General features: G+C 31.4%; 2 protein-coding genes across 2 annotated transcripts in view; both read left to right on the plus strand.

Moving 5' to 3' along the window:
• The window catches only part of LOC107918195 (GPI ethanolamine phosphate transferase 3-like), a 7,290-nt gene extending 2,827 nt beyond the window's left edge, over positions 1–4,463 (plus strand). Inside the window, 12 exon segments of the mRNA XM_016847727.2 lie at positions 97–132; positions 229–284; positions 1,019–1,166; positions 1,427–1,868; positions 1,956–2,047; positions 2,183–2,447; positions 2,450–2,728; positions 2,878–3,013; positions 3,157–3,198; positions 3,423–3,585; positions 4,022–4,105; positions 4,200–4,463. Coding sequence (XP_016703216.2) covers positions 97–132; positions 229–284; positions 1,019–1,166; positions 1,427–1,868; positions 1,956–2,047; positions 2,183–2,447; positions 2,450–2,728; positions 2,878–3,013; positions 3,157–3,198; positions 3,423–3,585; positions 4,022–4,105; positions 4,200–4,343 — 1,887 coding nt within the window. The 3' untranslated portion in view covers positions 4,344–4,463.
• Positions 4,464–40,113: 35,650 nt separating this feature from the next.
• Positions 40,114–40,842, plus strand: LOC107921149 (auxin-responsive protein SAUR71). The gene has a single exon (XM_016851023.2). The coding sequence runs from the start codon at positions 40,123–40,125 to the stop codon at positions 40,687–40,689; it is 567 nt and encodes a 188-aa protein (XP_016706512.2). The 5' UTR covers positions 40,114–40,122; the 3' UTR covers positions 40,690–40,842.
• The last annotated feature ends 31,247 nt before the right edge of the window (positions 40,843–72,089 follow it).

A 72,089-nucleotide genomic window follows, 5' to 3' on the forward strand; every position in this document is an offset into this window, starting at 1 on the left:
TTTGTCAGATGGTAACAAGTTTATAAATTTTATTTAGCATTCTCATGAGCCAGAAATTTTTTTTCTTTTCTCATTTTTTTTTTCCTTTTGTTGTAGCCTAGCAAAAATATATGTATCAGCTCCATCCCACAGGTTGGAATAGTCTTTTACTATTTGTAATCCCTAATCACTTTCCTTTGTGTGTTTTCTTCATTTAAAACAAGTTTTAAGTCATATCATCTGTTGCAGCTTGATTTTGCAGTAACAGTATCATCGCTGCTTGGTGTCCCCTTTCCGTTTGGAAGGTGCCGTGTAAGCATCCTTTCAGTTACATTTTTTACTATGTTCAGCATGCATCATTTCATTTCTTGGACTTATTTTGAAGTCATTTTGTATATCTGCTAAGTAAATGAAGCCTGTTCGTTGCATTGGTGGGTTGGACTAATACTATTTAAACTATCCTTGGGATTGACCCCTAAAAGGCTAGGTGTTTTTTCCTCTTCCATATGATCTTCATTGGCATATCTGCATGTTGGTAGGATACACCTCTGATTTTTAATTTTCAATTGGGTAATTAACTAAATTCAATTGTCAATTTTTCATACTGCAAATTTCAGGGAAAAGCTGTTACTCATCCCATCATAAAAATTACAGGAATTTTTTTTTTTTGAAGCAGTTGCCTTTTAACTTTTCCCCTTCACAGCCTGTGGTTTTTATCATTGCACAAAACAGTCACTTAGAGTAGAATGAAAGTGCCCTTTAGTTCAACAAACTCCCATGTACCATGATGCTGCCTTCTCACCCCACCTTTTTTCCCCCTTAAGAGATTGTTTTTGATAGTGGCTCTTTATGCAGTTTAGAATTTATGGTCTTCAAGAGCTGTGACGTCTTTATGTCTAAATTCATGCCTTAATTTTTGGTTTATATTTTACTGACTTTAAGTATGTCCTCTGCATTGAGAGTTGTAATGCTCTTTTCACTTTTCATAGTTCCATGAAAAATGTCATGCTATTGATTGACCTCCCTGTTCTTTTTGCAGCATCGGGCGTGTTAATCCTGAGTTATATGCTTTAGCTGTTTGTACATGGAACTTGGATGACGATAAGACATGGAACAACCAGGGTCAAACAAAGTTGGAAGAATGGTTGCAAAATTATGCTAATGTCCTCTGCATCAATTCATGGCAGGTATTTTTTTTTGCTTTGATCTTGGTTCCTGGCTTATAGGTATCAACCACAATGAGAACTTTGTAGACTACACTTTGCCTTTAAAAAGGTACAAATACAATAGTTAACAACCATGCATTTCCTGGTAAGATAACATTGGCTAGCAGTAATAAAGGTATCAGACTAGACATAGCTGCAGGTATAGCAAGGTATATTATTTGTTTGAAGCACCCTCGTACTCACTATTTGTTTCCACTCTCATACTAATTCTTTTCTTATAGGTGAAAAGATATATTGATGTTTATTCTGCTTCATCAGTCATCGGATTTTCCTCTGAAGACCTATTCCATATATCAGATTTATACTCTAAAGCAGATGAGAATTGGTCATATACTAAGAATTTATCTTCGTACAAACATGGAAGTTCCAACACATCATTGCCAGTTCTCAAAAGGCAAATAGTTGCCTATTCTAATTTTCTTTCTTATGTTGCTGAGCTGGCTCGTTCCAAGTGGACTGAGTTTAATTTAAAGATGATGGGCACCGGCATTGGGATTATGTTATTATCTTTATATTGTCATACGCTGGCCATTAAGAAGCTGAATAAGTCCTATGGTGTCTCTCTTCTGTCATCCAGAGATTCTGGAATTTCCTTTGGGTTAATGCTTACTTTCTTTATGGTACTGATACGTGCAGGGAGTCTACTTTCAAATAGTTATATTTGTAAGTTCCTGAACCTGATATTTGATGCAAGCATCTTTTAGTCATTGTTGCTGACAGTCCCACTATTTTTTTCTTCCTTGAGATCAGTGAAAGAAGGGAAAGCTGCAAATTTCCTCTTGGCCACTACTGGCATCATGACATTACGTTATTCTTTCATGAAGAACAAGATGCTCATTGAAGTGAGTGTAGGTCTCCTTGAGTCTAAATACTCCCCCCCCCCTTCCTTTGCTCTTTTGGGTCCCTCTTTTACCTGTGCTGTAAGTCAGTATTAAATTATCCTTTATGCTGCTAATTATGTCTTGAATGTATGCCAGGCAGCTATATTTCTTCTTTTGACATTCATTTTTAGGATTGCTATTGAAGTTGGTCTTTACAAGCAAGCTGCCACTTCTCAATTCATGAGTTCATCCTCTTCATGGATGCTTGGGATTTCTATAAGCCCATCGTTGTGGACATATATGGCTGAGATTGTGCCGATTCTTGCATTGATCATTTTAGGTTACTTTTTATACAAGTCCATTTCTAGCTGCTGTTGGGGAATTCCAAAATATGTTATCATGGGAACAATTTTAAGCTATTTCTCATAGCATTGCATTGGATTTCTGAAAGCAACATATTGGATCTGGCCCATTTTCTTAAAGGATTTGGAAAAAATTCCATCCCTCGGACAGTTTATGCTATCACACTTGTTCAGCTGTCACTGTTGGCAATTGTTCCTATTTTCAGCAAGGAGGAAACTTCAAATTGCAGAGGAAGCTTGTTTGTTAAAATGATGTCTATTTTATCTGCATGTAGTTCAACAATTATTATTCTCCAAGGAAAACAAGGTGCATTGGTTGCATTAGGATCCTTGTTAGCAGGTAATTTTCCTTGTATTTACTTTGGCGGTACATATGATCTTGATTTCCTTTTCTTACCAGGCTATAGAGTTCTATTTTGCTAGATAAATATTGTCAGATTGTTGGTTTTAATGACCTTTGAACTTACGTGTTAGCATTTCTTTTTACAGGTTATTGCATGATGAGGCTTCAAGGCATAGAAAAACATACCGTCAGTGGAACTGCAGGAATTTCAATTTTGGGCCCTCTTCCTGTTTTGCAGTGGAGTCTGTTAGCTGTGTGTCTGCTTTTTGCAAGTGGTCACTGGTAAGATGCCTGTAATTCTTTGTGTGGTCCATTTCATTCTGACTTTTACTCACTGTGTATTCAAGGTGTATCCATGCAAAGAGCTTTTACAGTTTTATTAGCAGATGCAGCTATGTCTGAATCTGCCCTAAATCTTTCTTCAGGTGTGCTTTTGATGGCCTGCGATATGGTGCTGCATTTGTCGGGTAAGTCTTTTGGTATGTGTGTGAATTTTTGTGTCTTCTATTCCAAATTAACTTTCCAACAGAATCAACTGGGCTTCAATGCTCACATTTATCCGTCTTGATCCCAAAATTAATTAGTGGATGTTTTTCCCTTGAACAACTGAATTTTCTCTAATAGAGTTTTGCAACAATGTATTGCTTTTTGACCCAACAGATGTACCTAGTGACCCTTGTTTGATTTTCAGGTTTGACGAGTTCATTCTCATACCACAAGCAATCCTCCTTACAATCGATACATTTGGATTTTCTCACATCCTTTCTGTATTTGGACTACCTCTTTTTGTTGCATTTCCATCTCCATTCTATCAGACCGAGCACAAAAGTCTCTTTCCTATAAAGTTGTTTTGGGTAAGTTTTTTACTAGGATATCTATTTTCCTATGATGTGTTTGGCAAATGGGATCATGGATAGGATGCAATGAGACAGACTGATGAGTGAATTCCTTTTATTTTAGTATCTCGTTTTGTTGTATGCAAAATGGAAGTGTTCTTGTCTTATTTTACATAATCTTCTCTCAAAATTATTTAAGCTTACACCTTTGCTCCGATAGTCTTCTCAAATTTGATTGCTAATTCAATTATTTCTTTCTCCTAAAATTCTAGAGATAGGCAAATATGGTATTGAATTATAGTAGTTCATCGTATCTCATGTACGTTGATTTCTCCGAATCAGATATGTGTTTTCTGATCTGTTATGATGATTCTTTTTAGTATGATTAGTTTCAATTTAATGTTAGCTTTCGTAATGAGAAAGATATGCTAATAATGATTCATCGTTGTTTTAGATATTTATGGTGTATGGACTCATTACTGCTATTACCGCCACTGCTACTATACTATGTGTCACCATCCAACGGCGGCATTTAATGGTACAGTAATCTTTCCATGGTAACTTTGTATGGGTTGAATATGAATCCAGCCATATTTGAGAGCCATTAAAATCTGCCTTTTCTTCACTTGCAGGTATGGGGATTATTTGCACCCAAGTTTGTTTTTGATGTGGTGGGGCTTATCCTTACTGATCTCCTCATTTTTGTGGCATCCATTTACTACTTTGATGGAGTAGAGGATCGTATTGGCAATGCCAAATTGAGGAGGCTCTGGTAGATTCATTTAGCAGATAAATAATGAGTATATGACATAGAAAATATTGTTCAGAAATATGCCAAATCAAAAATTTTGCAGGATATCATTTGTAGTAGAAAGCATTGGGAGTTTTTTTCTTTTTTTTTTTTGGCCAAAAGTTTTTCATGTATTAAATTGAAAAAATACAACCATATAAAACTGTCAAATATGTCAAGCTCATAAATCCTAGAAAAGAGCCTATGAGAATAATAACCAAATCCCGTGAACTATCTAGGAAGAAAGCAGGTTGAGAGCGATATCAAGGTGGCCTGGAAGTCCATCCTTGTCCAAGATAACTCATCCACAGCAGCCTTTATCCTAGGATTACACCGTTGAACTTGAATCTCTTAAGGTTACCACTCAAAATAACCTCACAACCCATTTTCCATGGACCCCAGCAAGTATATAACATTACATCACCTTCATCCCCCAAAATATTTACGACTTAGCTAAATTAAGAAACCAAGAAACAATGTTTGTAAGCTCTCGTCTTTCAATCTTCAAACCAGATTGTCCTTACCCATTCATAGCCCGGAAGAATATGTTCAATACTCTCCTCCATGCATTGCATATTCCACAAATAGGAGAATAATGACACTTTTCTTTCATTAGTAGGCAAAACATTGCATTGCATCTTATCAATGATAGACGAAGATGCTAGTTTCCTCCAATGTTTTGTATCCTGATTAGTTTATCCTTCTCATCTCTATCCCCCACCTTGATTCTTAAAATAGCATCTTTCACATCATTGTCAATCCAGTGTTCAATTTTCGATAAATCCCAATTCCTTCTTCAGTAATAAGTTTAGCTACTTTGGAAGGCAACTGTGACTAATCTTTAGCATTTTCAATTCCAATAGCCTATATATCCTCCCCATTCATAATTTGCCAAATCAAGGTCTCTTTAAGAAAAAAATTCCCCTCCAGTCCAATAAGGACCCATTAGGATAATACAAGCCCTTTAAAATCCTCACCCATAATGCATTTGGTTCTTGAATCATCCATTATACAACCTATCATTCATCGTCGCCGACCATCATAACCGACAACTGTCACTCATAAAACGCTGAGCTCATAGCTACAATGTTGTAATATATTGAATGACTAATTGTACAAAATAGGATGAATAATTCTTGGTACAATATCATACTTCGAACCTTGTTTCCAATTCGTAGTCCCAACAACAACTGCCATGATTGCTATGCACCATATGATTTGTGTATTGTAATTTATGTTGATCTTATTGCTATGTTGTTGTCACCAATTGTTGTCCCCCTACTCCTCGGAAAATATTGTGGTGTCAATTTTTCTCTATTCCATAATTTTAAAGCTAATTAATCTTAGTTAAAAAAATAACAAGTCTAACAACTCCAAAATTTCAATTAAAATTTTCCTTTTAAAAGTGTAATGTATCTTACTATTGTATTCAACATTTATTAATGTGTTTTTCTTATAGATATAGATATGAAAATCAATTTTAATGTTATTGTGACTCTAATACAGTAGAGGTTTTACTTAATATTAATTCTTCTTCATAGAGGCAAAAATCAAATATTTGGACTGTAACATATGGGGGTTGGACTTAGGATAGCTTATTTTTATATATTTGTATTAAGAATCGAAATTACGTGATTTTATGATTTTATGAATTTAAGAATATATTTTTACTAATATATTTTATTTGGATATTGTTTTTTCATTCTCGAAATTATTATTTTATATTGTTATAAGTAAATCTTTTATCAAGAGAAATATGATTTAAAATTAATTTTATTAGTAATGTTATTAGTATTACATAATAGATCATGTTTAATTATTTGTGACAACTATACCACTACTTATCATATTATTAATGCTATTTTAAGATAAGCAATGAAATTGAATTCAGTATAATTAAAAACAATAGTAGCAGTGAGATTATTTACTATAGGAGTATGTATTTTGATTCAAACTCAACTGTAGCGTTGAAGTGAGAATAAAAATAACCATTAAGGATATTAACTTTTGTATCCAAAATAGATACTTAAAAATTAGATCTCATATTAAATAATAAAAAATTTATTAAAATTTATTTATGTTAAATAATTATTGTTATCAATTAAATTTAAATTTTTTTATTATCATATATCTATTTGTCTATGATTAATTCATATAAATTTTGTAATAATAAAATTTATATATTTACTAAATTATTTTAAAACTCAAAATTCAAACATTAAAAACCCATTTATAAATACTAGAATTTTTATCACACATGGATTGATTTGTTGCAATTTGTTGTAGCAAATTAAACTACTTTCTATACTTAACGATCTTGTTAGAAAGCAATTTCGTTAGGTTTTTATTTAGTTTTTACTTTCAACACTTTGGAAATAAAATGAGCAATTTCGACATTTTATGACCTTGTGGGCTGGAGTCGGCCTAAAGTAGACTAATATGTTAGGTGAGTGTGCAGAACATCTCTTAACGACAAAGAGATAGTAGGCTGCTTTCGATGTTGCAACACGGAGTTAGGATGTCGCAACACAGCAAGCAGAAGACCCAAGGAGCAGTCTGCCAAGGATGTTGTGACATAGGCCAGAGGGTTTTACGACACAACCTTGAAGACATGCCCAAAGACGTATACCGCCATCAATGTCGTGACACAAACCATAGAGTGTTGTGACACCGACGCGATGTGGCCACTTAATGAAGTAGGGGTGTTTTCATCCGCACAACGTAATTTAAGGAAGATTAGTCAGCCATTTTAGGTCAAGGATGAGATGCTAACCATATGCCTATAAATAGGATTGCATTGAACAGTTTAAGGGACCTTTTTCCTCCCATTTAATTTTACTTTCATTCGCAATTTAGGTTTTTACTTGTAATTTTTATTTCAGTTCTTGTTTTGTTCTTCGAGAGATCTCGATTGTATATTTGTCAGACTCATTACGGATTTTTGTTTGAACTTTAATATTTATATATATATATCAGGATCTTTCTTATATTTACTTTTGATTTTGTAAATGTCTATCTTTCAATTTAATTCTATTGTATGTGTTAGATCCATGAGGAACTAATTACTCAGGTAGACTAACGAGTGGATGTATGAGTAGTTGACGCCTATGTAGAGCTTCTTAGCAGATCAATTGGTTGGGAAAAGAAGAACTTAAACCCTAGGATTGGCGACCCTAGGAAGTCATGGAGGTAGAAATTAACCAGAAATCGATATGGTATACCGTGAAAACCTTACCCCAACCCTGCTTGACTTGTGACATCGAGAGATAAATAGTGCTTGACAACTCATTAGGTTAGTGGAAGGCCGAGAGACACTGCTAGGTTAATGACTAGTTGACTGAATTTCTATCGTGAATTTGTATTTTGGTTGCTAAATTGATGTCTGGGGTACTGGTTTTAAGGTTTGGAAGGGTTGGGATTGCTTTCGCATCAAAACTGTACTAGATATGTACCTAAAACATGAGAAAATGAAGTTTAGCAAAAGCCAAAAATTTGGTCTATCGACGCCATACAGCTGTTTGGCCGACTGTGTACAACACACGGTCGTGTGACTATTAAGAGTGTGGTCGTGTATGAGACACAGTCGTGTGATGGCGATTGTGTGACCGTGTGGGCTACACAGGCAAGGCCAATTTGGGCGTGTGGGCCCAAAATTTTGAAATTTTCCCTAAGGTCACACGAGTTATTCCGATTGACTGTGGGCCTACCGTAAGGGTGGTAAGTGTAACAGTCCGATTGTGACCATAGTCAGAATAGTGGTTTCAGGACCACAAATCTGAGTTTGAAAAATATTTTAATATTATTTTCTGTGTCCATGATGAATGAATTTGCATCTGTGAGATTTTTGTGATTTAATTTTTCTTTTTTCGTACTGAATATTGAAAAAAAAAGATCTAATCGCGTAAAGTGTAAAAGCTGTGTGCTAGATGTTAAAAGTACCTATTTGATTTGGCTTATTTAAGTGAGGGTCTTTGCATGTCAAATTTACCATTTATGTTAATGGTGGACAAGTATGGACATGTAGTTGTTAAGTTTTAATGTTAGTAGTCAAGGGCAAAAATGGGAAAATGTTTATTAAAGTTGTTATAATAAAATGAAAACATAAAATAATGGCCATTTTATCATTTTTATGGCCGAATGAAGCAAGAAAAAGAGCTAAAATGGGGTTTTGATATTCGGAATTTGTAATCCTTGATTAAGGTATGAATTTTCGTATGCTTTTGATAATTTCTACGTTTCTGTGATTGTTGCTTTGTGTTCTTCAAAACCCATGTCTGAATTTCTGTTTCTGTTGAAGATTATGAAATGTGCCATTGATGATTATATGAGCTTTGTAATGTTTTTATATGGATTATGAAAGATATAGGTGAGTTTATCATGCTTTGTTCTTAAATTTTTTTATGGAACAGAGCTATTTGGGCTAATTTGTGAAAATGAGGTTTTGAAGGACTAAATTGTGAATTAAATATGTTATTTGGGATTGTATGGAAGATATGTATATTCAGCCAAGCTATAGTCTTGGTGAATTTTTCTTATTTGTGATTTTGTGAAAAATGGACTGAATTGTCAAAGTGTGAAAATGTTAGGGATAAAATGCAAAGTTCCCTAAATATGTATTTCATGGATTATTTTGAATGAAATGAATGATTGAATGGTTTAATTTTGAATTGTATTAGATCAAGAACAAAGAAAATCGAACTTAGATCGAGGAAAGTCCAAAATAGTTGAATAGTCGACTCATTTCCGTTTGAAATTCGTACGAGGTAAGTCAAAATACAATTACGTGTTAAATTGATTGAATGTTCTATATACTAGTTATAATCTGTATTGAATGGCTGTGAGAGCCTGATGAATGAATTCCGAGTAAATTCTGATAATATGCTAGTATCTGAAAAGCTCTGTATGTTTCTAAAGGAACGTTGTCATCGATCTGAGATATCATGTAAGACCGTGTCTGGGACACAGGCCTCAATTTGAGATTTACATGTAAGACCATGTCTGGGACATTGGCATCGTATCTGAATTCGTGTAAGACCCTGTCTGGGATAGAGGCATCGATACTGAATTACATGTAAGATCACGTCTGGGACATCGGCATTGTACCCGTTTATGAGTATCTGTATCGTTTCTGAACCATCTAATGATAGAGTATGACATATGGGAATGAATATATGAAATGTATAATCTATACAGGTATGTTTGTATCGTACTAAATTTTTGAATATGAAAGACTCTGTTTCTATGAAATAATGAATACGAAGTATGTATGAAATCATGGAAATGAAACATGACATGTATACAAGCAAATGAGCATAGTTAGGCTCATGAACTATTCTGTGAAATGGCTATGAATTCTTGCTGTTGTTTTGTACTTTATATGCTTTAATAGTTAAACCAATTGTATTTGACTTACTAAGCTCTTTGTAGCTTACTCTGTGTGATTTCTATCTGTTTTACAGTTATCGTAGCTATTGAAGGCTCGTGGACAGTCGAGGATTGTCACCATACTATCAAACTCATTTTGGTACTTTTGAAAGTGTATATATTTTTAAGTATGGCATGTATAGGCTAGAATGTCTATGTATTTAAGTTTTGATATGTATATATGTTATGCCATGAGAGTTGGCTAGCAAATGGTATGTATGTACTTAGTTTTGGTAAATGGTTTGTGATGCCAAATTGTGTATGCTTGTAATGGATATAAGGCTTTATTTATGGTGATCATTTTGAGATATGATAAGTTGAGGAAATGTAAGTTTAAGCATGAGTTAGAAGGTGCCATAAGTGAGCAATGAAATGAGCATTTTGGCATGTTGTTGTAAGAAGATTTTTAATGTGTTTTGGTATGAATTTGAATAGGTTATTGAATGATGATGATTTAGTTATAATGTAGCATGTTTTGAGCATGGAATTGGCTGAAAATTTTGGTATAAATGTTGTTTAATATTGTTTGTAGAAATGACCCAAAAAGGGATGGCAAGTTGGCTTAAACCAAGCCTGCATTGTGTCACACGGTCAGGGAACACTGCCGTGCCTTGCGGCCGTGTATGCAAAGCAGTAACCTCTTAAGATCACACAGTTAAGACACATGGGCGTGTCATATGGCCGTGGGCTTAAGTCAGTAGCCAGCTAAGTATCACACGGCCATGGCACATAGCCGTGTCTGTTGGTCGTGTGTAAAAATCAGTATGTATATTCTATTTTGGCACGGCTGGACCTCATGGGCATATCTAGTGCCCGTGTAAGGCACACGTCCTGATCACATGGGCTTGTGACCTCAATAGAATTGAAAAAATTTTCTAAGTTCTGAAAATTCTAAATGTGTTCGGTTTAGTCCCGACCTTTTCTAAAAGTATGTCTTAGATCTTGGAGACCTTCATAACGGATGAATGGTTGAATTGCTTATGCATTAATATTATGTGATATCCGTGATTCTGTATTGATCTGTGATGTTCTGTCTGTCTAGTAATGCCCTTTACCTATTCCGGCGATAGTTGCAGGATATGAGTGTTATAGTAAAGGCTAACTAAACCTATTGTATGTAATCTGTTAATCTGATAGTCTGGTCTGGGTAGGAAACTGATATATATGTCTGACTGTTCTGCATAAGTAAGTATAACATCTGTATACGAGCATGTTAATCATGTGATTCTGTATTTTTTATCTATTATCTGCATTTTGTATTTGTATTTGGGGTTGAATTTGTATATGTGGAGGAAATAATCTGTACGGTGACCTTTCGCCTAATTTCTGGCAGCTTGATTGCACATTATTCTGTTATCTGTCGCATCGATGCTATATGGTGTATAGGGATGGGTGGGTGTTTTTAACCCCACATGGTGTGATGGGATGGTCGTAAATGATGTGTAAATGATAGGGGTAGGATTTTGTATATCTATTCCATTTATCTGATTCTGATATCTGTATCTGTTAAGGACTTAGGTCCAAATATGTATCTGCATATGAGATTCTGTGTATGTTGCATGACTATCTCTGTTGGGTTACACACTGAGTTTACGAAAGCTCACATCTGTTTGTCTGTTCTGTTCAGGTAATCCTCAGACATAGGCCGGTCGATGCGACGGAGGCTCGGCGGTAACTACTTGTAACAGCCCAATTTAGACCCTAATCGAAACGGTGGTTTCAAGACCACAAATCTGAGTCTGAAAAATATTTAAAAATTATTTTCTGTGTTTATTTTGTGTGAATTTATATCTGTGAAATTTTCGTGATTTAATTTTGTCATTTGAGTGTCCGATTAAATAAAATGACTTAATCGCATAAATTAAAAAATTGGGTAATTTAATCTATAAGGGCCAAAATGCTATTGGCTTAATGGAAGCCTTGATGTTGCAATTAGCCCATAAATTATAAAGTGGAAGGCAATAGGTTATATTATAAGGTTTTGATATAAATTAAATAAGGTTACTTTAATAAATTAATATTATAAACTATTATAATATAATATATATCCTAAAAGTAAAATAAGAAGCCAAATTCATATTATGTGTTTTTTAACTGAAACCAAAATAAGAAAGAAAAAAAAGAAAATAAAACCTAGTTCGGCCATTCTCAAGCTCGATTAAGGTACGTGCTTAGCTCGGTTTTTGATAATCTCTACATTTTTGAGATCGTTACTTAGTAATCTTCAAGACCCATGCTTTAATTTTTTATTTTGATGAATATTTTGAGTTGTGCCATTGTTGAGAGCTTGTGATTTTTGTTGTTTGATGATGAAATATGAAAGATATGTTTTAGATTAACATATTTTGTATTGGAGTTTTTGATGATTTTGAGTAATTAGGGCTAAATCACAAAAGTAATAATTTGAGGGACTAAAATGTGAAATAAAAAATATGGGCTTGTATGAACACTAGGGGTATTCGGCCAAACATGGGTATCTTGAAATTTTGAATATTTTGTGTTTTATGAAATAGAGACTAAATTGTAAAAAGTGTAAATGTCAGGGTAAAATAGTAATTTGCCCATTTATTTGTTTTTGGACTAAATTGAATGAAAATATATTTGAATGAGCTTAATTTGAATATGTTTAGATCAAGAATCAAAGAAATCGGATTTGGATCGAAAACAAAAATCATCGTCTAGCTGTCCCGTTCCGTTTTATATCATCCGAGGTATATAAGTAAATAGAAGTTGTTAAATTTCAATATATGTGATTAATAGATAGTTATATTTATTAAAAGTAAATTACAAATCGATATTGAAAATGGAAATAATCTATGTTTGATAATTATGATGAATAAGATTAGTATTAAATGTGATGACATGAATTATATATATGTTAAAATGTTGGTTATTTGTATATTAATTACAAGCCTATATTCGGCTAAATGAAATATGTAAGTGACATTTAAATGTGAATCATGGTTAAATGTGTATATATATGATTATTTAATGATAATGTGATTTTGGTTATGAATGATAATTTTGCTAATGAACTTATGTACAATTTGGTCGATTTTAAAGTTGATACCTGGAAGTATATGTGGCATCAATATGTGACTCCGATATTTATGTGCGAGTAAGTCCACGTTTAATACGTTGTCATCGATATGTGACTCTGATATATGTGTACGAGTAAGTCCACGTTTCATACGTTGGCATCGATATGTGACTCCGATATATGTGTGCGAGTAAGACCACGTTTAATACGTTGGCATTGATATGTGACTCCGATATATGTGTACGAGTAAGACCCTATCTGGGGCAGTGGCATTGATATGTGATTACATGTAAGACCATGTCTGGGATGTTGGCAATGTACGGTATATGTGATTATTCGAGTGTCCTATCCAATTCTGAATGGTTCATCGGGTAATATTAAGTTAAGATCGAATAAAAAATCGAGTTAAAAGGTTCAGGTATGTATTCATACTAAGTTATGAAATTATGGTAAGCTAGATACTTGAATCAATGATATAAATGTTATTTGTCATTGTGAATTACATATATGCATATGTAAAAGTATACATTCAGTTTAATAATGTATTCATGATATAAATAAAAATATATGTGTATATGAAAATTATAAATGGTTAAATGTTTAGTATATGTGAATTTGTAAATGTGATTTATGTATATTCGTATATGAATGAGTATATTTGGCCAAGGGTTTATATGTGACCTTAGAAGTGAAAAATAATTATGATATTAACTACATGTGTATTTATTCTATTTAGATTTGATGCATAGTTATATGTTTGATAAATGCGTATTTTTGCAAGTTTGAAAATGTATACGAATATAATATAATGATTCCATTTTTTTATAATGAAACATAAATGTTATTGAGTTACTTAATTGCTTATGAATTACTAGCTATGAAAGCTTACTGTGTGTGTTTATGTTTGTTTTTGTTTTATAGATTTTGGAATCTAATTACGAGCTCGGGGATCGTCAACAAAGTCCATCACACTATCGACTGTTTTTGGTATTTTATAAGTTTAAACTTGAGTCTATGGTATATATAGGCTAGATTATATTTAGTTAAGTTTGAATTTGAATATGTATTAAGCCATGAATATGGCTTGTTTATTTTATTAGGTTCGATTTTAAGGTTTGATCAAATTTTGATTATAATTGACATGGTTGGAGTTTATTTTGGTATGCATATTTTATGATATGTATGATTTGTGTTTTGGTGATATGTTTGTGATGCTGATTGTAATATTGAAAAGGAAATGTGTTAATGATGAATCATTTGGCCATGAAAGTAGCTCATTTTGGATGTATGATTTGTGGTATATTTGTAAGGTGATTGATTATAAAATTTGGCTTAAGTGAGGTTAATATGGTTGATAGATATGGATAGGTAAGATGTTTAAGTATAAGTAAGTTTCGGTTTTGATATATATGTGTGAAGTGGCTGGCACATTTGGTAAGGGTTGTTTAAGTATGGTTTTGGTTTAAAAATATTTTGAAAACATCGAGCATGCTATATGCGAATGATATATTTGACATATCGATGATGATATAGTCATATGATTTAATATGATTAAATAGGTGAAATGTTGTGTTAAGTATGTACAGTGAGATTTAATATGTTTGTTCGAGTATGATTTAAATTGATATAGTTATATGAGTATAGAATTGTGATGAGTAAAAAGGAATATTTGATTTTAATATATTATGTAACACCTCTCACTCGTATCCAACACCGGGACAGGGCTCGAGGCATTACCAGACTTAAACATTCATAAACATACAAAACCAGGTCATTAAATTTCGCCCAAAATTAAAAATTTTAGAACATATACTATCATCCCTTAAACAGGCCATTGAGGCCTAAAACTTACATTAAGGCAGTTCAGAATGAAACCAAAAACATTCGGGAAACTTTGGGCGACTTAATAAATTTCTAGCTTTGGAGTGTCACATGCCCGTGTATGAGGGCCGTGTGGGCTCACACGCTCGTATATCGTAGGGCACGCTCGTGCCCTCACCTCGTGTCCAAAACTTGAGCATTCTGTTAAATCAACACGGCCTAGCCACACACCCGTGTACTAATTTGATTTAAAGTTTTAGGTGCAGGGGACACACGGTCACAGCACACGCCCGTGGGAGGAAACCGTATGTCACACACGACCTAGTCACATGCCCGTGTGTCTATCCATATGGACTCTGTTGGGCTATTTTCCAAGCCTAGGTCACCCTTTCCTACCTCTTATGCATATATAAATTTCCAAGTTTGAGAGAAAACATGACTTTACACTTATAAAAAAAAATCTTAATAAGGCTCCTAGTGTAGAAACCTCATATCATCGGTTTCACGCAAAAAGGTTATTTCTCATTTAGTATTCATGGGTTCTTATGTTATTGTATTGTATTCCAGAACTTGGCTCGTTTTTGAACTCATTGCCACTTGCAGCATTCCATCATAATAGAGCATGAACTTGCAGATAAAGGCAGGTCATAACCTACTTTCAAATGTGCCATTTTCCATGGCCTTATACAAAAAGATGAATACATCTTTACATTCCTTTATTTGGCAATTCAAATGAAACATATGACAAAATAATCAAGACCCTATACATGCCATTAACAAAATAGTAGTGTCTATATACCAAAACTTGACCAGTTGATAGTGTGTAGACTCTTTAGCCGTCTTCCAATCCTTATGAGTCCTCGAACTCTGTAAAACAGGGAAAGGAGAGGGGGTAAGCATTTTCATGCTTAGTAAGCTTGAATAACCGGAAAGTGAACTTACCGAGTAATTAGCATACAACCATACTTAATTCATAACATCATCCATTATGACATGATTTCCTATCACATGCATTCAATCAATGAGTTAGTCATTTAACTAAGCATATGTAAATTATATAGACGAGCTCATCATTCAACATTTTATTCATATATATATATCCCATGTTAATCTCGTTGAGTTTCTAGGAATTCTTGATAGATTACCCATTATCCGTCAATTCTTACGAATGATCATTTTACATATATGTAGTCCCGTGAACCTCACATTTCATGGCGGAATTACCAGTCCAGGCTAAATTCCCCATTATATGAACTCATAAGGTGTTGTTGGGATTACCAGTCCAGGCTAAATCTCTTATAACGACAAACGCTCTTAGTGAGCCCGGGTCTGAATTACTTGTCCAGGCTAAATTCAGACCCTAATTAGATTACCTGTCCGGGCTAAATCCTAAATGCACATATATTCTTTGGGAGGCTTGATCATTCAAGGAACACCCATCCGGGCTAGATTCCTTTTCATACTTGAGATCTCGGATTACCCGTTCAGGCTAAATCCTTACTGCAACACATGTAGGATCTCAATTCACATGTCAATGAGGGATTATCCATAGATTTCCCTTTGTCAACCTCAACCGAGATATTTTTCACATGTCATCATCAATATACATTTCTATGATATTTCATGCCAATAATAAATGTAATTGCCAAGCATTCATAAAGCAAACAATTATGCATATTAAGGGTTTACTTCAAGTTATCCGAACTTACCTGGTATTTTTTCGGGTTTGTGTTTCGGTTACTCTAAAACCTTGCTTTTACCACGATCGACCTCCGGAATTTGTTCCTCAGGGTCTATAATAGCAAAATTAACTCATTAATGCCCCACATTATACATTTCAAGTTTAATATCTACCCCGGTTCAAATGACCGTTTTGCCCCTAACCTTTGACATTTTTACGATTTAGTCCCTAGGCTCGTATAATGAAACACATGCAACTTCTATTTCACCCAAGCCTAGCTGAACATTTTTCTCTCTTATGATAGCCCACATTATTCATTATTTTCTCATTTCTACCACACATTTGCATCTTTTGCAAAATGGTCCCTATAAGGGTTTATCATGAAAATCACTAGAAAAATATGTTTAACACACATTAATCTTTCATATTCCTCCATAATCCATCAAAATACAAGCAACTCATGCATGGGTAAATTTTTAAACATGAACCCTAGCATGAAATATGGGTAGAAATGGAGAGAGCAAGCTACCGGGATTTCAAAAATACATAAAGCATGAAAAACGGGGCTTGGAAACACTTACTATTTAGCTTGGAAAGCTTGAAAACCCTAGCTATGGTGACCCTTGAAATTCGGCTAGATGAAGGAGAAAATGAGCTGATTTTGGTTCATTTTTCCCATTTTAATTCATTAAAATGACAAATGACCAAAATGCTCTTATGCCCTTTCTTTAAAATTTCATCCATGTAAGCCCATTTTTGTCCAAAAATTTAGAATTTGGGCAAATTGCTCTCCAAGACCTTTTAATTCATAATCTAAAGCAATTTCATACAAATTGCTTCTAGAAACCAAGGTTTGCAATTTATTCAATTTAGTCTCTAATTTCCAATTGGACATCTTATACTCAAGATTTCTTCATGGAACTTTAACACATGCATATACTCGTATTATAGGCCACATAATAATCATAAAATAAATATTTTGATATCGGATTTGTGGTCCCGAAATCACTATTCCGACTAGGCCCTATTTCAGGATGTTACATATTGCTTGTTATGTGATATAAATATGAATGTATATTTAACATGCCGTGTGGATGATATAATATAGAATAATATATATATATGTATATATATGTGTGTGTGTGTGAAATATGATTGATACATATAGTAATGGGATGAGGTTATGCCAATGAATATGTAAATGGTATATTTGGTTTGAATGAAATTGTGGATGTATATTTTTGAAGAGTGGATGTTCGGCTGTGTAATGGAATAGATATAAATATAAGTTTATTACCTTAAATAATTGTTTATAAATAAGATGTTAAGCATAATAAATAGCTTGTGAAATGACTATGTTTAGATGTGGCAAACAAGGTGAATTAACTTTCGGTGGTTGTATAATAATTGAGGGATCATGTATTTGATGAAAAGTTGGATTGCTTTGGTTATATGGATTTATATATATACTTAGCCGAAAATATGGCTATTAAATTAGTTTGAGTATGACATTTGTTAATTTAATTGATATGTGCTAGTAGCATGTCAAAATTTGAGTTAGTATGCTATATATATGCTTGATGAATAATTAATATATTTTATATATATAATGATGTGTTGGTGTGAATGATAAAATAAAATGTTTAATTATTCAGTCAGGTAATTTGGCAAATGTTTCCTATATAACCGTGATAAAGCATAATAGGAGTAGACAACAAACAAGGCATATGTGCTTGCATGTTATATATATGTTTGGTTAAAGATTTAACAAATGACCATACGAATAGTAACTTTGTTTTTAATAAAGTTGCATGTATGATCTAAGTAATTAATAATGAGATGTTTATTTCAATGTGCCTATATCCGGCCACTTGATAATGATTATAGTTGTATGTTATCTAATTTATGTGTAACTTGTAAATTTGGTTTAATTTAATATATGTTCGATTGTGATAATTTAAGATGAATAATTTCTATGTGTATTTATAATTATCCTAAAGTTGTGTTTAGTTAGTAATACTTCGTAACCCTTTCCGGCGACGGTTACCGGTTAGGGGTGTTACACCACTTGTCGAAAAATTGTTATTTTTCTTATCCTTATTTACGGGTTTTACTTAATTTCTAGTTTTTGAGAGAGTTTTGTAATTTTTGGACTCTTCAGACTTTTGGGACTGTTCATTTTGGATTTTTGGTTTGGTTGCGTTTATGATTTTTAAACCATGATGATTGACAAAATTCTGGTTTTACGTGAACAAATGTTTTTGGAAACATGAGCGTGGTTTTAATTTAAACGATTTTTTTCAAATTTTCGTTGCTAGATATTTGGTTAACCTTGAATGACAACATGTAATGATTTTAGTAATGAATATATAAATGAATAGGTCTAGTAAAACTTAGACCCTTTTATCTAATAACTATACAATGTTTTATGAAGTATTATCGATTTCAAAACACTTCTTCGTAATGCTCTCGGATTCGGCCATAACGTCTAGTCCAAGTTTAGGGTGTTATAACAAGATTGAAAAACAATATATATACATGAAATGAAATGAAAGGGAAAAAAAGAGGCTTTTTATATTCTTTTTTTAAAGGTAAAAAAAAATAACAAGCATGCTATTTCTTTTTCTTTTCTTTTTGTCATGGACATGTCATGAGGGATCGGGTTTTGGGCTCCAATGAGGGGGACGTCACCGGACCGTCAGTCCTCCACCTCTAGGAGCCCCAAAAATCCTTTTTTTCCTTCCCCTTTCTAAAATAAAGGGTTTTTTTTATAAAGAAAAGGGTTTGATCTTGGGAAATGTTTTAGTTTTTTTTTAAAAAATGAGAAAGTTTATATGTTTAAAATTAAAAATTTGGTTTTAGTCATTTTAAAGGAAAGCTTAAATTTTTAAAACAATGTTTTGATTTTTTTAACTATTTTGAAATAAAAGCTTTGATTTTTAAGAAAAGTAGTTTTTTTTTTTTTAAAAAAGAAACTTTAGATTTTTAAAAATAAAAATATGTTTTTTTAGTCATTTTAAAGGAAAGTTTAAATTTTTAAAACAAAGTTTTGATTTTTTTTTCAACTATTTCGAAATAAAAGCTTTAATCTTTAAGAAAAATAGTAATTTTTTTCTTTAAAAAAAAGAGAAAGTTTAGATTTTTAAAAATAAAAACATTTTTTTAGTCATTTAAAAGAAAATTTTAACTTTTTAAAATAAAGTTTTATTTTTTTCAACTATTTCGGAATAAAAGCTTTAATCTTTAAGAAAAGTAGTGATTTTTTTTAAAAAAAGAGAAAGTTTATATTTTTAAAAATAAAAATCCGTTGTTTTAGTCATTTTAAAGGAAAATTTTAAAATTTTAAAATAAGGTTTTGATCTTTTTCAACTATTTCGAAATAAAGTTTTGAATTTTAAGAAAAATTGTGCATTTTTCAAAAGAAAACTTTGATTTTGCAAAAAATAAAATAAAATTTTGGTCATCATATGCAACAGCTCCACCATCAGAATTCAGAGAGCCGTTGGACTCCCCAGTGATGGAGTCATGGCCAACATAGAAGGATAAAAAGGAGGAAGAGTTTTTTTTTTTTTTGAAAAAAATATGAGGTTAAAATGAAAGAATGAATAGATTTCTCCTATTTATAGGTGTCAAAATGGATAATTTATTCTCACTCCCTTACTTTTTAAATTTACAAAAAATGCCCTATTTTTTTTAATGCCGCTCTCACTCTCTGACCTATTTACATCCGTAATCCTTTTGTTTATTCAAACCTTCAATTTAATTCGAAATTTTAAAATTAAAAGCAAATTAATTGCTACATCAGTCCTCTGTCTTCCACGTTTTTTATCTTTTAGTCCCAAAATCAAGTTATGCCATTTTGTTTCCATCTTTAATAAATTATTTACACTTATATCTTCCCTTTCATTTGCATTTATACCTTATATATTTAATGTCAATTATGCTCTTTATTTTAAAGTTTTATATTTATTCATACTTGTATAATTTTTATTTATTCTTATTTTGTCATTACTTATTTTCATGTCTATTTATATTTGTGTTTTTTTTACACATTCTAATGAGCGTCAAAACCACCAAATATAAATTTCTATGACAAAATAATAGTAAATAGCAGTATAGAGTAGTAGGGTCGAATCCACAAGGACTGACTGTCTAATTGTCTTTTTCCATAACCAGAATCGTTGTCGCAATCACAGTCGTGCCCACGATCTGTGCGTAGCAATACTGAAAAATAAAAATGGGGGGTTTAAATTGATGAAGATAATAATATAAGGAAATACGTAGAGTAATAAAATGAAATAAAAACAGATTCAAAATTGCAATAAAATAAAAATAAATAAATTTAAGAAGATAAAATAAATGGGTAAATAAAATATTTTTGAGCTTAGCCTTAGGCTCGATGTACTCCAATCTTAAATCGATCCTTAAAATAGATTTTTCCTTCCAAGCAATAAGCTGGTTATAGCAACCAAGAATGTCCTGATCGCTAACTTTTACTTATGTAGTCGATCTCGGTACGACCTGCAAACTAAATCTTGCCAAATTTCTAACTGCAATACACGTATTTGCAATTTAAAATTTCGACAGCCTTGCGATCTGAAAAGTCCAACTCTAATCAACGGCCTCAACCGCGTAGGTCATTTAAATCTGATCTCTATCTCCCTTGACGGAATCCAACTGGTTTTTTCCACCTAGACACGCCAATTTGTTCGTGAGAATTTGAACATAGCACGGCCGATTCGTCTTCCCAACTGTATGTCAAACAACTCCAACCCAATGTGCACTTTTTGAATCGAAGCTGAATCAACTTTAAAGGCGAATTTGTACTATCCCATATACCGGAGAGACAAAAAATGCTGCGTTGAGAAGCTTTTTGAGCGGGTTCGTATCTCACAATTGTTTTGTTGGAGCAATTTTTAGGCTAAAGGTAAAAAAGGTTTAGTTAATAATGGAGAAAATCATGCTTTGAAAATAGATTTGTGGAATTATGGGTGATCAAAAGGGGAAGGGCCTTGGAAGGTAATTAAACCCAAAAGGGTGAAAGTGAAAAAAATGAAACAAAAAAGTAGTAGCAGGATGAAGATGGTGCAGGAAAGGGGAGAAAAAAAAGAAAGAGAGAATTTATTAAATGCCAAAGCAAAATGTGTGTTTAATTGGCTGTAGCCATTAGGTATTTATACACACTTTTAGTACTAAAATTTAGTTAGATTTTTCCTAAATATTATTACTAAATAATCATAAATATTATCACTAAATAATTATAAATATTATCACTAAATTTTAAAAATCAAATTTAAACTAGAGACTAAATTTAAACTAATTATAGAGTTGTAACAATATAAAAAATCCTTCAATCTTTATCCAACCACTTTAAAAAAAATCTTCAACCCTTCAATCTTTATCCAGTCATCTTTATATCTTCAATCTTTCAATGAAGCCCTCCTCTTTGCTTTTTGTTTCAATTCAGCCCCTTTTTGTAAGAGTTGATTTCAGTACACCAACTTCATTCCTGATAAGAAAAAAATCTAAATTTAATTGCATTTTATCAGATAATTAGTCAAGAATAAATATATTAAAAATACAAATTTATCTTGCTATCACATTCCCCTTACATACATTTTAATATTATTTATATTACTTTGATTCTTTTATTGTATTATGAATAAGGTGTATTATTGTTATTATTATCATCATCTTGGCAATATCTTATTTATTTCATTTATTTTTCTTTTCATTATTGTCCTTTTTGAAAGAGTTTTAACTTTTCATTATCTTTAGCCAATTTAATTATTTTTTCTATTTTATTACTATTCGTTTTAAATGAGGGAACTTTAGGTCATTTTTCTATCTTATAAATGTTGACATGAAGTTAATTAAGTAGGTGTTACATTTTAATGAAACCATAAGGTTTTTTACATTTGAATTTAGGTTAGTCTTTAAGATTTTATCTACCATTTACCCTAGAAAAATTATAAATAATATGATTTTTTAGGGTTTTAAACTAATTTTAAATGTCGTATAGGATTCCTCTTTAGAATCTTAAATTAATATGTAAATATTCTTTAGAACATTGTTCAAGATTAAAACTAAAGATTTTTGTAGGTGAATTGTAAATCATAAGTAGGTCTAAGTATTTTACTTTAGAAACTTTTTAGGAAAGCTAATAAATGTTATTTAAGATATATTACATTAGGATTTTGATGAATTTAAATCTTAGATCAAGAATTTTAAAGTAAGATAAATCATAAACCCCGCATAGGATACTTTCGTAAGATCTTAATAGGTTCAACGTTATTAATTAAATTTTTTAAATAATAATAAAAGATCGAATTTATATTATTAACAGTAAAAATTATTCCCGACAGTTCAAAAACAAATTTTAAACTCATATTTTTTATTATTAGAAATTTATAAAAACAATTAAAATCATGAAGTTGAATAGAGTTTTCTAAAATAAAAAAAAAATTAAAAATAACTATCTTGATAACCCATAAATTTATCTATTATAAAATCATTTCAAATTCGAAAATTTTTTAATCCACGTTAATTGACTAACGATATATTTTATTGATGTTAATAAGTTTAACTAATGCATAAAACTTAATAGGATGATTGGAACAAGAATATCATTTGTAAATCTTATTTCTTATTATTTTCTTTATAACTTTGTTTTTATTAATTGGATATTTTATTTTTGCACCCAAGATTGCCATTAAATAACTACAAACATGCAAAACTCTTTCTTTCTTTTTTTTGTAATACCAATGTGCACAAGTATATGCTTAGAATTGTTGGTGTGTGAGGATAAAAATAAAGTTATTAGAAATTAACGAAGGTTTCAAGACGCGTAACAATGTCACTATGTTTAAGCTTTTATTCATCTCTACCTATATTATGGCTTGTAAAAGTGTTACTAGCAAATGAACCTCGAGAATGCAATGAATCCTAATGATTGTCTACATTTTACACTGACGAAAATAATTGACAGAGCACTTAGTGGAGCATAGCAAGGATATCAATTTTTATAAAGAATTTCTATAGTAATTCTTTATAGCACAATCTAAGATTATAAAAGACGATGAGAGAATAGAAAGAAACTTTGTTTCTATGTTTTTGGGTGTGTCAGACAAATGAAATTTGACTCTATTTATAGGAATTCTCATGTCTCTTCATAGGAATACAACTATCAAAATGAATAGTGACATCTTTTAACAATAAACATAATTATTCAATAGATGTATCTTCGAATAATCATGATTCATTGTTTATGTTAAGTATGACTCTTATTTCAGTCAAATTTGAAAATAATCTTCCAATTAAACTCTGTTTATTTGTTTCAATCAAACTCTGATTAGTCTAGATTATTTTATTATTATTTGACCTATGTCTTTTACAACCTTAGAAAATACACCCATTACAGATTAGAACTCATAACACTTTTAAAGAATTTTGTGTTTACGTTTTGAGGGTTCTTTGTTTTTGGGTTTTCGGGGTTTAGTTTTTATCTACATCTTTTGTACTCTTCGTTCTTTTGCCATTATAATAAAATTATATTTGTCTGTTGTTTTTTATCCTTTTTAGAGGGGTTCTTCCACGTTAAATTTGTGTGTTCAATTTCTCAATTTCTTCTACTATTTTTTACTTGTTACTTAATCAGATTGATCCCCAACAAGTGGTATTAGAGCAAGCTTAATTTTCGTAGATCAATCCATTCAAATATGGCAGCAATAAGGTTTGAAATTGAGAAGTTCAATGGTGCCACAAATTTTAATCTGTGGCAAGTTCTGATAATAGCAATTCTAGTTCAAACTGGCTTGAAAAAGGTTGTTATCGGGAAAAGTTTGAAAATATAAATCAAACAAAATGGGAAGAGCTTGATAAAAAGGCTTTGTCTACAACCCAATTGTACCTCTCGAATACAGTATTGTAGGAGGTATTGATGGAGAAGACCTCATCCGCCTTGTAAAAAAGGTTAGAAACTCTTTATGCGACAAAGTCTCTAGTTAACCGTTTAGTGTTGAAACAATATCTATTTAATTTTCGCATGAATGAATGTGAGCTTCTTAGAGATCACATCAGTCAATTCCTTACTCTTTTAAATGATTTAAAGAATGTTAAGGCGCAGATTGGTATTGTGGAAATATGAGTCAAGGTGGAGAATTGTTAAATATGACTTCTATTTTAGTCAAATTTGAGAAATAATCTTCTAGTTAAACTTTTTTTAATTGTTTCAATCAAACTCTGACCAGTTAGATTATTTTATTATTATTTAACCTATGAATTTAGTCTATAAATGGTCTATTTTACAACCTTAGAAAATACATTCATTAGAGATTAGAACTCATAACACTTTTAGAGAATTTTGTGTTTACACTTTGAGGGTTCGTTGTTTTCGAATTTTCGGGGTTTAGTTTTTATCTACATCTTTTGTACTCTTTATTCTTTTGTCATTATAGTAAAATTATTTTTGCCTATGGTTTTTTATCCTCTTTGGAGGGGTTTATCCACATTAAATTTGTATGTTCAATTTCTCAATTTCTTTCACTTTTTTTTACTTATTGCTTAATCGAGTCGATCCCCAACAGTTAACAATAAAGTGATATAATTTTTGAATTTAAGAGACATAATTCATCACTATAAAATATGATAACTCTTAATTAATAACTAAATAATATAAGTTTTGGTTACGTATAACTTTTCATTTGCAACTATTGGAACAATACATATATTTGAAAATATTCCAATAAGAATTGGGGACTTTAATCATTACAATAATAATCACTACTTGGACACGACATGTAGAAACTAAATTGTCTGAAATACTAACTCGATAAAAATAGAAAATTTTGTGATTTTATAACCTTTTATAATTTTTTTATAATTTTTATAAAAATTTTGTGATTCTTTTATAACACAAAAAAAATGAAAGTAGAATGAATCTGGATAAATGAGTGTTTAGATTTATCAGTATTTATTGGTTGGTTCAATGGCTGTTAACAATTATATTAGTATTTTTTTGTTAGAAACTAATAGTCAAAGGATTGAGTTGGTTAATTTTATAAGTTTGAGGGCTCAATTGGATGTAAAATATTTGAATGGGGTTAATTGATTTTTTTTTTCAAAATAGTTCAAGAGCTTATTATACAGTTTTACCGTCAACATGACATACAATTCTTGACTAAGGGTGTAATCAACCCAACCTTAGCTAGAATACTGGTAATCTCGAGCTCGATTGAACATCTATTTTCTAAGCTAGAGCTAGGGTTAAGATATAATTGAGCTCGAATTCGTTTAAACTCATTTATCAAATTTTGTACTCAAGCTCAATTAAGTTTGTACTTATTCCAGCTCTAGTTTGGATTAGTAATTAATGTTAATAATATATATTAAGGATAATAACATAATTGAATAACACAAAATATTTAAAATATATTAAAAATGAAAAATTCGATAATACTTATGAATGTTTGAGACAAGTATTAAGAAGTTCGAATTCGGTTGGTCAATAACTTAAAAATGATTTGATAATTATGGAATTGAATTTGATTTTTTTAAAATAGAATTGGAATAATTTATTATTATTATGATGTCATTTGCCCCTATAATCATGTAAAATTCCTGTTTGTAAATAGTTGAAAGGTCAACAAAGTAACTACTCTTTATTTTTTGACGGGAGAAATATTTATAAATTGAGTTTATGGAATATTAAATGTCTGAATTTTTTTTTTTTTGGTAATAGAAAGACGAAATAAATTACAAGCTAACGGAAATAACATTTGAAGTTGAAAATAAAGACTATATCTAAATAAATCTGATCAGCAATTTTAGTCAGGGGAACATGAAATACTCATGGGCTAAACGAGAATTCCTTCATTAAGCTTTCCAATATATGGGGTGCAAAATTGGCATTTCTTATAATATGTTTGATGACCACACTCCAATCATGCTTGCAGAATTTTTAAATTCTTGAGGCAAAGTCTCTATTCGTAAGTCCCTTAAGGTTACCAAGGATATCTTTTTATAGTTGTATCACAGTTAGTCTCTACTATAACTTCTTTCCATTTGACCCTCTATGCTTATTATAGCCCATCGTAAATAGTCCAAAGATCAGCTTGTTCAACACTACACCTACCAATATTTCTCCCAAATCCCTATAATCATTTACCATGCCCATCTTATGCGACGATTGTCAAAAAAGCGAGGCCCGAAGATGGGTTGCGTGCGCCATCATCATTCAATAGTTTAAAGGAGCCAGTGGGTGGTGAAAGCCATCTATAAACTCGACTACTATTGTTGGAAGGAACCCCAACCCTTCCTGCTCTCATCTTGATGCACCTTGCCCAACACCACGAAGATTGGATGACATTAGCTAAATTTGAAGAAGCATCAAGAGAAATGTTTAAGTTCCTTTGGTTTCATAGTTTCCAACAAACAATGCCGAAAAGAGATGGCCAAGCTACGTCTTGGAAATCTAAACCGAAAGCATTTCTCAAAATTGTCAAAATCCAATCCTGCAAAGAGTAAGAGGAAAATTGGGTAAAGAGATTGGAAGGGAGAATTTGTTTCCAAACTTCCTTAGCCTGTTGGCAGTCTCTTAGAATGTGAATACATGACTCTTCAACATATCCGCAAACCGCATAGGAAGGATCCTTAGAAATCCCTCCTTTACATTATTCCAAATTAGTCTAAAGGCGATCCTTCAAGACTAGCCATAGAAATTGACGAATCCGTTGAGCCTCCATACTAACTTCCATTTGTCATCCTAATGATTAAGAGAATTCTTTAAGAGCATATTATAAGTTGACTTTACCGTATAAACACCATTTGAAGACCACCTAGATATAAGAATATCCTGTCCAACCAAGGGATTAGACGTTGGAATTCCTGCAATATACGAAATAACATTGCTATCAAGAAAACATAATCCCAATTCCAGTCTCTATTGATGGATATAATCTCGTTTAGAGTGATAGACCTGTCAATGAAACAAGGGAATCGACGGTAATTAAGAAGAGGACCAAATGTCAATAACCAAATGTCTGTCCAAAATTGCATCATTTTTATTTTATTTTATTAAACTAAATGGGGGAATTCATTTGGGTATCAAACATTTGGGCCCAGCATTACCTCGGGAATAAATAGATATAACAAAAAGGACGGGAATCATATGTGGTCCTAAATGGATTGAAAAGAGACACGCAGGCACAATTACTGAAGACAACAGCTACAAGGGCAGCCGACCAAATCTCATTCCGACCGATGGGTCGGATCAATTTAATAGGGAACTAAAGATGAGCCCAATCTAGTGTATTTCATTTTCTAAAAAAAAAATCAATGAAAAAAAGTTAAAACCCATAAAAAAAATAGGTAAAAAGAAATTATTAAAATGTGGTGCATAAAAGAGAGAAAAGAAAGACAGAAATAAACAAAGGTTGTTTGTTTGTGAGAGCAGTTGTTGTTACGTTGCTTTCATGTAAACGCTCATTGTTTGCAGGGAACAATTCTCCGTGACCCTTACTCTCATTAAGCGGCCCCATCTTTCATGCCAACGGGTTTCATAATATATAATAATAATAATAATTAAATAGCAATATAAAATGTTTTTAAATTAATATATATATATCTAAATTAACATTTGAAAATGTAAATATACCAAACAAAATCCCTCAGCTTTCTTCGTATCATAAATTTCATACTTCACATGCCCTCCTCCTATTTCTTATTGGAAGGTTTCTGTCGCTTTATTTACGTCCATCTCTCATACTCCCTTTTTTTTTTATCATTAATATAACCGCTTATAATGCTATGTTAAAATTAAATATGATATGACGTCATCTTCGTGTTTCAGATAACTATTTTAATTATGTCCAATTAAGATTCACAACTCATTAAAAAGACTTATACCAGAAGCTTCAATTGTGACCAAAATGTAATTGTCTTATTTAATCAAAGGGTTAAAAGTGAAATTGAAGTGTTTAGATTTTCTCCCTACTTCTTAATCCAACAAATGTCTATCTCTTCTTTATCCTCATTATAACTATTTTATTATATTTGCAAAGTCATTAAATATTCGAAATAACAAATCAAATGAGTAGTTAGATCCAACCATGTTGGGCTAGAAAAGAATAATCCACTCCTGCGAGAGTCGGCCGAACTAGGCCGTTAGCCTTGAATTTTTCCTTTCCTTGTGTATAATGTATTACAATAAAATAAAAAACAATAAAGTTGTTATCTTCGTTTTTCTTTTTTTTTTTTAATTTTCATGAATAGTTAATATTATATTTATATTAATTATTAAATAAATATATTAAAATATTTCGTTTCAATCTCTTTATTCTTAACTTAAATGGAGCAATAGTTAAATCCTTTACCAAATACCCGTTTGGCATAAATTAATTCAAAGGCAAAGTTGTCAATCTTATACTGTTTTTGTTCTTGTATGTGTGTTTCAATGTACAATTTTGGATATATTGGTGGTGAAGTTTTTTAACTCTACATGCGAGTTTAAGAGATAATTTTCAAATGTCTTTAATTGATATTTTACAAAATATAAACTAAATAAATAAGACATATAAATTATATATACATAAATTATCCTATTAGTATTTTCTAAAATATTTTGCATATATATTATACATAAATTATATATATTGTTATTAATATAAGATAGTACAATTACAAGCACAACACAAGGGTACAAATTGTAAGTACAAGCATAAATACATGTCCAATCAACTATAATGACATATAAGATCAACCTAATATAAAGCACAATGGGTGAAGAACTAAAAAAAAAAAAAAAGGAACCATCACTTGGCACACGCACAAGGTGGGGGTAAAGACTCACACATCACAAATGTACATGGTACGACTCAAACATGAGTCTTAAAAACTCAGAATCTCTGCCTTAACCATATACACAAATATATTTATATATAAATATAAATTTTAAAATTATTAATTAAGTTTACTAACTTAACCAAATGATTATATTTTATTTTTAAATAAAATAAAAATGATTAAGATAAAAAATAAAAAATATTAAAAACTTCTATCAAAGCCATAAAAACAAGAAAAATTAATTTAGTTATTAATTTACTTAATGTGAAATTAAGACCAAAATATTACCAACTACCCTAATGGTCTAAAGATCTCACCAATGTTGATTTTTCGATAAGCAGAAGAAGCAATATTCTAGAAAGGAAGAGGTTGAAACTGATGATGTTGGTATTTGTGGTTTTGGTGCATCTATAGTACTACACCTTGTAATATTGTTAAACATGGGTATTAATTAAGAAATAGAAACTAAGTGAATGCTTTGTTGACTTCAACGCTAGTTATAGGAAAAAATCTAGAAAGGCATGCCCCATTTCTCAACAGGTGGAAGGCCAGCCATCACATTAGCCCCACTTCCCCCTACTCGGTCAACATTTGCAAATTTGTGGGCCAATTTTAAATGAGAAATTGTTGCACAAATATTGACTCATTTTATAAATTATAAATTCTTCTGTCCGTAGCATGGGACATGTACGGTTGGACTCTTCCTAATCTCTTTTAATCAATTTAATGTCAAGCCTTGGACTAAACTTGTCCCTTCTTTTTGTTCTTTATTTTATATTTTTTAAAATTTTATGTGGTTGCTTGGACCATAAGGTTGAATATATTATTTTTTTCTGATGGCGTGATTATTATTGTTGACTACGTTTTTCTTTTAAACCCAACGATATAAATGCATACCCAAAGCATCCTATGATATATTTAGCCTTTTGCTTCATCTCCCTCTGAGCTAAGATTTTTATTCTCATTTTATTTGTATAATGATTATTTAATTAATTTTAAAGGTTTAATATGTTAAAGAATTTATTAATATACTCTTAAATTAATAATAATTTTATTCCCTTAATTATTATTTTCATCAAACCACAAAATTTCATAAATCTTTTAAAAAAGAATGAAAGGAAAACACATTAAATTCATGGGAAAAAATATAAAACTGTATGATGTAAGCAAGCGTATATGATAAACGCCGGATAAGTGTATTCACTTCCAATTTAATATTTTCATCTAAATTAAGAAATATGATTATATTAAAAATCAATCATTATAATTATTAAATTAAATTGAAATTAAGAAAATATGAGGAAATTAGTGAATAAAATTTCAGTCAGAAAGTTTATGATATAAATAAAAAAGTAAGGACCATACGGCATCGTGGAAAACCATGCGTTGCTGACCCACTTTGTTTTGCTTTCTGTCTGTTACGCGGATGCGGATCCCACCTCTACAAAGTCTTTTTCTTTTAAAACAATATTTATTCTATATGACAAAAATAAATTTGACCCAAAAAGTTGGTAAACAAATTAGAATAATTACTGTTCACTGAATTGATGTATACTATTAGTTGAGTTTAATATGTTACTTAACGATACTAACTCTTTTTTAAAATATAAATTTAAATATATATATATAAAACATTTTTTTTATTTGCAAATGAATCGTAAATAATAAAAAAGCAAAAAAGAGATACATTACCTTTTTTTTTTTAATATCATCACCTACTAATTAGGTTGTCTTGTAATTTCAACAATAAGATTGAATTTGGGGTTAATTTTAAAGATAATTATTTGAATACGTTAAATAAATAAAATTATTTTAATTTTTTAAGATTCATCATTTGTAAACTCTATCCAAAATTACTATAATTCATTGTATCTTTAATGGATGTGAAAAAGAAAAACCAAATTCAAAAGAAAGAAAGAAAAAAAAAACACTGAAGTTGGTGGAATGAAATAGGAATAATCTTTTAAGCTAATGTGCCTAGGTTTTTGCTTGCAAGAAAGAAACTAATTCATGTGCTTTCTTGCATGATGCATAAGCTTCCAAGTGCCTAAACCAAGCTTCTCTCTTTCAATTAAAAGGTATTTTTATACATGATATTTTTTGCATCTTTGAAGCAGTTGGAAAAGACAAAGAATCAGGATCTTGAGTACCTAGTTTCATACTTTGACCATGTACAATTATATACGTGGACCTTTAAGTCCCATAATGTGTAATTGTCTTATATGAGTTTTAGTTAGTTTGATCAGTTCTAGTTTGGATTGTTTCAATTCTTTATATGTTTGTGTTTAAATTATTTAATTTTAAGACAAGTTTAATTCACGGAGAATGATTTACCAAAAATGTTTTCTACATGTTCCCATGTTTACAAGGAAAGATTGTAAATATTGAATTTAAATTTGAAGATATACATATTGTACCTTACAAATTGGGGAAGAGATGTTATTATCAATGCCTAATTCTAAAGCTTAAATGTTAACACAAAAGTTGATCCACTTACTCCTTTGAGTTCTTAGCACTAAATACTATAAATTTTAAAATAATTACTTACTTAACTTTAAGATAATCTTTTGAAGTAAGTTACATTCTGCTATTAATTCTTGTAATTTACGAAAGTTATGAATTTAGTCCATGTATTTTAATTAGGTAACTTTTAGTTTCTATACTTTTGAAAGTTTTAAAATTTAAGTCCTCATCAAAACAATAACGGTTAAATTCATTAAGTTAAATTCTACTAAAACATGATGCAAGAAACACATTATTATAATAGAATAATGAATGTCATTTGCATTAAGACCAAAATTTCAAAATTCAAAAAAGTATAGGAACTTAGAATGATCTAATTGGAGAATGTGAACTAAATTTACAAACTGTATAAGACTATTAATTGAATTTAACTAAACATATTTAGTTGTTTATATTTGGTGAATAGTAAAATTTCAAAATTTAAAAGATACGTAGATGAAAATGGATGGAATTAAATCCATAAAGGGTAGTACACGAAATTGAATTGATAAGCTTTACAAATATTCTACTAGCCAATGGGAAGAAAAAGTTAAAATGACTGTAAGAAATTTGACTAGATTCCAAACATGACTCCTTGAAAGTTTTAGTATGATTCAAAAGTTTCATACTATAAAGTGAACTCTTACTTCACAATTCCACTATGAATTTAAAAGTGGAGCCTTTGCTTATCAATTGGATAAGAAAAGTTTGAATCACCATATCACTATAATTTTGGCTCTTTCCTTTCACATACATATACTCCTTCTCTAGCATGGATAGATTGCCAAAAGTGGATAGATTATAGACGCTATACTTTTCCCCATTTTGATTCTTAGAATGTAACATAACTAAAACTTTCCATTATAATCATGTAATTTTTTTACACAAATAAAACCAGCTATTACATAATTGTAGACACTATATTAATATCTTATTTGTTTTCAAAGATAATATATATATATATATATACTGTTAGTATATTTATACTATTAGTGAGTAGAAACACAACATCTTCGTTAGATACAACAATAAATAGTGGAGGACTTATAAATAATATGTTATGCTTAAATAAAGTTATAAGTATTTATTTATAAGTCCTCTACTGTTGTTCATTGAATGCGTGACACTCTTTTATTTTTACTGTATGTCAAATATTCATCCAAGTAAGAATATTTTTTAGAAAAAATTGAATTTAACAAAGTTAAACTAAAACAAGTATAGGTGCTATTTTACTTAATATCTCAACTAGAAAAACAACTCTTGTTCAGAATATTTGTTGTTCAAAACAAATAATTTTTTAGAATAAATATGGTTTTTTAAATACAAATTAAAATTTTTTATTTTCTTAATAGAATCAATTTAAATTTTTATTCAATTTATAATTATCATATTTGCTCTTTTTGATACAAAATCTAACTCTCTATAATTCCTTCTTAACCCTTAAATAGGAGGATAATGCACTTCAGCGCACTCGAACGCATTGACAACCATGCAAATGTCAATTGAACTAAGGCTTAATCGATATAAATATGTAATTTTTAAAATAGTGAAAACAAATTAAAATTATTCTATATACTAAATATTTTTCATAAAAAAAACTATATATGAGTTCTTGTTTCTTTTATTTACTTTAAAATGTAATTTTCTGAAATATTTATGAAAAAAGAACTTTAATTTTTTTTTAAAATATTGTTTAAAAATCGTAAAAACAATTAACTTATCTAAGTAAAAAATTCAAAATTAATATTAAAAACTTAAAAATCAAATTAAAGGGAATTATCAAAAATTCGAAAAACTGAATCTACCGATCGTAACTCACCTACATTTCAATTACATGCGTGTGTGCCGCAATTCACGCATTATTTTCATCGATCTGATTTTGTGTATCACATGAAATATTTAAAGGTACTGCAACGGACTACGGAAGAACAGAGAGGAGTCCGCTAATTGCGCTTCCCCAACGTTTTCTTCTACTTTGTCCCCATTTTCACTTAACCAATTTCTTCTACGTCATTAAATTTTAAAGATAATAAAATATTATTATACACTCATCCATATTTAATATCTTCTCCAACTTAATTTAATTTTAATTAAATTACTTAAAATAGTTAATTTTTAAAATTATAAACAAACATAATTTTTTCTTCTACAAATTTTGTTTTTCATAAGTTAATATTTTTTTTATTTTTTGTGCAATCAATTTAAAAAAAATTAGTAATTTTTGTGCAATCTTTTTCATGTCATTGACATATAATATTGGTAATTATTTTATCCTGAATCCCGAACATTGAACTCAAACCCTGAATCTTAAAGCTCAAATCCCGAGGTTTAGAGTTTGGTTTGAGATTTAAGGTTTAGGGTTCGGGGTTCAATATTCAAGTTTATGGTTTGAGGTTTTGAGGTTTGGGTTTAAGATTTTAGAGTTTAGAGTTATAGATTGCGAGTTCGATGTTTAGGGTTTGAATTTAGTGTGCAAGGGTTCAAGATTATGGTTTCGGGTTCTAAGTTTTTGGTTTAGGGTTTGGGATTCTAGATTCAAGGTTCACCGTAAAAAAATTACAAAAATTACGTGTCAATGACATGAGAAAGATTGTTGAAATATTATTAAATAATTAAAAAGGAGCCATGAATAATATGGTGGAAAGGGTCCATACAATAATTTCTCTCTGGATAAGTGTATAATAATAATTTCATGTTTTTAAAATTTGATGATGTAGCAAATTTTTATTGGTGCCTAAAAACCTTAGCTTTTAGGATCATCCTATTCCCTTTTATTATTAGATAATTATTTGTTATATACATATATATTTAATTTATAAGTGAAATTGACAAAAGCAAAAGTATTGGGTATTAAGTACTTAGGTTCAAGATTCACCATGCACAATTACATGCGTAGATTTTCAATTCTCATTATGTGCGATTGTCATGTGTATGTTTTAATCTAATTTCTGAACTTTAGCATAGATTATACCGGTTCTTTAGTACATTTATGTTGTAATAGTTTAATTTTACTTTATTATTTTTAAAAACTAATCCTTTATACACTCGTTATAGTAAAAAATGAAAAATACTTTTTTTTAAAATTAATAATTATTAATAAAAGTAAGAAATATATAGTCTTTAAGTTAATAAGCAGCCTTCAAATTCTAACATTTTTTTGAGTTAGGTATCTAATTTTTTTTTAGTCAAACCAACTATAATTTCATACCAATTATGGACTCTTGAAAAAACCCTCTCAGCAAATTGCGAGTTGACACATGATATTTTTAATAATATAATTTTTTTAATTTAATATTAAATAAAAATTAAATTATTATTTAAATTTGTACCTTTCCCTCTCCCCTTTAGTCACAGTGGAAAAAAAGGAAAAAAATGGTTTTAGTGTAAATATGAAAATGGTAAAATGTAAAAAATAAAAATAATAAAAATAATGGGAAGAAGAAGGTGAAAAAACCCTAATTTAATGCAAAAGAAAAAGGGAAAAAAGTGAAAATAATTGGTTGGGGGGGGGAAGAGTAGAAAAGAAAAAGAAACAATAGAAAAAAAAGGTGAAAAAAAATTGAAGAAAGAAAATAAAAGAAAAAAAATATGGGTGGTCTGAAGAAGAAGAAGAAGAAGAAGAAGAAGAAGAAGAAGAAGAAGAAGAAGAAGAAGAAGAAGAAGAAGAAGAGGGGCGGACACAAAGATAATGAAAATAAAAAATAATTTAATTTAAATATACTTTTTTTATACAATATTAGAGGGGATGAAATAATACGATTTAAACACATACCAAAGATATGTTTGACAAGAGTTTTAACTATCGCTATATTCAAGTCAAAACTTGATATATATATTTTTAATTACATGTAAGTGGTGTTCTAGATTAAAAATGACATGTAATGGATTTTATTGGTTGAAGTGGTCTTTTTAACGGAGATAACAATAAGGGCCAATAATGATTATGAAATTATAACTCAGGTACTTGGTTCAACCAAAACACAAGTTTAAATACTTAAATTAAAAAATATATATAGTTTAAGGATTGCTTATTAAATTAAGAGGAATATATAAATAGTTACTGAAAACAGATGTATAAAAGTGTAGGGAGTTTTTTTTTTAAAAATTAAATTATTAATTTAATTTAATTAGATTATTCTACTTTGAATTTTAAATTAACTAAATTATATTATACCGCATGAATAAAATTAGAATATTTTTATTTTTATATCTTTTGGTTCAAGAATATTTTTATTTTTTTATAAAACTAATAATAGTTTTTAAAAAATAATAGTCAATTTTTACAAAAGGGAGTATTTTTTTTATAGAGGTGAATTTTTTAAAAAGCGGTTTAAATTATTTTATTCAATGGTATTATATAAAGAATTAAAAGATAATAATATTTATTTTTAAAAAATAATTTTTAATTTTTTAATTACATTGATGATCAAACATTTTATATAACTACAAATAAATATAAATACTTTGCTAATGAAATATATATATATATATATTAATGACTTAAGTTGCACCTCAAAGTCTAGATTGACAATTTGTAAGGTAAAAAGAATAAATTATACGAGATTGGAAGGCACAATATTTTATGTTATTTTAAATGTTAATTATGAGATATTGAGTGAGAATAAATATTAAATATAAATTAATAAGGTTTGAAATTCAAGGATGTCTATTTAGTCATGTTGTCCCACTTCTTAAAATAAGGAAGAGATTGAATTAGATATAACACCCAAAATGTATCATTGAAAGTGATAAGACATTTAGCTTCACATGCAATTTCAAAGCAAAATTATTTTAAGATTTATTTATTTTCTTACAAGTGGAAATTTATTTTAATACTTAACAAATAAAAAATAATGCTATGTAAGTATATTTTAAAATAACTCTTGTGAACAAACAGTGTGCCATTAAACAAAAATCATAATTCTAATTTTTTCTAATATTCAAATTTTGAAAGTGTAATTTAATATTTAAAATTTAATAATAAGAATAAAACACACTTCGAAAATTAATCCTATTTTTTTCAAGAATTTAATCCATCTGCTTGTAAGTCCAATTGTTAGCGTTGTTGAAACTATGTCTAGTACAATGTCATTTTTTTTTATTACATGACTATTAAGTAAATAATTTCTTTTTATTTCAAAATGTTACACTAACGAATTTATTACAAAAATTTTAACAGTATTAATAATTAAACTTAGATATTAAAAAATAGATAACTAAATTTAAAGAAATAGAAGTAGGGAGAGTGCAAAAATTTAAAGAATTTTTAATAAAATATTATTTGAATGTATAATTAATAATGATTTTTTAAAATTCATGATTATAGCGGTCCATCATTTAGATTGAAAAGATTTGAGGATTAATTCTAATAACCTTCAAAACTTTAAATAAAAAATAATTTTAAGCACAATTGGTAATTAAAAATTGCATTGTCCTGCATATAAAATTTGATGAGTATTTTTCATCATGCGGAAGATAGAATGTTATTTGGTTTAATGTCATTTTGAGAATCTGCTTTTGCAGTTAAATTAATTAATATGGTAGGAGTCATTTCCCTTTTACTAATACCAACGGCTTATTTCAGATAAATATAATAACGATGAAATTACTATTATTTAAATTTTTAATTAAGTCAATCCAGAATTAATTTGATTGAAGAAATTATATAAATATCTTTTTTTAATTAAAATAAGTTATATTATTTAAAGGTAATTTTATATTTTTATTTTAATAAATACAGTAAAAGTACACATGGGGTGGGTTTTGAATCCATACAAATTATATTTGTAAAATCTTAAATTCTTAAATTTACCACTTAAACAAAGCTTATTTTTAATGCTTTTCATACAATTTTATTTTAATATTCACAATTAATTACTTTCCTCGGTTGTCTTTATATACTATATATAAAGGGGAATTATTTGGTGCACAAGGTCATGGGTTGATAAGTGTCATATAGGGATATAGTAAAATATTAAATAAAATAAATATTTAAAAAAAGAGTCATGCAACAATTTATTAAGGTTGCTTGTGGAATAAAAAAAACATATTGTCAATGTACCAAATACTAATGCATATATAAAATGACTGATTGAGTTGGTGTCATGAGTTAACTCGATACCATTTCAATTCTAAAATTACAAAAATACCCTTACTTTAAAGAATAATTAATATTATTATAATTAAAAAATTGAATATTGCAGTGATATTAATTTTTTAAAGTTATATAATTATAATTATAATTATATTATATCAACAATTTGAATCAAAATCAATTTATTACTGGACATTAATTAAACCACATATGATTTACATATGTGAGATTCCTTGACACTCAAGATTCTAAAATTTCAATTTTAAGGATAAATTACACTAACAATCACTCAACTTTGATATTAATAATAAAACAATTACTCAACTTTTAAAAAATAACAAATAAATTATTAATGTTATCGAAAAGTGACAAAACAGTCACCCACTAACATTTTCCGTTACAAGCCTAACGAGACAGGTGACGTGACCCGTTAACTAGTTGATGTGGCCAATTAACTAGCCACGGTGGAAACCTAATTAGCTGACGTGGCCATTAACATTTGATTTTCTCTGTTTTCAAACATGGTGATCTGCTTCAATCTATTATCAATCTCTTTTGTCTCATTCTCTACCTTTCAATCTCTCCCCATTCAGATTCTGCCATGCCAAAACCTAAACCACAGTTTCCAATCTATGCCCTTGTGGCTACCATTATTGTATCGCCAAACTACAGCTTCCAATCTTATGTCGCCAAAACTAGAAACAAATATTGCAACCCAATTGTTTGTAAAAATGTCACAGTGAGCTACCTTTTTCCATTACCAACCCGACCTTCCAGTTACGACAACCATCGATTCGAACTTGACTGCGACAACAACAACCACATCGTTTTATCCCTAAACCGTGACAGATTCTACATCCAAATTATTTGGTACGAATACTCTATGACTCGAGCTATCGATCCTGACTAGTTAATAGTAAAAGAAGAAGAAGAAGAAGAATAAGAAGGAGAAGGAGAAGGAGAAGGAGAATGAAAGGAGGAGGAGGAGGAGAGAAGAGAAGAAATGGAGATGCCAAATAAAAGTTATGGCATTTTTAAGGTCACTGACCCCTGCTACTGCCATAGACGATGTCTTTGTTTCTACCTTTGCTCTGCATGTCACCTTTGTTTTCTCTTCTTCTTCCTCCTATTCTCTCAATTCTTTTCACTTTCCCAGCACAAAAAGAATAAGCCAACGCTATACGAGTTTTCAAGCAGAGATAAGATGGTGCATTTGACCGAATACGATGAAGAAAAGCTCTTGATTGTTCTCGTCACCAAAATTGTTCTTTGTGAAGCTTGCCCCACTGTTGTTGCCGCAATCTACAACCTCATGTTGTTGTTGAACCAGTCTAGAATTTTTCTCTTCATCTTCTTTTTCTTCTTTTCGTCTTCTTTTTCTTTTATTGCCCAACAAAGCTAGGGCTTTAAATTGGGGCTATTTACACAGTGGGATGATAGGTTAGCTTTTGTTACATCTGTAACGGAAAATGGTAGGAGGATTGATTTGTTATTTATTGAAAGTTGAATGGCTAAATTAAAAGTTGAGTGATTGTTTTATCATTGAGATCAAAGTTGAGTGACTTTGATATAATTTAACCTTATTTTAATTAAAATATCATTGGTCAACAATCTCTTGACCTAATGAAAAGAGTATTTGTATCGTGGTAAGATAGCTTAGATTCAATCCCTAACAACCCCCACCCCTATCCCCAATTATATATAAAAAAATCAAGATCTCATTGAAGCAATGCCATGAAAGTTGATAACGATGATAAGATGAAAATGGAAAAAGATAATTAATAATATTAATCTAATTAATTTTATGATATTTATTAAAATTTTTTAACATATATTAGATTATGATACGCTTATATAAATTAATATAATAGCAAATAAGATTAGGATGAATATTTAGTACACTAGTAATATATTTTTTTCATTCCACAAGTAGTTTTTTTAAATATTTATTTATTTTAATATTTTACTATACCTCTATAAGATATTTATTAATCCCCTAATTTTATTTGTGGCCATTGACATTATACCAAATAATTTTCCATAAGATATTGGTTGATATGATCATTTGCCTTATTAAATTCTTATATAGCCTTGCTAGTTTCTGTTTTACTTGAGGACAAGTAAAAACTCAAGTTTTGGGATTGAATTTTTTCTTTATGAAAAGAAAAAGAAAAAGAAAAATGTTATTATGTAATTAAGTTAATAGTTATTATATAATAATAAAAGAAAAATGCAGTTAAAAAGAAAAAAAGAAAAAGGGTTGGGTTTTGTAATATTGTGGTGGAGTGGAAATGCATCCTAAAATAATAAATTAACTAATTTTATTGTACCTTCCATGTACTCTTACTGTACCATCACTGCCTATGTGTAATACTTTTTTAATTCCCTCTTTCCCTTTGCTTTATATATTCCCAAATCCCCCCTCTCCTCCTCTATCCTCCCACTTCTCTTCTCTTTTTCCGACGACCACACTCAAAGATTTCTTTCTTTTAATTCATTACCCAATGAAGCAGCTCATCCGCCGTCTCTCCCGCGTCGCCGATGCTTCCTCCCAGTATAGCCTTCTCAGTTCCGACACCGACTCCACGCGCCATCGCATCACGCGTCGGGCTGAATCTTTCCGTATCGCGGTCGCTTCCTTGAAAAAGCCGGTGCGCCGTTCTGTCCCCGAAGGTCACGTGCCGGTCTACGTGGGGGAAGAGATGGAGCGGTTCCTGGTGAACGCAGAGTTGCTGAACCACCCGGTTTTTGTTAGCTTGCTTAATAAATCGGCTCAGGAGTACGGGTATGACCAAAAAGGGGTACTTCATATTCCGTGTCACGTTCTGGTTTTTGAACGGGTTATGGAAGCGTTGAGACTGGGGGCTGACCTACGTGACCTCCAGGACCTCCTTCGTTCTTTCTCCGACGACTGTTTTCTCGATTTATAAGAGTGAAGCAGGAACAAAAGGAGGTCGTTGTTTTTTGTTTTTCTTGTCTTGTCTTTGTGTAAATATAAAGGGCAATTTAGCGTTATTCTAGTAGTGTTTTCACTTCATTGTAAAGAGGACTGGACACAAATGGAGGATTTCTTTCTTCTTTTCTATGTTTTTCTTTCAATTTTAAATTTATTTTAAAATAAGAAAGTTGATCAGACAAGGGAAAGTTAGAGATTCTGAAAATGCTGCAATTTTTCTGTTTGGTTTCAAAGAAAACCATCAAGTCCTTTTGTTTTTATTCTGTTACAATCTCAGGAAAATCCGAGGACGCCAATCAGATTCAAGTTAAATGAAATTTCTTGAGTGTGTGTTGGGGGCCAACATTCGGTAGTTTGTTTTTTTATGGTCCGATGTAAGAGGTAGGGGTATTTCGGGAAGGTTAGAAATTGTGATACGGGTGTGGGTGTCAATAACGATGTTGTTTGAGCCTTGAGGGCTTATTTGGGGTTTTTCTCACAGTAAGTGATAAGCCGCTGAAGAAGAGTCGTCGACTCCACTCCGACTTGGATTACTTTCGGCTGTCTGTTCAAACGCCGCTAAATGAGATGAATTTCACGGGGAGCTGCTTTCCAACGTACTAAATACTTTCGTGAATTTTTATTCAAATATCTACGGAACGAAAATTAAAATTTATGATTTTTGTAAATTTTTTTGACTAAATCTCAAAATAAAACAAAGTCTCATATCAGATTTTAGACCCAAAACTATTCTCTATAATATTAAAAGAAGAGTATTAATAGTTTCTTAATAAAACTTACTATTAATTTATTATTAACTATTTAAACAAATTAATAATTAGATAAAAATAAAACCATCAATTTATATTAAAAATTAAATATAAAAGAGATCCAAAATCAAATTCAACTATTTCTCTATAATATTAGAAAAAGAGTACTACTGGTTTCTCCATAAAACTTACTTTATATATATACATCAAATATCAAAATTTGGGCTAAATTGTTGAAATATGTTGAAAAAATAATAATTTTGAAAATAGGTTTTTTTTTGGGAAAATTAAGAAAACAAGTTGATTTTAGAGAGAGTGTGTGTGAAAACGCATCTAGCTGGATGAGTTTTCTGCACAATTGACAATAAAGTGCACCCAACTAGACACGTCTTCCTCTGAGTAGGCAAGAAAGCGCATCTAGCTTGGCGCGTTTTCCTTCAACTGTAAATTCCCAACGATCAAATTTCAAATCTAGCCAACGATAAAATTATTAAATGATCCAATGACAACTTTTTTTTCCTATATTAACCTAGGCCATTTTCCACTCTTTTCACTCAAATCCAGTTCTCTCTATTCTCTCAAGATTTGTTCCAAAATTTCCTATAAATTTCTATAAAAATATACTAGTTTTACTTTATTATTTCGCAAATTATTCATTTTAATTAATTTTTCATGAACGGCAAGTTCTTTTATTCGATTCGACGACAAGCACATTTCTACCGCGCAATTGACAATAGTAAGGAAATTTTTTTATTTTTATTAATTTTAATTAAGTTAAATTTAAAGTTTTTAAAATTTAAAGTTTATAATTTATCTTGTTGATATAAATAGGCGAATGATCGGATTTGGGAAGGGTTTATACACAATCTATCAAATAGCGCACCCAATGCAATTCATTTTTATTTGCAAGATGCGAGATTTTTACATGCGTCTCATATGCTTGGGGTTGTAAATTGGATCCCACACTTATTAGGGCGTTGGTGAAAAGATGGAAACCCGTGACACACATATCTCATCTTCCATGCAGTAAGTGTACGATCACACTTGAGGACGTGACTTTACAACTAGCTTACTAGTGGATAGGTGAGTTGTTACGGGGCCAGTGATCATTCTTGGTAATACACATTATTAGGAAGGTGCCAAACATGTTTCAAGGTGGTCGGATAGAGATCAAATTGTTGGAAGAAAAATTCGGTGAACTTGATGACCATATGACTGCCTTTGAAAAAGAATAATATGCCCAAACATTCATCTTGAGGTTAATCGGGGGCCTTCTAATACTTGATAAATCTCAAAATTTGGTACACTTAATGTGGCTACTATATCTGGATGCCTTCAAAGAATGCAGTGAACTCAATCGAGGATCAGCCGTGTTGGCCACGTCACATTTTATTGGGAGACAAAACTGATAAGATGTCAATCGATGGTTGCTTGCTCTTGCTGTAGTCATAGGTGTGGTGGCATCTACTATTGTCATGCCCTGTACTTTTTAATTTAATTCATTAGTACATGACCAAACAATTAAAGTGGCTTAGTGGTAAAAACTTAATTAATATCCTAAAGGTCTTAAGATTAAATCTCCATTCCTTCATCTTTTTAATTAATATTTGACAATTTTAAGTTGGGTCAACCCTTCTTATTTTTGTCCCATATAGTTGCCTTATGGGGAAGATTCTTTCCGTTCCCTATTTGTTCCTCTTTTCACTTCATTTGTCTCCTCTATGATCCATTATTCATGCCATTATCCCCCAAACTTGCCTTTTCTCCCCCTTGACTAGCTAGTGCCATCCATTGCACCTAGATAGAAGGGTTCACTTTTGATTTTTTTTCACCCTGTTCCTCCTCCTCTCCCTTTTGCTACCTCTCTTTCTTTGCTCCTCTCCTTTTCATCTTTTTCTTTCATTTTAGCTCCTAAACCACTCATTTTCTATACTTTTCCTCCACACCACCACCACTATTTGCCAATCGAACTACCACCTCACCACTTTGAACAACCATCTTGCGCCACTAATCGTTGTCGTACCTCTGTCGTATCACCGTTTTGTCGCCACTATTCTTTTTTTGTTTTTTTATCTTTATTTCAACCCATCGGTTATAATTAAAATTCTACTCCTTTTTTTTATTTATTTTCTTCTCATGTCAATATTATTATTTATTATAATTTTCAATTCACTTACTTTCTTAAACGATTTGTTTTTCTAGATATTATTACCACCGTTTCTAATCCTCAGCAGTCATCATTATCGTATCAATTTATCTACATCGTAATACATCGTAAGTATTACTAATAATGGACATCGTCCATTTCTTTTCCTAGTTATTTGAGTGTTGACCAAATGATCTTTTGGGTGCTAATTTATTATTGATTGTAACGAAGGATCAATCACCAACCTTTTGGGCCACTATTAACATGTGGAAGCAAACCATGATTTTGATTTTAATCCTCTATTCGTAAGTATGGTTTGGAGATTTATTTTGGATTAAAAACATTTTTATATAAGATTAAAGGTGTTAATAAAATAATGTGAATGGTGAATCATTGCTTTAGATTCAAATCTGTGGTTGGATTGGTTGAATCTGAGAATAGACATGGAAATGAGTAAATGGTTTCATTTGATCCACTAATCCAAGGTGTGGGTTTAATTTTTCATAAAAACTGTAAGAGTTTTTAACTAAAATATATACGTATTAATGTTAAATACTCTTACAAGCATTCTGGAACGTGAAAAAAAAAATTGCGAATACACTATGTCTTCAAAAGGATTGATAAAATCCATTAAAAAGGAGAATTCCAAGTAAGTGGTTTCGAACTATTAAATTCATGATGTGGTGAATGTGATTCTATGTTTTTTTTGTTAAATGAGATATCATGTTTATTTCTTGATACACATGTATTGTGACTTTATGGCATTATTTGATAAGCATGAAAAATAATCGTGCCATTATTTATGTTGATAATCTGATTCGCATGTTAAGCATGTCAACTGTATTGATCCATAATAAAAGTCTGAATCTCATGTAAAGCATGCCTACTAAAAAACATATTTTCTGTATATCATATCATATGCATGGGGTTGAGATTATATTAAAAGGTGGAAGTTTTTGGAAGTTTAATAATTTGCATATTCTGGTGGTTTAACCACATTATCTGGTAGTATATCTGCAATTATGGTGGCTTGTCCACAATATTGGTGTGTTAATGGATGGATGAGTTCTGGGAGAACTCTTTTATGGTGTGTAGTGGTGTTGGGTAGGAACATTTTCTAAAAATTATGCATTGATTTTTGAAAAAATTCTGTATTTACATTGCCATCCCGTTTGTGTATTTTCTACTATTTTATAGATTTTGTGATATATTCATTGTTATATTTTAAGTAAAACTCACATTGGGCTTCAAAAGCTCACCCTTTCAAATTCCTGAATTTTTAGATAATCCCTGAGGTTAGGACATGAGCTTGGCTTACGGTGGAGTACTTGGATATTTTGCGTATAAACTTTTACACTTGTTTATTATTTAGTATATGAAGTTTCAAGCTTTGGCTATCAATTGGTTAGTGCAATTAAGTTTTTTCTTATAATTTTTTATATTTTTGAGGTCGTGGGAGCTTGATTTAACTAGCCCATGTACCAATTTGTAAAAATTTTAAAATTTTTGAAAGTTGCAATTGATGGTTTTTAAAAGATATTGGTGTTAAATTGATAGGTTTTAAGCTTAGATGTGAAAAAAAGGACTAGATTGTAAAATTTAATTGTTAGTTTTGTTCAAAAGGAACAAATTGTATAAATTTTAAAATTAATGTTAAATTTCTATAATAATAGATAATAGAGGTTCCTAAATGGATGTAATTGAGATCAATTTTGAAATCGAAGCTAAAAAATGAAAGTTATAACTTTTGATTTTAGGGATTAAATTAAACAAAACGAGAAAAATTTAGGGACATTGAAAAATGAAATTTCATAGGTTCATTCATGTTATAATATACTATATAAATGTTTAATATTTATGAATTGAATCAAATAATTGTATTAGATCAAGAATTAGACTAAACTGGAGATAACTGGGAAAAAACAAAAATTGTCTATTAATCCTTAAAGATTCAATTGTTTGCTATTTTGACCAAGTAAGTTCATGTGGAGCTTATTATTTTCTTTAATGTTATGTTGATTTGGGTTCTAATTTATTTATATATTCGAATTTGGTAGAATTAGTAGATTTGACATTTAGGTATTAAAATGGAATAAATTGTAAATTTTGACTATATTGAAATGGACCAGGAGTAAATATGAATGGTGATCGATTATATAACTCATAAATTAAAATTTTGATATTTGACAAGATATGATTGAATTGTGAATAATTACAGAGATTGGTAATAATATATACAAAATTTAGTAAAAGGCTGGAATACGTATAACATACTATTAGAGTTATACGAGCGATGGGTCATAGATTTTACATGTTATTTTATTGTCAGCTTGTGTGAGCAGTCTTATTATAATGCCAACTTGTGTGAACAATACTATTATAATGTCAACTTGTGTGAACAAAGCTATTATAATGTTTCTATCATAATGTCAGCTTGTGTGAGCAATTCCATCATAACGTCAGCTTGTGTGAGAAACCTTATTATAATGTCAACTTGTTTGAGCAATATATTCACTTGTGTATCTGAGTTCGATTTACTATAGTTCCCTCGAAAAAAACCTTAACTTAATGGAAATGAAAATTTTGAAATGTTTTGAATATAGATTGAATGATATATGTTTTCAAATGGAATTATGGTATATGCTTTCTTACCTATTGTTCTTGATATAACAATGAACTAACCTGTTTGGTTGTAAATGATGTTATTCATTTGTTACTTCAAAGTATGCTAAGGAACACCCTATTGAATGCCAATGTGTTTAATTGTTTAACTTATTTAATTGTAAGGTAAGTTAAGTAAATTTCATATGAACTTACTAAACATTGTATATGCTTACCCTGTTGTTTTCCTTTTCCTTGTAGATCGTTATCTTATGGAACATGGCAAGTGGATCGTTCAAAGTTGAATTACATTTTTAAGTCGAATTACATTTCTAAGTCTTAAAATTACATTTCTGATTAGTTTCTTGAGACATAAGACGATATGTCTCAAGACAGAATGTAACAACCTAAAAGTCAATAGTATTAGAAAATGCTGTTTTGGAACCCAATTTTTGATTTTCTAGTCCATAAATATTAAATAATAATATTTACGAGGTTAGTATAAAGATTAATTGAAATTTGGTCCCTTAATTTTGTCAAATGGATAGTTAATTCAAGTACAATGACTAGATTATAAAAGTGGTAAAAGTTAATCTCTATGGATTTTAAATTAATTGAAGCACCAATTGAACAATTGGCCCACTTTATTGTAGTCAAACAATAGTTGATGAAAGTTAAAACCTACTCACTTTGATTAATCTAGTTTAAAGCTTAATTAACTAATGTTTAATTAAATTAATTAATTTTAATTAAAGTGAAACATTGGTATAAATATTCAAATAAGTGGGACTGTGTTATCCTTCCTCCCTTTTTCAACCGAATGAACAAAAAAAATCTAGGAAGCCATGATTTAAAGATTCAAACTTTTCGATCCTTTTAATTAGTAAGTATACAAGCCTGCTGAAATTTGCAAAAGTTGCTATTGATGAATACTTGATGAGGTTGGTATTAGATTGTTAGATTTTAGGCTTAGAAATAAAAAAAAAAAGGACTAGTCTGAAAAGTTTAATTGCTAGTTTTTGAACATAGGAACTATAGTGCATAAATTTCAAAGTTGAAGTAACATTACTATAATTTTAGATAATAGAGGGATATTGAAGGATGAAATTGAGATCAGTTTCAAAATTGATGCTCAAATTTGAAACATATTGCAATTTTGGTTTTAGAGACTAAATTGAATAAAATATAAAACTTCAGGGGGCATTCAAAAAATGAAATTGAATTGATATATACATATAATAGGATAAAATAAGATATTTGGAAGTGATAAATTGAATTGAATTATTATATAAATAATAAATTGGACCAAATCAGAAATAATTGAGGAAAATAAAAAATTGAATTGAATTGAATTATTATATAGATCATAAATTGGACCAAATTAGAAATAATCGGGGAAAATAAAAAATTATTGAATAGCCCTTGAAGTTCAAATTATTTGCTGATTTAACCAAATAAGTTCATATAGTATGATTGATATTTGATTTATGAATTTGTGTATGTTTAGTAGTATTTTGAAATGTTTACAATTTACTACAAAAGGTAAGTTATGGACTAAATCATAAAGAATTGATAAATTGAATATGATGAATTTTAATTTGATATATTATATAAATTAAAGGTTGATTATGATTGATTGAGTCATTTGATTAGTTCTTTGAGATAGAGGATTAAATTGAATAAAATTGAAAATAGTGCAACTTAGTGAAATTGTAAAATTGGCTTGAAATTAAGATGATTCATGCTATTATATGAATGGAATGATTATTTGATTGATGAATTGATTATGATAAATAATTAATTGACTATAATTGAATATTGAATGATTATTACTCTATTAATTATTCGAACAAAGTCGGATATGATTAGTATACCATAGAATAGATGAAGTACGGGTTACTTCGACTACGGGTCGATGAGTGTTGAGTACATTTGTAATACGGTTATACCAATGAGCATAGGGCGCAACTTATTTACTTCAGAATTGTTTCAATGAGGGATTAAGTGCCAAATTGGTGTGCTGGTTGGATCTACGTATCCGTTTGAGTCTAAGTAAGGTTAAAAGGGGTATACAATGTGATATTTGATAAATGATATATAAACTGGATTAATAATGTGACTTGGTAATGCAAAGTTGATTTACAATATATGAATATTGATAGTATGTGAAAGATCATGCGAACCAGATATATGAGCCCGTAGGGCCGATATGGAAATGTGAAGAATTAATGATTTTGATTCAGAATTCGAATAATGAAACTAAATAGTGAATGACATTATGTTGAAATTAGATGTATTGTTGATAATAGATGGAAAATGATATTGAATTGCATAAATGTTAATTATAAGCAATATGGAATTTTATATGCTTGAATTACTACAATATGTGATATTTGTTGATGCTCACCTTGTTGATATGTGGTTGTCATGTTTAGGCAAACTTGTAAAGCTAGTATCTTATCGAATTAAGTTGTAATTTGAGTTAAGTTTTTATTTAAACACCTTTGAACTTGCTAAGCATTTTTGCTTACCCTGTTGTTTCGCTTTCCTTGTAGATTGCCAACTTGTGGAACATGTTGTTCGGATCACCTCGAAGCTTACACTATGCTGCTATCACATGTTTAAACTTGGTTATGTGGCATGTAAATAGGTGTCTTAAAAGTGTTTGAATTTGGTTAATGCTTGATTTGGTACAATCTAATGTCGATTTGTATATGTTTGAAGTGGCATGTGTTACAACATTTTGAATGACATTTAAATAACATCATTGAGCATGGATATAGTATGGTTAAGTGTTGGTTTGAACGGCTAGTTGATGGAATAAATGACTTATAAATTAATAGGATGGAATGATATGAATTGAATTATATGCTTAAGATATTTATCTGGTTTGTAATTGGTATGTTTCAAGAAGGGTTGAATTAGGAAGAAAATGTATGTCATTTGGCAATAGTTAGGCTTGTATGCTAAAGTAATAGAATAATGTGCTTAATGTTTGATTAAGCAATGTAAATTTAATAGAAACTTATGTAGGTATGATTTGAATTGGTTTTATATAGATTTAAGCATGTGTATAAGTATCATTTGGGTGAATTATTTGGTTGGCTTGAAATAGGTACCAAAATGCAGATTTTTGAACCTTTCTTTCTATGGTATCGATACTTTAGTAATTTTTCTTAATTTTTAAAATATCAAACCTTAAAATAGTATCGATACAAGAGGTAGGGTATCGATACCTTCATGAAGTATCAATATTTTATTGATGGTATTGATACCTTGGTTTTAATTATTTTTTTTTGAAACATTGAAGCTTAATTTGGTATTGATACCAGATGAAGGTATCGATACCTGGTCTAAAATTTTTGAAAACATTGTGATTTGGTCTTATTTCATGCCCGGGTCAACAAAATAGCTTTATAAGCTCGATTAAGGCTCAAATTCGATTGTGTGTCATTATATGAATGTGTTTTATGATATGACTGAATGTTTGAACGATTTGTTTGTCAATTATTTGACAATAGTTGCCCCGACAATGAATTTAGCATCCTGTTGTATAGAACTTAGAATTTTAAATTCGCTTCAAAGGAGCATTATCTCAAGAAAATTTGATTCAAGTCTCAAGACAACAGGACATGTCTCGAGACATAAGTTTGATCGTCTCGAGATAAACAACATTGAAGCTAAAGGTATGCGTCATGGGAGCCATGTCTCGAGATAATTATGTATTTGTCTCGAGAAAATAGTGCATGTCTCAAGAAAATTGTGTATTTGTCTTGAGACATATCTCTTAATGTCTTGAGACATACCTATCTTGTCTCTAGACAAGATCACAATAGTCATATTTTATTCTTCATGTCTTGAGATATAAACTTGCATGTTGCATTAAATGTGTGAAATAAATGCTCCCAATGACTAGAATTTCCCTTCAACCACTCCCAACGTCCAAGAACCAATGAGAGGGTATTAATATGGTTCAAGGACACTTATATGAAGATAAAAAACAAACTTACAAAGATCAAGAACAAAAACACAATCATTTTCTCTTTGTTATACTCATTTTCACTTGTAAACACTTGTGGGGTTCTATTGTCATTCATTCTTTCAAGTGTTGTCTTGTATTTTGAGAAAGATTAATTATTGTATATCTATCTTTTAGAGGTGATAATTTATTCTCAACTTTATTTCCAAACTTTGTGAGAGATTACTTAAGGTTTTGGTTTTAGGTTTAAAACCTTAAGACGGAATGGCTCTATCTTGCTTACAAAAAAGATGGTGTTGTAAACGTTAAACCTTCTCCTTAAAAGGTTTTAAACTAGTAAATTTGGGAAGTCCTTAGTTGTGGTAAGCTATAGTAGTGGAGGTAGGCAATTAGGTTCAAACCACTATAAATCATTATGTTGATTTTTCATTTCCATCTTTTTTCAAAATTTTTAAAACACCAATTTATATCTCTTTTGGTGTATATTAAGCTTTGAAATTAGTACTAAATCTAGAACTCTAAAGACAATGTCGCTACCAAGAACAAATATCCTTGACAAGCTTAAGATGGGATCCACAAATCAATAAGTTTGTTTTATGGCCTTAAAGTAAAATTTAACAATGTTAGGAGAAAGTCATTCCACCAAATGATTATGAAGTGTGATGGGTTATCACCAATGTGTTGTCCATTGCCAAGAAAAAAGTTGATGGCATTATGTTCAAAAAAGAAGAAGATGAATTGGATGAAGTCGCCATCAAGATGATGCAATTAAATGCCAAATCCATGTACACATTACATTGAGCTTATCATTTAGGTTTACCGTCAGAACTAGAGAAAATTCATAATGTTTTTCATCTGTCGGTGTTGAGACGGTATAAACCTGATCCCTCACATGTGATTTCACCAATTGATGTGGAGTTACAGCCTGACATGTCGTATAGTGAGGAACCGGTTAAAATTTTGGCTCGAGAAATTAGAGAGGTGAGAAATAAACACATAGCTTTGGTTAAGGTTCTTTGGAAACGTCACAGAGTCGAGGAAGCTACTTGGGAACTGGAGGAAGCTATGAAAGTGCAACACCCAAACTTATTCTTCGATAAGATTTTTAGGGATGAAAAATTTCTTTAGGGAAATAGTTGAAACTACCTGTTTTCTATGGTGTCAGAAATAGTGGTTTTAGTACCACAATTCCGATAGGTGAGGCAATAAATATTATTTATTTAATATTTATGAGTATTAATTAGAGTTATATTAAAATGTCGTTAAGAAATTTTAATGTTTAAATAGTTAATTAAGTAAAAAGGACTAAATCGTAAAAGCTGCAAAAGTTAGTGTCTATTATTTAAGTGTTGATTGACTATACAAATGTAAATTAATAGACTTAAAAGGTAAATATACCATACATATAGATAGTGGACATTTATGGATAATGTTTTGTTTTTTGTTAATTAAATTACTAAGGGTAAAATGGTAATTAGATTAATAAAACTAAAACAAATTAAACTAAAAAGAAGCTATCATCTTCCTAAATCCACCACGAAAATTTTAAGGGAGAAAAACACCATTGAAGAAGCTTGGTTCGGCTAGATTAATTGCATCTTGTATGGTATGTAATTTTTACTCATTTTTAGTAAATTTTATATTTTTTAGATCGTTTTAGCTTAATCTAGCTAGCCCAAGTGTTAATTTGTGAAACTATTAAAAGTTCAGGGACATAATGATTTATGTGTTTATGCACTTAATTGATAGATTCATGAATTTGATAGTTAAATAGAAGTATTTAGTTAAGTGATTTTTGGTAATTCTAATGCTTAAGGATTTAATTGTTAAATTAGTAAATTTCATGGAAATATTTTGATAGAGTGATAAATATGGGCTGATTAGGAACCTTAAGAAATTCGGTTAACATGGGTTTTAGTTAATGGTGGTTAATTTGCAAGTTTAAGTTTAGGGAGTAAATTGCATAATGGGTAAAATGTTGGGGTAATTTTGTAAATTGATAATAAAAGGGCCTATAAGTATAAATTTGATTATTTAAGCTATTTGAATCATTTAGTTAAATGAAAATTATTATCTAGATCAGGAAACGAATAAGTCAGACTCAAATCGCGAAATAGTCGTCGGTTTCGTGTTCGTAATTGTTTTTGTATAGGTAATTTTGTATATTTATTATGTTGATGAGTTATTATTTTGGTTGAATTGTTGATTAATTTTGTGCTTTATATAGTTTTAATTGACTATTAAATGTTAACTAGTGACTTGGATTAAATTATAATGTTAAATGAAATTGATGATTATGCTTGAAATTTGAGTTTCATAAACGTATATTTAACAAGGTATAATGGAATAAAAATAAAGGATTTGAGTATATAATGTGTCCCGTTTGAACCTAGTGAATACTTAGGATACAAAGGACATGTCATTAGGGGTTATCCAGTTTAGGGTATTGATCTTGGATATCCTATCGATGGCTGAGGTCTTGCATTTGTTACGGATTCTCCATAGCTCGTGTGAGCAGCATCGTGTAGCTTTACATCCCAACCCACAGCTTGTGTGAGCATTACATATATGGTTACAGTTACAAATACAGGCAAACTTTGTGTGAGCATGGTTTCTGTGTATCCGATGTTGTTTTTTTGGTTCAACGGGTAATAAAGGCATAAACAAGTGAACTCAATTATATGAAATGTTATGATAACATGATAGATGAAATGGAAAATATTGGCATAAATGCTTTGATTAGAATGAGTAATGCAAATTGGAAATGTGATGAATGAAATGTATATTTGAGTTGTTACTAGTACATGGTTTATAAAATGATAAGATTATATGTTACATTGTTGAGCTCACTAACTTGTGAGACTTGTGACGTGTATAGGATTTGAATGAATTCATGAGCATATTAATGGAATTATGCATGGATTTGATAAATTAAGCCTATATGGTAAGTTTAAGTTTAAGATTTATACAAGCTTACTAAGCATTAGTTATTTACGTTAGTTGTTTTTCTTTTATTGTATATCATCGAAAAGCTCGATTGGTTGGAATCTAGTTGGAGTACATACACACTATCCATCCATCACTTTGGTAGATGTTTTGGTTATTTTGTTGATGGTTGTAAATGACATGTAATAGGAGCTATTATGTTATTTTGCTAATATGATATGGTTTGAGCTTACCTCTAGCTTAGTTGTTTATATTACTTCAGTTTTGGCTTGTAAGTGTCTATGTATATGTGTTTATGGTCACTTTGTTTATACCTCATAAAAGTATATAGATTATGGTGAAATGGATTGTGAATGGAATGGTTAAATTGGTATGTTTTATGTTCAAAATATGAATTTGTAACATAAAAATTGAATTAATTTGTGTGAACTCGGTGCCAAATGATGGCCTAGTGGTTAGGTACTTAGGTTGAATGTTTTGGTATGTTTTAGGCTTGATTATACGTGTGTTGAAAGCATGTTTATAGCTTATTTGGTTTTGGCTTGGTACCTAAGATAATGGTGTTGTTTTACTTTGTTTTGGAAGCAATTTTAGGAGCACATGGCCTGGGACATGGGCTGTCACATGGCTATGTGTGATTTTGATTTTAAGTGTAGGATTTTCCACATGGCAATAGGCAGTTACACAGCCTGGTGACACGGTCGTGTGACCCTATTTCGAATGCTCACACGATTTGGCACACAGTCTGCGACATGATCGTGTGACCTTATTTCGATTTGCACATGGGTGGGCCCACGTGCTGAGACATAGCCGTGTGACCCATATTTCTATTTGTACATGGTTTGGCCACACGACCATGTTTTTTAGTCACATGGTCTGGGCTCTGTCACACTATCGTATGACCCCTCTTTCCAAAATTTTCAAGTTTTTCCATATATTTTTTATGTTTTTCAAATTGGTCTCTGATTGTTCCTAAACTATTTTTAAGCCCTCATAAGCTCGGTTTAAAGTCCGTAAATACAATTATGATATAAATGAAATTTAGATTTGAATGTTGTTATTTACATTAATAAATAATGATTTAATTATGTTAATTGTTTTGAAATGTGTTGTAATTCTCCGTAACTCTAATACAGCAATAGAAACGGGCCAGGGGTGTTACACTAGTTATGTGTTTACTCTTGCAAAGGCAGTAGTTAGTTGGAAGTCTACTTTATAGTAAACATTTTCTTTATCTTCTACAAAAGTGCATTATATGTCAATCACAAAAGCTATGAAAGACGCCATTGGCTTCAAGGGTTGCTTGGTGAACTGGAAATTAAGCAAAAGTGTATTAAAGTGCATTGTGATAGTCATAGTGCTATTTACCTAGCAAATAATCAAGTTTATCATGCAAGGATGAAGCATATTGATGTCCTGTATCATTTTGCATTAAAGATTCTGAAAGAAGGTAGAGTAAAGATCTAGAAAATTTCAACCACTAAGAATCCTGCCGATATGATGACTAAGGTTGTGACTGCGGTCAAGTTCCAACTATGTGTGGACTTGATCATTGTTGAAACTTGAAGGTTGAAATATAAAGACACTATCAAATGTTTTTCAAGGAGACTAAAGATTTTGAGATTTGCTAAGGTGGAGTTTTTTTTTTGAAATAGCACAATCTCACATATAAAACATATAAGGTTGTGGAAAGTTTGCACTGCTATAAATAGAGATGGTTTCTTGATAGCTTGTTCATTTTGCATATTTTTTGTGCTTAATTTGACTTGTTTTTGAATTAGTTCTTGCTAATTGGTGAATTTTGTATTTAAATATTGACAGGGATGAAATTTGGGTGCTTTAAATCAAAGACAAGCAAAGAAGGAATTAAATTGAAACATGGAAAATAGAACAGGGACCAAATTATAAATTTAAGGCATTTGAGGGGCTGGTCAAATTTTGACCTTGAAAAACTAAAATTAGAAATGGAATTTGAAATTAATTTATGTAGTTAGTGGTAGGTGGAGCAAGCTTAAAATTAGCATATGGTTTATGTATAAATAGGTGATATGGTATACTTGAAAAATCAGACCTTGATTTCTCTGACAATTGAATGGAAATCAACTTATTTTTCTTTCTTATTTTGCGTAAAAATGTGCAGGCATTCTTCCAACTTTTGTTCCCAGTACAATTTTTGGCTTAATTGTTTCCCAAGTCATTCCCCTTTCATCTATCAACATTTCCTTTCAAATCCACTTCCATAACCAACCAAAGCATGATTAATTTCATGCTTCACTAAATTCAAATTAGCTTTAGGCCGATATTCTTTCCGATTAAGAATCGTGAGAAATTGTATCCGCACTAAAAATCCTGCAAATCAGTATTCATCGTCTTTTAGGAATATCGGATTGACAAATTCATCCCTTAAGGTTAACTCGATTTCAATTAAAAAAGCGCATTGCATTGGAGTTGTTTTGGGGTACAATTGGGAAGACAAGTCGGGCGTGCTGTATTGAGAGTTTTGTGAACAAGTTAAGGGAAATTGTGATCAGATTTAAATGTCCTACGCTATTGAGGCTGTTAATCCCTGTTGGGTTCTTCAGAATGCAAGGCTACCGGGGCCTTGAATTGCGAACGCGTGTATCGCGATTAGACAAATTGTAAGTGTTGGTTTGCAGGACGTATCGGGATCAACTATGAGAGGAAGAATTGGCGGTTAGGACGTTCTTAGCTGCAACAACCAGCTTATAGTTTGAAGGAGAAAACTAATTTTCGAGGATTAGTTTAGAAATCAGAATTCACCAAGTCTAGGGCTAAGGCTTTATAACTCTGTTTACAGAATCTGAATTTATTTCCCAATTTAATTTAATTTTTTATTTATTTAATTGTTTATTTGTGCTATTTCATTTATTTAATTTCTTGTTATTTCAAAACTCCCCTAATTTATTTATATTTTAGCAGGTTGTTTGGAGTTGTAGACATGTCTATTGCCACGATTATTGGCACGACAAAAAATTTATTCATGAGAAAAATACGAAAGTTTATCATAATCTCAATCCTTTTGGAATCGACCCTACTACTCTTTACTACTGTTTAAAGTTATTTTATTGTAGAAATTATTTTTTTGGTGGTTTTGATGCCTATCAAATTTTGGCACCGTTGCCAGGAATCGAAGACATTTTCTAATTTTCTTGTTTTCCTTATGACCAGATCAAAACCGGGGTCTCTAGAGATTGTACCAAAAATAGAGAAGTTGGCTCGACAACTACCAAGAGAAGCCATTTGACGTGGTAAAAAACCAAATCCCGGGGTCAAAACCATATCCTACATCGATGATATTTCCTCATTCGACGAATCAGACAAGATGACAGAGCAAACTATACGCCAACTCATAGCAAAACCAGGTGAACAACAGCCCCTATGTATAACTTATCCGGCAAGAAGAACGCTGTTTGAGTTGAAACTGGGCTTGATTCATCTATTGCCCACCTTCCGTGAGTTACAAAATGAAAATATCGACACCATTTCAAAGAATTCCATATGGTCCGCACAAGCATGAAGCCTCAGGGAGTTACTGAGGATCAAATTAAACTTCGTGCTTTTCCTTTTTTGTTAGCTGACTTTGCTAGAAAAAGACTATTTTATTTACCTCCGGGATCTGTCAATACATAGTTTGACATGTCTCATTTATTTCTTGACAAGTTCTTTCGAAGAACTCGAGTAGCCAAACTAAGGAGGGACATTGTAGGAATCCGTCAAAAGGAGACTAAATCGCTCTGCGCTTACTAGAAGCAATACAAAAAGTCCTGTACAAGTTCCCCACAACATAGACTGTCTGAAGAGTCACTCTTGCAGTATTTCTATGAGGGGTTTTTCCTGATAGAATTGAAAATGATAGATGCTGCAAGTTGAGGGGCACTTATTAATATGACTCTTCAGAGAGTATGAGAGTTGATTTCGATAATGGCTACAAATTCTCAACAATTTCGATCGACAACAGAATCCATGAGATGGGTTCATAGGTTAAGTTCTCTATCTCTAGAAGATAAAATTGATAAGCTGACTAATTTTGCTCAAAGTTTGTTTACAGATAAAACAAGCCTAACATTTTTGTGTGGAACTTGTGCTATGCCAGACCACTCGATAGACTCAGTTCCAATTTTACGTGAAGACTGGATAGAACAAACAAATGTTTTTGCAAACTTTTTAGGGCCACCCTAAATGCGATATGATCCCTACTCAAACACATATAATTTGGGGGGTGGAAAGATCACCCAAATCTAAGTTATGGGTCAAATCCTTGATTCAATCTAACTCACCAACAAAGTTCGTCTCTGAATCAATAATTACCACTCCCAAAGTCGTCTTTGGAAGCTATAATGGAAAGGCTAGAAAATAGTACTTAGAAGTTTTAACAAAAAATTGACATGTATTTGCAGGAGTTAGATAAACAAGTGAGCAAGCTTGTGCTTACGGTTAGCCGTTTGGAGTCCTAGGGTAAGCTGTCATCCTAAACTGAACCTAATCCTTGACACAGTGCAAGTTTTATGACTTTGAGGAGTAGAAAGGTTTTGGAACCTATACTTGGCATGTGTCGTGCCTACGAAATTGGTTGAGATGAAATGAAACTTGACTCAGAGGCTTCAATGAAGTCAGTACCACAAAAACCATTTGTGTTACCACCTCCATTTCTTGTTAGACTTGTCCATTGGAAGAAGGAGCGAGAAGAGAAGGAGACCTTGAACACCTTCTGAAAGGTAGAAATTAACATTCCTCTTCTTGACGCGAATAAGAAAATTCCACGATATGCAAAATTCTTGAAAGAGTTATGTACGAGTAAGAGGAAGCTCTTAGGCATTGAAAAGGTTAGTGTTAGAGAAAATGTCTCCGTAGTTTTACAAAGGAAAATACCACCTGAATGTAAAGACCAAGGTATGTTTTCCATATCTTGCAAAATAGGTAGTGTCAGTTTTAAAAAAACCATGTGCGACCTAGGTGCATCGATTAATGTTATGCATTTGTTTATTTATAAGCTACTTAACGTGGGTCATTTGAAGAAAATAAGTGTTATCATTCAGCTTACAGATAGATCTGTAGTGCATCTGGAGGGTGTATTGGAGGATGTTCTTATTAAGGTAAACGAACTAATTTTTCTTATAGACTTCCACATCATTGACATGGAGGATGATAACTCGACTAATTCTTTCGATATACTACTTGAGAGACCATTTTTTAGCACCACACAAATGAAGATTGACGTACGAAGCGGGATACTCAATATGGGGTTCAATGGAGAAGTGGTGAAGTTTAATGTTTATAAGACCATGAACCGTCCTAGCAGGATTACTAATATTTCTAATGTTGATATAATTGAGCCTTTAACTAAATTGCATTTGGAATGTCATGAAGAAGATGAATGAACTGTTCTTTACAAATGTCTAGACTTTGATGCCATGGAAGAACTAGAGGAGTGGATAACTGTTGAAGAGTCTGTTCGCGAAATAGTGGCTCATATAGAGGCATCGTAGTTACGGAAAAATTTAGGTAAAACTTTTTAATTGTCTCCTTCACAAACTAAGCTTTTACCATCTATTTTGCAGACCCTAGAGTTGGAACTCAAACCACTTTCGGACCATTTGAAGTACGCTTTTCTATGATATCCCAAATTAGGGCCTAATCAGAATAGTGGTTTCGGGACCATAAATTCGAGATAGAAATAGTTATTTTATAATTATTTTTAGGTCTATGATATGATTGCATGATTGTGTGAAAATTTCGTGAAGAAATTCTATGCATAAAGTGCTTAATTTGAAATTAGGGACTAAATTGAATAAGTTGCAAAACTTGCATTCTAGAAGCTTTTAGTATGAAATTGCTTTGGAATATTAGTTAGGAGGTCTTAAATAGCAATTTAACCAATTTCTAAAATTTTGGACAAAAATGGGCTTGTACATGAAAAATTACAAAAAAATGCATTAAGGGCATTTTTGTTATTTGGTATATATAGTAATTAAAAAGGGAAAATAACATAAAAATGGACTCATCTTCTCCATAAGGGCTGCTGAATCACCATAGCTAGGGTTTTCAACATTTTTAAGCCTTGATTGTAAGTGATTTTCATGCCTGTTTTCAACATTTTTAAGCCTTGATTGTAAGTGATTTTCATGCCCGTTTTTAATGCTCTTTTCGATTTTAAAATCTATAAAGCATGTTCTATCATTTTCTAGCAATATTTTGAGCTAGGATGCATGTATGAAAATTTACCCATGTGTGACATAATTGTATTTTGATGAATAATGAAGGAATATGATGGTTTAATGTGTGTTTAACAACTTTTACTTAGTAGTTTTATGTGAAAACACCTAAAAAGGGACTTAAATGTAAAAAAGGGTAAAATTGATGGTAAAAATCTAATTTTTGGTGTGAAATATGGGCTGTTATAGACACTAGGAAATTCGGCTATGCTTAGATGTCTTGGGTAGTGCATGTAACTCATTGTACAAACTTAAGGACTCAATTGTAAATAATTGAAAAGCTCGGGGTAAAATTGTAATTTTATCCAAGCCTGTATTAGGGGCTGTTTTGATGAATGTGTATATTGAATAAATTAATTTGGTATTTTATATCAAGAGAAATGAGATTCGAGTTGTGATCGAGGGAAAAATAAAGTTTACAAAGAATAGACTCGATTTCTAACATTTTGTACCGAGGTAAGTTCATGTGTAAATGTGGTAACATAATTGTCATTTTAAGTAATTTAATGATATTTATATGATATGATGATTAATATCATGAAATATTATACTTTGTGGTTATTATTGAGTAATATGAAAATTATGTGAGTTACTTGATAAATATGAAATGCTACCAAGTATCGGTTCCGACATTCCGTGGAAGACGGCAAAGATGTGTGATCGAGGAAAATCCCGTTGAACCTTGGGAATATATTAGAATACAAGTGACATGTCACTAGGATATTTAAGTTCCGAACTCGTTGAGTTGAGTTCGAGTTCACTTATAGATGTGAACGCCCAAGGTCGTTAAGTTGAGTCCAAGTTCACTTATGGGCGGGTTACATGATAGCTTGGCTACATAATTTCCGCAGGCTATTGAGTTTGTCTAGCTGCGGGTATGGCACTTATGTGCATGCAATCCGTGTATTTGAATTATATTCCGATGTGTTCAACGGGTGAATCTTAAGTGAATAAGGAGAATACCTAAAATGAAGGTGACATGTTGATAAGTGTGGTGAATGAGAAAATTTGACAGGTATGTGCTTAAACCCTCGGGTTGAGAACTTGATATGATGAAATCGTGGTAAGATATTAAATGCAAATGTAACATGAATGTCTTGGTGATATTTATGCAAATGTTGTTTTATGTTAGATTGCATGATTATGTTACTTGCTAATTGCATGTGAACTTACTAAGCATTTTGGTATAGTTTTATGCTTACTCCCTCCTTTCCATTCTTTGTAGTTTTGACAAGCCAGCTCGAAAATAAAAAACGGTCGGAGGCCCGCTCACACTATCCGTGGACCATTTTGGTATAGTGGCTTGTATATTTTGAGTATGGCATGTATAGCATTATAATTATTTTGTGTATATAATCTTATGATATGGATATTGAGTGGGAAGGAAATGCTTGGTAATGATTAGCCATTGGAATGGCTAATAAAAAATCGTACTTGGTGTTATGTATGCTTAATGTGCTATCTAATCCATGGAAATTCATAAAAATGTGAAATTTGCTATAAAATAGTATCATACAACAGCAATGACATGAGTTTGAAAAAATCACTAAAAATAGTAGAGATAGAATCAGATGGTAAGAAAAATATGAAGTTGAATTTATTAAGTCTATTTTCATATGGAAGAAACAAAATAGGTAAATGAGTTGTATTTCATGAGATATTTGGGTTTTGGTGGAACAGGGTCAGAGCAATTTCTGAATCCCATGTTTTTACTTTAAAAATTCACTAAAATTTTTAAAAAAATGATTAGGAGTCATACTTTATATGTATAGATTCCTTTATGAGTATACTTTTAATAGAAACAAAAAAATAGTCATCTAAATTCTGTACAGAGAGAAAAGTGATTTGTAGTGAACAGAGGTCAGAGTAGTTGAACACTGAAACAGGGGAAACTTTAACTAATAAACTGTACTAATTGGCCAGATCAATAATTCTGAAAAAAAATTAGTAAATAGATATATGAGTCTAGTTTCATGAAAAAGTTACGGATTTGAATTTTGAGTTTTGTAACTAGAGATATGAATTTTTTTAGAGACTATGACATAGATGGATAGTTTATTACGAAAGGTGAAATAAATTGTTTGAAATTGTTTAAGTGATAATTTAAGTCTGTTAACTCCTCGTGCTTAACTCCGGCGATGGTCTCGGGTAAGGGGGTGTTACATTTTCTGGGCAAAGGAAAAACCTTTCCAGTAATAATCTCAAGTAAACTCTCGAAGTTAGTAGAGGAAAATTTGGTACAAGTTCTTAGAGACTATGAAGGGGTGATCGGGTGGACAGTTGCCGACATAAAGGGTTTGAGTCCCTCAGCTTGTATGCACAAAATTCCAGTTGTAGAGAATGCAACTCCCAAAAGAGAGACTAAAAAATGTCCTAATCCACCCATGATGGAAGTAGTAAGGAAAAAAGTTCAAAAGTTGCTTGATACTGTGATGATCTATCCTATTTCTGACAGCAATTGGCTCAGCCCAGTTCATGTAGTGCAGAAAAAAATCGGCTTGACCATAACTGAAAATTTGACAGGTGAGATGGTTACCACTCAGGTCCAAAATGAGTGGAGAGTCTACATAGATTATAGGAAATTGAATTCTTTATCTTGGAAAGATCACTTTCCTCTTCCTTTTATTGACCAAATGTTAGAACGTATAGTTGGAAAATCTCATTATTGCTATTTTGATGGTTACTTAGGTTTTTCTAGATTCCAGTGGCACCGGAGGATCAACAGAAGATGTTTATAGCGCCCCTTGGCATATTCACCTATAGATGAATGCCATTTGGACTTTGCAACGCACCATCTATGTTCCAGAGGTGTATGGTAAGTATATTTTTCGACTACGTCGAGAAAATAATCGAGGTGTTTACGGATGACTTTACTGTGTATGGTGAATCTTTTGATATGTGTTTGTTAAATCTGACAAAAATTTTAGAAATGTGTGTAGATATTATTGAATTGTTGAAATTTTATGATTTGATTATCTATTATCATTCGGGAAAAGCAAATGTGGTTGCAGATACTCTGAGTAGAAAGTTTCTGTTTACTTTGCGAGAAATGAATACCCGATTGTCATTGGCAGATAATGGCTCAATTTTAACTGAGTTAAAAGTTAAACCAACATTTCTACAATAGATTTGCAAAGCCTAGAAAAATGATGGTGAGTTACAAGCTAAACGACTATAATGTGAGTCAACTTCCATTTCAGAATTTCAGATTGGATCTGATAATTGTCTGTTATTCCGAGGTAGAGTCAGTGTACCAAAGAATTCGAAGGTTGTATAAAAAATTTTGCATGAAGCCCATAATGGTATTATTTTAATGTATTTGGGGAGTAATAAAATGTACAATGATTTGAAACAGATGTACTGGTGGCCGGGAATGAAATGTGATATTTCTGAGTTTGTATCTAAATGTTTAATATGTTAGCAAGTTAAAGCTGAACACCAAGTACCTTCAGGATTGCTACAACCAGCCATGATACTGGAATGGAAGTAGGATATAGTTTCCATGGATTTTATGTCGGGCTTACCACTATCTCTGAAAAAGAAAGATGACAATTGGGTAATTGTCGACCGTTTGATAAATTCTGCACATTTTATTTCGGTACGTATAGATTTTTCACTTGAAAGATTGGCTGAATTATATATTTCTGATATTGTCAGGCTACATGGAGTGCCAGTCTCCATTATTTCAGACAGAGATCCACGGTTCACATCCCGAATACTGGGTACATAATTATATTTCAGTACCGCATTTGATCTTCAAACTGATGGTCAATTCGAACGCGTGACACATATTCTAGAAGATATGCTTTGGAGTTGTGTTTTAGAATTCGAAGGCAATTGGGAAAAATATTTGCCATTGGTTGAATTTGTAGATAAAAATAGTTATCAGTCAAGTATCAAAATGGCAGCGTATGAAGCTTTATATGGTCGTGAATGTAGAACTCCATTGTATTGGACTGAACTTAGTGAGAAATAGATACACGGAGTTGATCTGATCCGTGAAATTGAATAAAAAGTGAAAGTGATCCGAGATAGTTTAAAAGTAGCTTCTGATCATCAGAAATCCTATGCGGATCTTAAACAAAAAGAAATCAAATTTCAAGTTGGTGATAAAGTATTTTTGAAAGTTTCACATTGGAAGAAAATTCTTCAGTTTGGCCGTAAAGGAAAGCTGAGTCCGCGATTTATCAGGCCGTATGGAATCACTAAAAGAATTAGAGCTGTTGCGTATCGACTGGCTTACAATCAGAATTAGAAAAGATCCATAGTGTTTTTCATGTGTCTATGTTACAACAGTATTGGTCGGATCTTGCACACGTTATTTCTCCAACAGATTTTGAAATTCAACCTGACATGATTTACAGTGAAAAACCAATCAGAATTCTGGCACGTGAGACGAAAGAATTAAGAAATAAAAAGGTAGCTTTAGAAAAAGTCCTTTGGCAATGACACGAAATAGAAGAAGCTACCTGGGAACCAGAGGAAACAATGAGAAAGTAATAGCCGAACCTCTTTACTAGTAAGATTTTTTAGGACGAAAATTTATTAAGGGGGAGGAGTTATAATAGCCCATTTTCAGTGAAATCGGAACAGTGGTTTTGAGACCATAAATCCAAGTCCAAAAGGAAAATATTTTAATATTATATCATGGTCTGGATTATGATAGAAATATCGTATGAAAATTTCGTTAAAAAAATTTTACCGATTATATGTCTAATTTGATAAAATGGACCAAATTGCATAAAGTGCAAAAGTTGAATTCTAGTAGCTAAAGGGATCAAATAGTTATGGAATTCAAAATTTGATGTTCTTATATGGCAAATAGACCAATTAGTGGAGTTAGTAGATAAGTATGATTAGTCACCATTAGAAAATTCAATAAAGAAAATGATGAAATTGGAAAGGAAAAAATAAAAAGATGATAAATAATAAAAGAAAACAAAATATCATCATTTTATCATAGTTCCTAAAATTTAAGACATGGAAACCCTAGCTATAGTGTTGAGTTTTGAGCAAGCTTATTTGGCTTAATTGGATCCGGATAGCCCAAATACAGAGTTAGATCGTGGAAAAGAAAAAGTGTCAGATCAGTAGATTTTGCATACACGAAGACTTGTTGAGGTAAGTTCGTGTAACTAAATTATATAACTATATGTTTGAATTGAATGTTATATATGTGTATTGTGTAATTAACATATATAAAAATCAGTCACATATCCGACAATGTTTGACAAATATTAAGCCCCGTTTGAATAAAAGCAATTTGATGGATATAGGGTTTCTAAATTGGTTGTGGGCCTGCATGTGTTGTGGACATACCATAGCTTGAAAGAGCGCCCCGTTATTAGCTCTCATGAGCATCCCGATATTTGGCTCTCACGAGCTTCCTGTTATATGGTTCTTGTGAGCTTCCAATTAGTAGCTATTCGGAGTATCCCGATTGGTTATGATCCTGTATGTGTTGTAGACACACCACAGCTCTTATGAGCTTCTCAATATATGGATCCCTAGAGCTTCTCGATTAAAGGCTCTTTCATGAACTTCTTAATAAATGGCTCTTTGGAGCTTCTCAACATTGGCTTGCTTGAACTTCCTGATTATAGCTCTTCTGAGCTTCCTGTTATATGGGTCGAAAGAGAGCTTCCCGTTTAAGTGCTTGTATGAGCATTCCCAAATATGAATTGACGGATTACAGATTTGTACACTTTGTGTGTACTACCCGAGTATCTATGACATTTTAAATGATTCAAAGGATAAAGTTCTGACATGAGATAACATGAAATTGAAATGAATTATACCAGTATTTCACATGAATTTCAAGAAATATGTGGAAAGTTTATGAACATGAAAATTTGATATTTGATGAGCTCATACATGTTTCTTGAAATTCAGGTAAAATACATAACTAACATGTTTGCGGAGGATATGTGTATAGGCTATTGGCCAAATTACTTTGGATGTATTTTGTATGCTTAACTTAAATGTATATGAAATTTCCCGTTATACAAGCTTACTAGGCTTTAAAGCTTACTCTGTTTTATTTTCCTCTGTTCTATAGTATTTTGGATGCTCGTTAGGCTGGAAGCTTGGCGGAGATATCATCACATTATCCATCGGCCCATTTCGGTACATATAGAAAACTAATTTTGGTTATAATGGCATGTATAGGGTAAATTGGCCAATGTTAGCTTAATAACATTTTATTGTAAATAGCCATTGGAATGACTTGAGTTGAACATATTGTGATATATATATGTGGCTTTATCATGTTGTTGTTTTTGATATGGTTGAGTGATGAATAAATTATGGATATGTTGATGAATGGTTTGAGATATCATGGTCGGTAAAAAATGCATATATGTTATATGGTCAATTACGTAAGATTGAATACTTGGACATATGGGGTGTATTGACATGTATTGAACTTGAGTTTGGATTGAATTGAAGGTTTTATTGTGACTTGTGATTGTGCAAATTGTTGTGTTTAGGTTGATCCCAAAATGGGGTGAGAAATAAGACTTGAAAATGACCTATTTTGTCTACACGGGCAAGGACACGGACGTGTGTTTTAGCCGTGTGTGACACAAAGCCTGGCACATGGGCTTGCCGTTTGGCTGTGTGTCCCCTACATCTTCAAAATTTCAAAACAGAATGCATAGGTATTTTCACACGGCCTAGCACACGGGTGTGTGGCTTGGCCATGTGACCTAAGTCAGTGAGCATCCTAATTTAGACACGGGCTAGGACACAATCGTGTGTCCCTATTTCGATTGCCCACACGGGTTGAGACTCGGGTGTGTCTCTTGATTGTGTGAGACACACGGCTTGGTCACACGGTCATGTGTCCCTTGCACCTCGAAAATTTTTTGAAATTTTGCGAAAAATTCTCTGAGTACCCAGTTTAGTCTCGACTTATTTTTAATGCTGATTTTAGGCATCAAGGGCTCATATAAAGGATAATATGGTTGAATATGATTGATTTCTGATATAAATTTTAAATGATATGAAATATCTGTATTTGATCTCTAAATTCTAGTAATGCTCTGTAAAGCTATTCCGGCGACGGATATGGGTTAGGATGTTACAATTAGATGGATATTACTTTTGCAAGAGTTTGATCTCAAGATTAAGTTTAAGAAAGGATGTGAGAATCTGGTAGCTGACCATTTGTGTTGAATACCTTTGTCAAAAGTTATCACCCCGCTTAAAGATGATTTCCCAGATGAAAGTCTACTCTCTGCTCAAACGGTTTTTCCTTGGTACGCAGACAAGGTGAATTACCTTGCTACATATATAATTTCTTCTAATTTATCACGATATGAAAAGGATAAGATTAAATAATAATCATGATACTATATTTGAGACGACCCCTACCATTGAAAATACTGTTCTGATTAGGCAATACAACGACTCGTTGTAAAACTAAGGTAAAATAGATTCTATCTTTTTGTCATTCTTACACATGTGGTGGGTATTTTGGCCCTAAACGAACTGCGCATAAAGTACTTGAATGTGAACTATATTTGCCATATATTTTTCATGATGCATATTTATTTTGTAAAACTTGCGAAAAATGTCAAAAGGTAGGAAATTGGAGCTGAAAAAATGAAATGCCGCTAACACCTATACATGTTTGTGAAATTTTTGATGTATGAGACATCGACTTTATGGGGCCTTTTGTCTCATTATTCAGTAACATTTATATTTTGCTTGCAGTTGACTCTGTGTCAAAATGGGTGGAAGTTAAGGCCACTTATCGTGCTGATGCCAAAATTGTAGTGGATTTTCTGAAGAGTTATATTTTTTTCCAGGTTTGGCAGACCGTGAGCTTTGATAAGTGATTAGGGAATAAATTTTTTCAATAAGGTAATCGACACACTTTTGAAAACAATATAGGGTAGTGCAACGAGTTGCTATGGCCTATCACCCTCAATCAAATGGTTAAGTGAAAGTGTTAAATTGAGAAATCAAGTTAATTTTGGAGAATATCGTTAAGCCAGATAGGAAAGATTGGAGTTTTCGGCTAAATGATACATTGTGGGCGTACCGCACAACTTATAAGGGACCCATATGTATGTCTCTTTATGGACATATTTTTGGAAAACCATGTCATCTTTTTGTAGAATTAGAACACAAGGAGTTTTGGGCAGTTAGGTAACGTAACATGGAGCTGGAAGCTGTGAGTAAGTATATTAAATTACATATTCAGGAACTTGAGGAAATTCGACAAGAAGCATATGAAAGTGCCCAAATTTATAAGGATAAAATCAAGGCATACCATGCTCAAAAGATAACCTGTAAACAATTTGTGGTAGGGCAGAAAGTATTACTTTATGACCCTAGACTAAGAATCTTTGCAGGTAAGCTCCGAACTAAGTGGTTAAGGCCTTTTATTATTACTTACATATTTTCGCATGTTGTAGTTGAAGTCAAAAGTGAAGAATTCCAAAAAGTCTTCAAGGTCAATTGAAAGTGAATGAAGCCTTTCTAAGATAATTTTAAAGTCCACATGGTTGAGTAATTAGTCCTCTAAGAGCCGGTTGAATAAATTTCCAGGTTGTCGAGCTAGCAATATTAAACAAATGCGCTTTTTAGGAGGCAACCCAAATTTATTTTAATTTATTGAATTTTTGTATTTCATTTTAATTTAGGTTGAAAATAAAATGAATAGTAACCAGATTATTATCAAGTTAATGTGTTATTTTCAGGGATGTAATAGAGGTTGTCAATTTTTCGAAAATCAGATACTGATAGTGGCGTGAACACTTCGCGCTATATGTTGTCATTTATTTTCCTACAAGCAAAACCCAATACCCCTAACCAAATAAAAACCCCAAAAACCAAATCCACTTAATATACCTACCCCATACCAAATACCAATCCAACACCCAAATAAACACCAACTACCCAAAACCTAAAAAAAATAATAAACCCAAATACCCAAAACCCAAACCAACCCAATGAAACCCCAAAAAAAGGAAAAAAAAAGAGAGAATGAGAGAAAGATTAGGCCAAACAGCCAAATAGGCTCGAAAGAGAAAAAAAAGAAAAAAAAGAAAAAAGGGTGGAATGGCCAAAATTGGTCTAAATAAGAAAAAACAGAAAGAAATGACAAAAGCCTAAATCGACCAAAAAGAAGACAAAAATTAATCCCCTAATCCCCACCCTTCTTCTTCGTTACCTTTCTTATTTTCTTCTCAACCAAAAAAAAAAATAGCGTCACTGCCTATGCCACCAACCACCACTGCCGTTCTACCCTTTCTTCTCTCCCTCATGCTTGAAAAACCCCACAGCCAACCAATTACAAGTGCCATCGATTTACGAGCACTATTGCCCATTTCATTTTCCCCTTAGCCATAATTGCCGAACATTGCCACTATCGATCTCAGACCTCCTCTCATCGTTGATTGGCTTTCTTCTCATTTCCCAAATGTCACTGTTCACCACTTATATTTCATTTTTCTACCAAAACCACCAACCTCTACCTCAACCTTCTTAACGAATACCTTTTGAAACTCCCACTATCACATTTGAAAATTGACCCAACCCATGTCACCACTGCCACTGACCACTTCTGTCACCTGTTGCCGTCAACCACCATGAGTAACAGTAATTAAAGTTGTTTTTTCTTCAAGCCCCATGGTTTGAACTTGGAACCAAATATCAGAAAGGGTTCTAGCTTCGCTCAATTGTAGACAAAACCAATTTTCAGCGCCTCCAGTCATCGATTTAGACGATGATGACTCAGAACCATCTCCACCTCCTACAAGACAAACGACCGTGCCTATTAGGAATCGTCGCCAATGAAGCCCAACTCTAATCGAAATAGAATGCTCTCATAGTAATCCTGCTACTTCTGAAAGGTTGATTCGTAACCTACAACCTGTTTTACCTTTACTAATGTACTATTCAGGTTACTAGGAGGAGGTAGGGTCTTCTAACGACCATGACGAAGGTCCTTCGACTAGAAATGACCCTGTTTCTCAATGTCGAACATGGTTGTCCCCCACTTGAGCTCATCGACCACCGATACATGAGCCAAGGATGCATCCACACAATAGTACTGATGCTGTTGAAATTTAAGTTCACCACCTGGCTCGTCTAATGAAAATGTTCGACCATCACGAGACGGTCAACGTAATAGGCAGGGTCGTACCTACATTGTTCGCACTGAAGAAAAATTATGTGGGTCTCTAAACTTTTTGACCTTGGAGCATCGCGCTTGATACAACAATATTCGACAACATCCACCCTCGGTCTATAAGCAAATTAATCTTTACACTCTTTATATGTTAAATTTACGTGATGCGGTGTCAAACTATTTTGATGCTATTGGTTGGAGTTCATTTGCAAACATTTTATGTATTACATATTTTGAATTAGTTTATGAGGTCTGCACAAATTTTGCTTCAATATTAATGCATTACAAACTGTTGAAACTCAAGACGTTTTCTGTTTTCGATTATTTGGTAAAGACTGTAGGATGTCGAATTTTGATTTTAACATCACCATGGGTTTCGTTAACCTTGTCAACATTCAAACCAATTCCTACCATACTGCTTTGTTAGATATTCCAAGTAATTTTGATGCTAATAATATTTATTGTGCTTTAACTCATTTCAGAAATCAACTTTATAATCCCAAGACCTTTAAGGACTTGTTGGTGTATGAAATCACTTTGAAAACCTTCATCGATTTTTAGCTTTTAGTTTTTCAAGTCGAAATGATTTGTCATCTGTTTAAACTAAAATAGAATTATTTTTTCTTGGGGTGTATGCATTCCATATTTAAAGTTAGTTTAGGATATCGGTTTACATGAAATTTTCATGATGTTTTACACTATAATCGACCACTAATACTTGGTTCATTTATTATAAATCTAACCTCTCAACTTTTTCCCTTTGACGTCGATTTCTCGTCCTTAATATGTGTATATACTATGGATAGTCTATATGAATATTGTTTGGATTCTATAGGTTTTCTTGCCGGCACCCTTCAAGTACACGAACTGCTCACAGTAATAAAGTCTTTCGCCAGTGTCCCAATTTCACTACTAAGGAGAGAGATGAGAAATCTTATTCATCTGTAGAGGCACGTTGAAGCCATATCGAAGCTCAGCTTGAAACAATGGAAACCCAAGTCTCTACAATCCTTGACATCTTACAAAGTCGTTACTCCCAACGCCGACAACATCGTTAGAAACACAGGGAGTATTCTTAACCTTTCTCTTTGATTGTTGTTAAAGTTACTAAACTTTAAATTCATATTAAACATGCTTGAGGACAAGCATCAGTTAAGTGGGGGGAGCTTTTGATAATTTGTCAGTATGCATGGTAGATTTTTTTTTGCTGCATGTTTTTTTCGCATCTGTTCATTCTTATACTGGTTTATTCGTTAATTTTTTTGACATTGGATCTTTAATTTCATTGCTAATCAATTTGGACAATTGAGTGATTTTAAAATTAAAGTGTTCAATCTAGTTTAATCAACATGTGTGTTTTAAAGTTGATATATGTAATTAGATTCTTTGATGAAAATTGACTGTTTATAATTGCTTGGTAAAAATATTGTATTTTCTTAAAAATAAATAAATAAAAAAACGGGGGCTTGAGTTATGAGTGAAGATTTTAGAAAATTGACCAAATTTAGTAACTGGGATGAGGTGCATGGGTTGTCATCTCATCTCATGTAAAAATGTTTGAGTGACGAATTGAAAACTTACAGACATTCCACTAACTGAGTTGCCATGAAAAAAAGAAAAGAAAGAAATACGAGAAAAAGAATAGTCCATTTGGAGACATGTCGAATTGAGTAATCGGGGTAGGGTGTTTGGGTTGTCATCCTATTTCGCGTAAAAAGGTTTGACTACATGCCAAATTTACTGCATGATTAATTGAAAATAATACCTTGCATTTTTTTTTCAATTTAGTGAAATGATTTGATATACATTTTAAATTTTATGGACACTTGTTGATCAAACTAGGTATTTTGAGCACTTATTCATTTTCACCTAAATTGTTTTTGTTGATTATGGTTGCAGAAAAAAGGCTTGATGTCTGATAAGCTACTGAAGAATTTCCAAAGTAGGAATGTTTAGTATGCTTGAGAACAAGCATGAGCTAATTGGGGGGATTTGATAGCTTGTTTATTTTTCATATTTTTCGTGCTTAACTCGACTTGTTCTTGAATTAGTTCTTGCTAATTGGTGAATTTTGTGTTTAAATATTGACAGGAACAAAATTTGGGTACTTTAAATCAAAGACAAGCAAAGAAGAATTTAAATTGAAGCATGCGAAATAGAACAGAGACCGAATCGTAAATTTGGGACATTTGAGGGGCTGGTCAGATTTTGACCTTTTAAAAGCCAAAATTAGAAAAGAAATTTGACATTAATTTATGTAATTAGTGGTAGGTGGAACAAGCCTAAAATTAGCATATGGTTTATGTATAAATAGGTGGTGTGGAACACTTGAAAAATCATACCTTGATTTGCCTGGCAATTGAATAGAAATCAATTTATTTTTCTTTCTTATTTTGAGTGAAAGTGTGTAGGCATTCTGCCAACTTTTATTCCAATTGCAGGTTTTAGCGTAATTGTTTCCAAGTCCTTCCCTTTTATCTATCAACATTTCCATTCAAATCCACTTCCATAACCAACTAAAGCATGATTATTTTCATGCTTCACTAAATTCAAATTAGCTTTAGGCCTATATTCTTTCT

Source organism: Gossypium hirsutum, chromosome A01, assembly GCF_007990345.1.
Source record: "Gossypium hirsutum isolate 1008001.06 chromosome A01, Gossypium_hirsutum_v2.1, whole genome shotgun sequence".
In the NCBI taxonomy this organism is placed as follows: Eukaryota; Viridiplantae; Streptophyta; class Magnoliopsida; order Malvales; family Malvaceae; genus Gossypium; species Gossypium hirsutum.

Bases quoted from the DNA above. Each gene is read 5' to 3' on its own strand.
- LOC107921149 (XM_016851023.2), top strand. From the start codon at position 40,123: ATGTGTAATACTTTTTTAATTCCCTCTTTCCCTTTGCTTTATATATTC.